Source organism: Herpailurus yagouaroundi, unplaced genomic scaffold, assembly GCF_014898765.1.
Source record: "Herpailurus yagouaroundi ecotype Mexico unplaced genomic scaffold, PumYag 160, whole genome shotgun sequence".
Lineage (NCBI taxonomy): Eukaryota > Metazoa > Chordata > Mammalia > Carnivora > Felidae > Herpailurus > Herpailurus yagouaroundi.
In genome coordinates this window covers 34,490,986-34,563,074 of record NW_024412401.1, presented here as the reverse complement: position 1 = coordinate 34,563,074, position 72,089 = coordinate 34,490,986, and the positions used below count along the sequence as shown (strand labels likewise).

Sequence of the window (72,089 nt, the reverse complement as noted above, 5' to 3'; positions counted from 1 at the left end):
TTTTTTATTGAAGAATAATTGACATACATTATATTAGTTTCAGGTATACGATATAATGATTCGATATTTGTATATATATTGTAAAATGATTACCACAGTAGATCTAGTTAGCATCCATCACCATATATAATTACAAAATTTTTTCTCATGGTAAGAACTTTTAAGATTTGCTGTCTTAGGAATTTTCAAATATGCAACACAGTGTTTTTAACTGTAGTCACCATGCTGTATGTTACATCCCCATGGCTTATTTATTTTAGAACTAGAAGTTTGTACCTTTTGACTCCGTTCATCCATTTCACCCCCACCCCCTGTCTCTGGCAACCACCAATCCGTTTTCTGTATCTGTAAGGGATTTTTTTGGTTCTTTTAGATTCCACATATTAGTGAGACCATATGGTATTTGTCTTTCTCTGTCCAACTTATCTCACTTAGCATAAAGTCCTCAGGGGCCATCCATGTTGTTGTAAATGGCAAGATTTCATTCTCTCGTAGCTGAATAGTATTTCAGTGTGTGTGTGTGTGTGTGTGTGTGTGTGTGTATGTGTGTGTGTGTGTGTCACATTTTCTTTATCCGTTTATCAATTAATGGACACTTACGTTGTTTTCATATCTTGGCTATTATAAATAATGCTGCAGTGAACATGGTACATACATCTTTTCAAGTTCGTATTTTCATTTTCTTCAGAGAAATACCCAGAAGTACAAGTAGAATTGCTGGATTGGATGGCAGTTTTGTTTTTAATTTTTTTTCTTTTTTGAGGTGCCTCCGTGCTGTTTGCATAGTATGCAATTTGCATTCCAACCGACAATGCACAAACGTTCTCTTTTCTCCACATTCTTGCCGAAACTTGTTATTTCTTGTCTTTCTGATAATAGCCATTCTCCCTGGTGTGAGGTGATATCTCACTGTGGTTTTGATTAGCATTTCCCTGATGACTGATGATGTTGAGCACTTTTCATGTACCTATTGGCCTGCTATATGTCTTCTTTGGGAAAATGTGTATTCATATCCTCTGCCTATTTTTTAATCCAATTGTTTGGGGTTTGTTTTTATTTTGTTTTGTTTGTTTGTTTGTTTTGTTATTGGGTTGTATAAGCTCTTTATATATTTTGGATGGTGACATCTTATCAGATATATAATCCCATTCAGTAGGTGGCCTTTTCATTTTGTTTGTTGATGGTTTCATTTGCTGTGAAGAAATTTTTAGTTTGATGTAGTCCCACTTGCTGATTTTTGCTTTTCTTGACTTTGCTTTTGCTGTCAAATCCCCCCAAAAAATCATCACCAAGTTCTATGTTTTCTTCTAGGAGTCTTATGGTTTCAGCTCTTATATTCAAATCTTTAATCCATTTTGAGTTAGTTTTTATGTTTGGTATAAGAAAGTGGTCCGATTTCATTCTTTGGCATGTGGCTGTCCAGTTTTCCCAGCACCATTTGTTGAAGAGTTTGTTGTATATTCTTGGCTCCTTTGTCATAAATTAATTGACCATACATGCAAAGGTTTATTTCTGGGCTCTTTTTCCTGTCTTTCTGATCTCCATGTCTGATTTTATGGCAACACCATATTGTTTTGATTACTAAACTTTGTAATATAGTTTGAAATGCAAGAGCATGATGCCTCTAGCTTTGTTCTTCTTCCTCAAGGTTTAAACTTTTTTAAACTTCAGGAAATGTCAGACGTACTACCTCATACCGTACTACCTCATACCACGGATAAAATATTTTCAATATTGTAACATTGTCCTCACAAATGTTGCAATGTTGGAATATTAACAGCTCTATTTTAAGGTTTTCAGTGCGTGTCATTGTATTACATCACTTAGATTTGTATTATGTACATTTACTTCTGTCTTAAAGTAATCATTTAAAATAAATGGATATTTTCATATTCTCTTCAAAAAGTGGGAAATTCAGCCAACTGAAATCAACTCTAATTTTCCCATTTTTTAAAAGTTCGTTGTGATTAGAATACAAGTCAGCTTGCAAAGGCAAAAACCTATTTAAGTACACACTTTATTAACAACAACAACAACAACAACAAAAAATCCGCCCTGGGCCAATGAATTTCTTCCTATCAAGTATATGCCAACTCTGCAGAGAGAAAACATAAACTCCAAAGAGCAAATTTGGATTATATATGGATATGTAGAAACTTCCAAGATAAAAATGATGGTTTTACATGAGAGCAGAGTTGAAAGAATTTTAAATTTTTTTTTCTCAACGTTTTTATTTATTTTTGGGACAGAGATAGACAGAGCATGAACGGGGGAGGGGCAAAGAGAGAGGGAGACACAGAATCGGAAACAGGCTCCAGGCTCCGAGCCACCAGCCCAGAGCCCGATGCGGGGCTCGAACTCACGGACCGCGAGATCGTGACCTGGCTGAAGTCGGACGCTCAACCGACTGCGCCACCCAGGCGCCCCGAAAGAATTTTTAAAAAATGAGAGTCAAACTGCAATGGATTTCTGGGGGGAAAAAAGAAAAGAAGAGAGAGAGAGAAAAGAAAAGATAAAAGGACTAAGAATGACAGTGACTCAAAAAGGAACAGGAAGTATTTCTAAAATTCTTATAATTTTATACTTTCTATTTCAACTCCTTCATCTTCTAGATAAGAAAAGGAAACCCAGAGTTTGTGTGGTTCCCTAACATCAAAATACTCCAGAGGATCTCTTTCTCAACTAGGGGAAGGATAAGTATTAGCTTATGTGAAGAAAATGATTAATAAAGAGAAAAAAAATCTCGATTTTTTAAAGCAAAAGTTTAATGAAGGAATCCAGATGTATATATTCAGCAAAATGAGTTAAGAGGCATAGCCCACATACGAGGAGAGGTTCATCTTCAACCCAGAAGATGGGGCAAGTCCCTGCCTCCTTGTACTGTGATCAGTTATTCTAGGAGATGTGTAACAGTCGGGACTCTCTTATTGCAACTCTAACTAGCTTCACTAAAGAAAGGAATATGTCCTCAGGCTAGAAGGACCTTGCACCCAAAGACATGAGGTGGCTGAGCATCAGGAGGACCAGACTGAGGACTTGAAAGCCACCTAAAGCCTGTCCGCCTCTCGTCTCCCCTCCTCTCTCCAGCGTCTGTTCCATCCTGTCTTTTGCTGCAATGGGGTTTTCTCTGCTGCTCAGTTCAGGCGGAGGGACAGCCCTGCTTATAGCTTCCACATTTTACATGTCATCCCACAGTATCCACGCAAATAGGGCACTGACCCCGTTTAACGATCTGGAAGAACTGACTACTCCAGATCGATTGAAGGGCCCACGAGGGGTCAGTGAAACTTTGGCCCTAGGTTGAGTTCTGTTGTACTAACTTGAAGGGTCATTTTGTCAAAATCTCTACCTTACTTATGGGTGAAGGGGAGAGGCAGCTGGCAGTTCCCGGAAGAAAGAAAGGTGGAGTATGATTCCCTGAAATGGGGAGAAGAGAAAGCTTTTCTGAGAAATCAAAACAGTAAATGTTTCCAAGCAATTTTTTATTTCCTTCTCTCCCACAAGACTGAGTGCCTTGAAGATTGTATCCCTCGGACTTGGTACGGACACAAAAACTGGTGCTCAGTAGACGCTTCTTCACGGATGGAGCGCCTTCCTGCCATCAGTGACGGCTGGGGGAGAAGCACCCCATGGCAACCATTAAATCCCTCAGCCTCTAACCTCCTCTGCTGATGAATAAGGCAGACCCCGTATCATTTCCAGTTCGTTCCGTCCTTAAGAAAGAGACTGGGTTTCCTCTGATCTCTATGTGCATCTTCAGAAAATTGACCCTAAGTAAATGCCGTAAACAAAAACCATCAACTGTTAATGCTTAAGAGACTTCCAGGTTCACAAAGTCCAAGCTCATCATTTTAGAGATAAGAGGATTATCAGACAGGGAATTGGTGAGAGGGACGGGATCAAAACCCGGGTTCTTTTGATTCTCCGATCTTTTCATAAGGTAGCACCTGTTCTCAAGGAACGACCCCCATCCCTACAAACCACGTCACAGATAATGCCCAGGCATCTGAGACTTTCAATGCTGTTGTCATCAGCCCCTAAGCTCTTACGTCTTCAGTTTTTCTGTTGAATCTCTTTGTTTTTTTGTTCCAGGAAAAGGAGGACTGGGTTTTAACCACTGCACAACCAACCAGCTCTCCTAAAAGCAGGATCATCTCTTCCTGGGAGTCCTGGGCATCCTGGAACTTACGCAAAGAAATTCCAACACGGTGCTGGGTCTTGTTTTGTTTAGTAAACTTGTTATTTTGGGTTTACCTTTTTATTTTGTGTTATATTTTGTTATTCGTTGTGACATACTTTGTTACATGTTTCCATTTTTAAATATGCTTGTATTTTCTATATAAAAATATATTAAATACATGCTGCTCCGCTCACAAACTGTACAGACTCTGCTGTCTGTTGGGAAAGTTCCTGCTACACATTTTTATTCCGTTACTTCAAGTGATTTTCCAATTAAAATATATTTTGCTATGAAATAATAGTTTGCTGGATAGTGCCATTTTGTGAGCTGTCCAGGAAATAATGAAGAGGGTCATGATCTTTCATCTATGCTGTTGGCACAGTGCAGGATCACAAGCAGTGTACCAAGAAATCCCAATGAAGGAGACCCCTTCCTTCTAGCTCTTTCTTCTTTACAGTATGTGTAACAGTAAAGGTTTCCTTTTATTTAATCAGCGGGTAAGCATTGGACATACTACCCTCCATACAGAATGCTGTCCCGGCTCAGAGGGCAGCCTGGCTAATGCCTTTCCCAGCACTTGTAAAGCTGTAGGCAGTCAACTTAGTGGACAGAGGAAGAAAGTATAATGGTCATGGTTCACAAAACAAAGCACTCCCCTTTCTTCTCGCAGCTGGAATAAGAAATGCGCGAACCGGAAGATTAACAGAGAGCCCACCTGTGGGTCAGAAATCCACAACTCACTGCTTTGGGAGAAAGGAGACAGGAATAGCAGGACAGAGAAAGGGAAGGAAAAATGCAAATGGGAGAAGGTCCCCAAAACTGTGCTCCTGGTCTCACTTGCAAAAAAAGAATTGATGCTGCCCAAGGCAGAGCGGACCTGCTCCTCAGTCCCCGCTAACTCCATCACCGTGCTTCTGCCGGGATAAAGACTCCCCCAAACTTCTGGGGGGAAAAGACGCCAAACGCTAGGTTTTGTTTAAAATAGGAACATCATAGGGGCGCCTGGGTGGCGCAGTCGGTTAAGCGTCCGACTTCAGCCAGGTCACGATCTCGCGGTCCGTGAGTTCGAGCCCCGCGTCGGGCTCTGGGCTGATGGCTCAGAGCCTGGAGCCTGTTTCCGATTCTGTGTCTCCCTCTCTCTCTGCCCCTCCCCCGTTCATGCTCTGTTTCTCTCTGTCCCAAAAATAAATAAAAAACGTTGAAAAAAAAATAAAATAGGAACATCACGATCACCTCACTTTCATCCTCTGGGAGAAATGTTCCCAAATAGGCCGTGGGGTGCATTGTAACACTATGAAGAAATGCAGGAATGATGAAAAAGATTTTCATTGTCCTAGTGGTTCTCTTTACTGCCCTGCACGTACCGGCTGTTGACTTCTCCTTATTTCTCCTGACATTCGCTCTCGACCAATTTTACGTGCTTACAAGCATACCTCTTATTTAGCTTATCACTGTCCCGTCAGCTTCCAAACTATGTTGATCTTCATCATAATCAGAAAACTACAAAATGAAAGCCAAGTAACAAAAAGAAAGAGAGTACCAGAAAATAAAAGCTAGGGAAAGCTACTGCAATTGAAAACAAAACTCACTTCTGAAAGTGTGCCTACTGAGTAGAACTCGTATTGGGTTACTTTGAATAGGTTAAAAAATCCATATTTCACAATAAGTCAAATTATCTGTGTTATGCAGACAGTAAGTAATATGAAATAAACCATCATACATGAGGTTTGCAAATCATATTTCCTATCTAGAAATGTGACTCACAGAGTAACAACACTAAAAGTAGTTGAAGAATGTTCTTTTTTAAATTTTCTATACTGCATATATTCACAATGAATTCTTAACTTTCTAAAAAGGAAGTGAGAGTGTTTGTCCAGCATGCCAAAACCTATCTGTTCCAGACCAACTATAACCAGTCCTGTAGTGAGGTATTAAATGCTTCCCTTTAAAATCAGCAACAAAGCAAAAAAGCTGTCCCCACTTATCTTGGACATTATTCTGTGAGTTCTAGCCAAAACAGTAATACATAAATTTATCAAACAAATAAAAGGTATAAAGATGAGAAAATTAATAGTCACAAGTTTTATTTTGGCAGAAGGTGATGTACCTTGTAAAATGAAAGCCCAAAGGCCTGAAAATCCATTAAAAACAGAGTCCGGTAAGCTGAATTGTTACAGATAAATATACAAAAAGAGCTTTCCTGAATATTTATAAAGTGGAAAATATAGTGAAAAAGATCCTATTCACAATATCAGCATATTTATATAAAATATAAATATATTATAATTACATAATTATATGAGATTATATAATCATGACCTGAGCCAAAATCAAGAGTTGGACGTTGAACTGACTGAGCTACCCAGGTGTCCCGGAAATTAAAATACTTTAAAGAAAAATGATGAAAAGGCCCATCTTTACTAAAATTCAAAACACTGAAAAGCTACAGTAAGTATGGGGCCCCTGGGTGGCTCAGTTGTTTAAGCATCCAACTCTTGACTTCAGCTCAGGTCATGATCTCACGATCTGTGAGTTTGAGCCCCACATCAGGCTCTGCGTTGACAGTGTGGATCCTGCTTGGGATTCTCTCTCTCTCTCTCTCTCTCTCTCTCTCACTCTCTTTCTATGCCCCTCCCCCACTCGCACTCTCTCTCAAAATAAATTTTTAAAAAAGCTACAGTAATTTGAATAGTGCATGCTGGATCAAGAGTCACAAAAGCATCTGGGGTGCCTGGGTGGCTCAGTTGGTTAAGCACCTGACTCGATGCCAGCTCTGGTCTTGATCAGGGTCTGAAGTTCAGGCCCCACACTGGGCTCTGTGCTAGGCATGAAGCCCACTTAAAATTTTAAAAAAAAATTACAAAAGCATCAATGTGATAGTTTATATACATAATTTCAAATATTCTACTTAAAAACTCGTAAGTGACCAGTAGAATTTTTGTTGCCAAGTATTAGAAGGAGTGACTGCCATTAGACAATTGGTAAAATTTAGAGAATCTTTTAATTTGTATTTTCACCACAAACAAAACTAAATTCAGGATGGATAGGGAAGTGAAATACCAATATTAAAACCATAAAAATGGCTTTGGGAATTAATTTTTCTTAGCAGTTTGAAGGCTTAATAACCTCTCCTAAGCCTAGAAGTCAGAATAATCATGGTAGGAACGATGGGCAGATTTGATAGCATCTGGAAAGTTCTGGTGTCATTTAAAAAATCGTAATCAGATTTTTATAACAGACCAAGGAACAGTGTCTTTATTATATCTTTATCATATAAATTGGAGAAGATTTATGAATTCAAGAACTCAAACAACCCGCCAAAGAAATGCAGTAAATTCATATACATGTGAGAAAATGTTGGGCCTCACAAATGTGGCATGTACATTCAAACAATAGTGAGAAGCCATTTTTTTTTATTGGATTAGCAGTGACTTATTTTGAATGTTAATAAACAATGTGGGCAAATGTCGGAAATTTTAAACATTGTCAGTGAAAATGTAAATCAGTATAATAACTTTAGAAAGCATTTTGACCATATGTATCCTTAAAAGTATTTGTACAGGGGCGCCTGCTGTGACTTCAGTGCATTAAGTATCCAACTCTTGATCTTGGCTCAGGTCATGATCTCGCAGTTTATGAGTTCGAGCCCCCTGTGGGGCTCCTCCTCGCTGACAGCATGGAGCCTGCTTAGGATTCTGACTCTCCTTCTCTCTGCCCCTCCCTTGCTCTCACTCACTCGTTCTCTCAAAATAAATAAATAAACTTACGAATAAGTGTTTTTATACACTTTGAGCTAATATAAAGCACATTTTAGGCATAATTGAGTTGATCATAGCATTATTATTATTGGTTAAAATATGGACGTGGATGAAAGTTTCAACAGTAAGGAATTCTAAACTCTGCTACCTGAAGCTCATTTTGAATCACATATTACATCGCTTTCAAAGCCATGCAGTAACATGGAAAATGCTTGTGGTACAAGGTTAAATTAGGGGGGAAAAAAACAAGATATAAAATTTTCCATGCTCATTTGGTTACAAATCTACAAAAGTAATGCATAATAAAAATTCTAAGGAAAAAATGCCAAGGTCACAGAATTATAACTATTAGAACTTGAATTAAAACTCATAGTGGCATCTAGTCGGTTAAGAGCCAACTTTGGCTCAGGTCATGACCTTGCGGTCCGTGAGTTTGAGCCCCATGTCTGGCTCTGTGCTGACAGCTCGGAGCCTGGAGCTTGCTTTGGATTCTGTGTCTCCCTCTCTCTCTGCCCCTCTGCTGCTCGTGCTCTGTCTCTCTCTCTCTCCCTTAAAAATAGAAAAATATTAAAAAAAAAAAAAACCCTCAGCTATGTCTGGCCCCAAATGTCTGTGCTCTTTTCACTGTCTTCAAATACTACTTCTTAACTTTAGAATATCTATATGGCAAACATAAAATAATTAACAGCAGTAGATAAAAACAAATTCAACAATATATGACAGTCAAATGGAATATGGTTTTGCCACAAGAGCGAAAAAATCGTTCAACCACAGTAAAGTGATTCCTACCCTGTATCATGGGAACATCAAGTACTAAAAGTCATGTGGTCACTTCAACAGATGTAGGAAAAGCTTTCAGCAAAGTTTAATATCCATTCTCAATAAGAATCTCTAAAACTCAGACTAGAAAGATACTTCTCTACTATAGTAAAGCTTTTCCTTTTTTGGGGTGCCCGGGTGGCTCAGTCGGTTAAGCATCCAACTTTGGCTCAGGTCATGAGCTCACGGTTTGTGGGCTCAAGCCCTGTGTCAGGCTCTGTGCTGACAGCTCAGAGCCTGGAGCCTGCTTCCGATTCTGTGTCTCCCTCTCTCACTGCCTGTCTCCTGCTCATGTTCCGTCTCTGTCTCTCTCAAAAATAAATCTAAAAAAATAAAAAGAAAAGTAAATCTTTTCTTTTTCAAACTAGTATCAATCATGTTTAGTAGAAGCTGACTAGCAAATTAACTGAAGCCAGTGGGTTAGGGTGTGCTATAACCAAATAAATCTTAAGTTCTTATGGCTTCTCAAAAAGGACAAAGGATGTAGCAAAACCAAATGTGGTCAGGAGGAGACAAAAAACAAAGACTGACATTAACCTTGGGAACTTGAAATTATTATGCACAATGAAAGAAACCAGATGCAAAAGGCCATATATTGTTTGATTCCATTTATGTAAAATGCCCAGAATAGGCAGATCTACAGGGAGAGAAGATGCACAAGGGGAGAATGAGGAGTAACTGGTGATGAGTACAAGATTGCTTTGGGGGGGGGTGATGAAATGTTCTGCAATTAGATAGTGGTGATCGTTGCACAACTTTGTGAATAGACTAAAAACCACTGATTTGTACACTTTAGAAATAATTTGAAAATAAAATTTTAAGGAACTCACAAAAGAAATCTATATTTGACTACAAAATATGAAAACTTCTGGAGCGCCTGGGTGGCTCTGTCAGTTAAGTGTCTGACTCTTGATTTTGGCTCCAGTCGTGATTTCACGGTTCGTGAGTTAGAGCCCCGCGTTGGGCTCCACGCTGGCAGCATGGAGCCTGCTTGAGATTCTCTCTCTCTCCCTCTCTCTCTCTGCCCCTCCCCAGTTCATGCACATGCTCTTTCTTGCTTTCTCTCTCAAAATAAATAAACTTCAAAAAAATGTGAAAACTTCTCTCACAAGTCAAAAATTAGCATAAACGGAGTTTCCAACAAAGCAAAAACATACATGACGAAATAATAATACTCTAAAGTATTAAGACTTAATAAATAGCCCTTAGAAAACATTTTGTTTGGGGCCGAGATATGCACGAGCAATTCATTAAAGAAGAAATACAGATAGAAAAGGAGCAGCCTCATGAATTATGAAAGAAATGCAAATTAAAATGATGTAAAATTTTGCCTACCAAATTGGTGGCGGTGGTGGTATTTATTTTAGTGATAAATGGAGTTGGCTATTAAATACAGTCATTTCCTTGAACTTCTATAGGGAATGTACCCTGGTACAACCTTTGTCCAAAAAATTGGCAACATGTATTAAAAACTTGAAAAATAGGCATGCATAATTTTTACTTCAGTAATTCCCAGTCTGAGAATTCTGTATATATATATATATATATATATATATATATATATATGACTTAGAGGCAAATATTTATGCACAAAAATATCATGGCATTTTAATATTAAAAATTAGCAACAACTTACATGACTAAAAATCCTGGAATTGGTTATGGAATTCATGGTATATTTATAGTATTAAATACTATGAAGCCATTAAATATTATATTTACAAAGAGTTTTAATAACATGAAAAATCATTATGGCATAATGTTCAGTGGAAAACAGTATAGGAAATGTGCTTACAGGGGGCACCTGGCTTGCCCCCTCGCTCAGTGGAGCGCAGGACTCTTGATCTCAGGATTGTGAGTTTGAGCCCCACGCTGGGTGTAGAGATTACTTAAAAATCAAAAATCAAAAAATAGCACCAACAAAGTGCTTATAGTATGCTCTCCATTGCCTAATATGCATATGCAGTACGCATAGAAAGAAATAGTATGCCAATCTTTGTTAATAATGATTTTCCCTAAGACATGGAACACTGGGAGATTTTTATCTCTTGTCCAAATTTCCCCTTTATTTCTGACTTTTTTTTTCTACTGAAACATGCAGAGAATTTTTATTTGTCACATATACTTATGTTTACTTGCAGAACAGAGTCACAGATAGACGTGCAGTCCAGGTATTAGTAGGGTTCAAGGATCAGCGGCAGTGGAACATACTGTCCCAGGACAATGGCTAGAGTTTCTGACTTACTTTCAATGAGAATATATTACTTTTATATTCACAAGTGTACTTTCATATTCATCAGAAGTAATCTTAAATTCATGAAAAGTAATTGATTTAAAGCCCCCCCATTAATGCATGTGTCATTTTTCCGTTTGCCCTAATTAGTCTGGGGTATGCATCGGCATGTGTAAGTTGAAAGATCTTGCCTCCATATGGTTTTGTTTAAATATTTCTTTAGGAATCTTTAGAGAAGAATTCACATCAAGGTGATCCTTAGGTTAATAGAAAAATGGAAACTGTTACCAAGAGGAAATACCAATAAATGTTGAGCTACCTTTGTACACAGGAGAAAAATATTTGCTGAGGATCAAATTAAAGGATTTAACAGATTAATTGTTGAGACTATCAGTGTATTTTTACAGAATACTCTTGTGCTTTATGCTCTAGAGGAAACCTAAGAGACTGACACAATATTGCAAAGTTGCCTGCCAGGTTACATCAGAATTACCTTCTTATGCTTCCTTAACAACCAACATAGCGACAACAATACTCTTTTTTTTTAAGGGATTACACCGAATTACTCATGATTCCCTCCTAATTCTGACCTTAAGGCAGTGACAGCAACTTCAGACCTTCATTTTTCCCCTTCATTATCTTACAAACCAGCCATCCCAGGTAACCTGGGCCCAACATGTAGACTTGGATGGAACCTGAGTGAAATGGGCTGTTTTGAAAATAATGAAAAGCTGCAAACGTGTTGTCAGGGCTGCACGTCCACATGCTCCTAGCCACGGAAAGCAGCAGGCAAAGCCACTTAAAATATGCGCTCTTCAGGTGGAACGATTCTGGGCTGTTACGTTTTGTGAACAAAGCCATGCTACTTGAAAGAAACCCACACAGAGCTCGGCTGGGTGTCTGTAAGAGTTACAGTACTAACTACCGAGAGATGCGGATCACACCCACCGCTCACAGAAAACATTTTCTGGTGCGTTCCCTCCACCCTCATAAGTCCCGACCTGTCTAATTACACACCTGATCCTCACCCTTCTGAATCATTGAGATTCCTTCTTTCATTATGCCCACTGGATCTTTGACTTCCCCAGCAGAGTGCTCAAGCTAGTTTATGCTTCTGTAAGTTAAAGTGTGTCCGATCAGCAAAGGTAATAAAGAGTGTGAACTGACAAACTAGAAAAACCTGAAAGAATGGATTCGCGTGAAGACCACAAAAAAGAAGCAAAAACTACATACGTGTGTTTCTCAATTCTACCACATTCTTCAAAAGAGCTGTTGTTGAGACTCTATGAAGTATATAATCAAAGGGGAAATATTTCCAAACTCTTTTCTGCACACCTTACAGTTTGTATGCTGCTTTGTAATTTAGCATGTATTTTGTCCTGCATTGTCTCAAAAGAAGTTATGTGGATGCCTTATGTTAACCAATGGCTGAATAAATGTTTGCGTCCCTCCCTCTTCTCAGCCCCTCCCCAACCCTTCTCAGCTAATTCTGCAAAGGTCTCTCTTGAACCCAAGAAAACTGAGTTACCGAGAAACAATGCCTACAAGATCCAGGAACTACCAGCCAACTCCTGAAGTCCAAGGCTAGGCTTGAGTACTCAGCCACAGCACTTTCGAGACAACAAACCTTAGCTAGAATATGGCTGGCATTTTCAACCCCAAATAAGCTTTGTAACCATGGTAGTTTATTATTATAGCCTATGTTTCTGGCGTTTGGAAAAGAAAATGTTCCTAATCACAAAGCAGCCTTGGTTTTTGTGAGAGTCCCACCAAATAACTCTAGGCTATGTTTAAAGGGCAGCCCAAAATGTTCCATAAGTCATAATTGCCACATTGAGAAGACCTCATGATGAATGGCTTTCAGTTTTCAGAATGCCCATGTTGTCATCTCGAGGCCTTTGCCCAAGTCCTTCCCTTTACCTGTGTCACTGTTCTCTACTCCCAGTTCTCACCTAACCCCACCGTGGTAGTCACCATCCCCCACACTTTTTTCTACCATTTGTTCTTGAGTTCTGAGATGCTGGTGACTTCGTTCTAAACCCCCTGCCTCTCTCGCAAGGTCAAGTTCATAGGAACAGGGAGAGTGAGTTATGCCCTTTCTCATTTCAGTATTCCTTCCAGTCAACAATGCCAATGAGTAGAACAGACAAACCAACGTGGATATCCAATATAGAATGAATATACTCTGTATGAGTGTGTGTGTGTGTGTGTGTGTGACAGAGTGTGTGCATGTGTGTGTGCATGCGCACGCACGATACTAAGATTCAGAGGAGAAGCAACAGGTCAGATATATTCAGAAGCTCTCTTAAATACACACACACACACACACACACACACCATAAGCCTTTTCATTCCTATTAACATAGTTCATGACGTTGGTCTTAAGCCACTGCCCAGCTTGCTACACTTAAATCTTGGGTAAACCCCAAAATGCAGAAATGGAACCAGAAGCCTATAACCTTAGTGTCTCAAGAATAGGCTTATACTTTAATAGGATTTTTGCAGCCTAGTTCCTCACCTTGGCACATGCTATTTCACTTCCATCATTACCAGGCATTTGTTTTTCAGTTTTCTTAGTGGCTTTGGGGCACCTGGGTGGCTCGGTCAGTTAAGTGTCCAACTTCAGCTCAGGTCATGATCTCACAGTTCGTGGGTTCAAGCCCTACATCGGGCTCTGTGCTGACAGCTCAGAGCCTGGAGCCTGCTTCGGATTCTGTGTCTCCCTCTCTCTCTGCCCCTCCCCTGCTCAATGCTCTCTCTCTCTCTCTCTCTCTCTCTCTCTCAAAAATGAATAAATGTTAAAAATTTTTTTTTAATTTACTTAGTGGCTTTAACCTTACAAATACAGTTACGTTCTATGTGTGATCTATGAAAACTCATTTTATTTTACTTCTTAACAACCTAAATCGCTCCTCGGAAAGGTTGTTTCTTTGCAAATATGCCAGAATAGAACTGAGAGGGAAAACTGTGCACGTCTATTCCGCACAAAAGAAGTAAAAGTTCTTCTGTTAAAAGTGTGCTTACTAATAAGGAAAAATTAGACACAGACTGAATATCAGATGAATATTTGGAATTATTGTTGATTTCATTGGTTGGGATAATGGTATTGTCGTTAATATTTTAAGGCTTGGTATAATAGATATTCAGACTGAAGTATTTACTAGTGAAACTAAATGGATGCTTGTATATGCTTTTAAATGCTCCAGGAAAAAAAAAAAGTGGGGGTCAGGCAGGTGCAGCTAAAGCAAAAACAGCAGCAGAATGTTGATAGCAGCTGAAGCTGGGCAGGGGATACTTGGGGTTGATCATACTGTCCTCTACCTTGGGATGTGGGTGAAATTTTCCGCAACCAAACAATATGTTTACATCACACTTACTGGCTATTCGCTGAAAACCCTTGTGTTTGATATACATCCATGAGCCTTAGAGGAAAGGTAGTGCCACTCAATCCACAAATAGGCAAATGCATGGTATCTGGGAAACCCGTGGTCTGAGGTTATAGAACAATAAGGGAAGTCCCTTCTTAAAAAGAAAGTGTAGGGGTGCCTTGGTGGCTCAGTCAGTTAAGTGTCTGACTCTTGATACCGGCTCGGGTTGTGATCTTGTGATTGTGGATCGGGTCCCGCATCTGTCTCTCCACTGAGTGTGGAGCCTTGCTTGGAATTCTGTGTCTCCCTCTCTCTCTGCCCTTCCCTGACTTATGCACATGCATACCCATGATCTCTCTCTCGGTCTCTCTCTCAGTTTCTCTCTCTCTCTCTTTGAAAACTAAATAAAACTTAAAAAAAAAAAAAGAAAAGAAAACGTAGCTGACTTGCTCTCATAGTCACTTTTTGTATTATGAAAGATCCCTGAACTTAATAGCTTCCTCCTCTGGGCTCCAGGGCACTTTGTTCACATATCTTTTAAGGCAGTTTTCTCTTTATGTCATGGCTAGTTTATGTGTCTGAATCTCCGTAATGGCAAGATTTCTTTCTTATTTATGGATACAGTCATGAAAAGCACAGGCTCTGGAATTCAACCACCCACATTCAAATCCTGGCTCCTTGCCTTACGGGCCACATCATCTGGACAAGGTGCTTGTCCAAGAGCCTCCCTTTCCTCATCTGCATTATGGAAGCAATAACAGGACCTACTTTGATCGCTGTTGTCGTGAGGATGACAAACACAAAGAAGTAGGCACTCGCACAGTTTACTGAACCAGTCAGTTTTTCTCAGTTGAGTACATTTCCTTGTGAGTCCCATTACTACACTAGCCATCCGTGGGATTGTAGCCCAGGCTGTTTTCTTTTCTAAGCCCATCTTCTCCCTAGGCAACTGGACTAGACTGGAGGAAATGTTACAATACCAAAAACGATTCCTTCACGGGAAATACAGGCAACATTAGCTACAGTGCAACATTGCCGATACTCTAGACAGGTAAATGAAACATTCTGTGGATCTTATGGATTTGATGCCTTGATGGCCCCAAATCTCTTCCATTGAAGAAGGAACAACATTGAGATAACTATACGGTCAAGCTCTAGAACTGGAATTGAAGAGCACTCTTATCCTTGGCCCATTGTTATGGCTTGCTCTCAAGTTGCTAAGACAATCAATCCTATACCCTACCACCCAGTGCCTCTGCTACCAACACAGCACAAAGTCTCCTCCACTTAGGTCTACTGGCTTGGTGTTCAGCCTTCTGACCCAGGTATTAGAAAAAGGCCTTGAGGGACACCTGGGTGGCTCGGTCGGTTAAGCATCCGACTTCAGCTCAGGTCATGATCTCACGGTCCATGAATTCGAGCCCCGCGTCGGGCTCTGTGCTGACAGTTCAGAGCCTGGAGCCCGTTTCAGATTCTGTGTCTCCCTCTCTCTCTGCCCCTCCCCTGTTCATGCTCTGTCTCAAAAATAAATAAACGTTAAAAAAATTTTTTTAAAAAAAGAAAAAGAAAAAGGCCTTGAGGATTAATGAAGTCTTGGCTGGAGTCACCTGACCACATCCCTAGCTATGATGGTGTCTAGGGAGCAGTTAAAATTAGACTTTAACATAAACCACAATATTCAAAGAGTTAAGATATTTAATATATTTTATTCATCCAAAATATATTTTTATAAATTATTTTAAGTTTATTTATTTATTTAGAGAGAGAGAGCACAAGCATGGAGGGGCAGAGAAAAGGAGAGACGTAATTCCAAGCAGGCTCTGCACCATCAGCACTGAGCCTGATGCGGGGCTCAAACTCAAGACCAAGAGTCGGACGCTTAACCAACTGTGCCACCCAAGTGCCCCTACCAAAAATGTATTTTTAACGTCTCTAAGATGAAAATGCATCTTACAAATGGCATGGTGTAATATAACTGGCAGTTTAATCGTGTATCTTACCATTGTGGTATCTTAGATTTAATAAGAAGCAATCAAATGGCATCTTCAGTGCCTGGCCCTGTATGGATATATTTAACATAAGGAAACTTAGAGTCTTAGGTGAATTGCTGGCCCAAGTCTCTGGAGGTGCTTTCTGGGTCTGTGAAAAGCCTTCTGAGTCTCTTTGTCCTCCCAACCCTGCTGTTGTTAATAAAAAATAAACAGCAAGATAAAGGAAAAACAAATGAGTTCTTTGAAACCCTGAACTTCAATTTGAAAAAGGCTCTTTCCTAAGCTCCATTGTTTTTGTTTGTATGAGTCATTGTGGAATGCCTCTCCAGATCCTGACCACCCCCCTCAATTCTGTTGGTTTTTCCTCGTAAGTGAGTGAAGAAAACGGAAAAAAAGGAGTTGGCTAAATCCAACTTCTTTCCCCCTAAAATGCCTCATAACAGAATCATTCCCTTTCACACACGTAAACTACCTTCTCCACCCACCATCAGCCTTGTCATCAAGTTCCCTGGTGAGTCACATAAACACACATTGAAGGGCCTGTCTCTTTGACAGTGGTATCTGAACTACACCCCCACACCCTGACTTTGTCTTCTGATTGCTGATATGATCCCCTTTCCCTTTTCTCCTGGTATGCTGATCTTTCGCTTCATAGTCCTCTCTCCTAGGAAGTATGCTTTTTCCAAATCAGCTTCTGCAGTAACAATCACAACTGGTCACTCCCCTTGATGGCACAGATTTCTGAATCGTTGTTATAACCAGAAGGGGAAAGGGCCTTGGGAAAGTTAAGGTCCTCAGGGGCCAAGGACTCTCTTGATTTTCAGATTTAAAAAATGGAGCTCAAGGGTGAAGGACTCACCCAGAGTGACACCATTAGGAATAACCGTGAGGAACAGAACCTTGGCCATGACCACTAGCCCTTCCCCCAGGGAATGTGTATCTCTTCCCTCAGTTTAGATTATCTCCACTGCAGCCTCAAGGAGAGCAGATAAATGGTAACACTAAGCAGCTATCATCCTCTTTGAAATCTTTCCGGATTATAATAAAAGGGTATGAGAAGGTATTGGACATCACTGTCAAAACCCAGAGAGTGGTGGCTTTATAGGTGTAGCAGTGTGGTTGGGAAATGGAGCTTGAAAGCACACCTGCAAATGACTTTATTTAAGATCAAGAGAAAATCAGTTGTCCGCATCAAAGAGTGGAGGATGTATGGAAAAGGTCAAAGCATATCCCAAGCTATATCCTTGACATCTTCACTCAACCAGGTGATAGGTTCTGTCTTGGACCCTTTAATGCCTTCTCCATTGGGGGCTCTTCCCTGGCTGGATTCATTTATCAAACATCTTTTACCGTGAAATTATAGGACATTGACGTGAGGATGTATTCTCTTCCTCATGCCGTTGAACATGTTGGCTATCCTCCCTCTTAAGCAAAAGCATACACACACAATCCGAAACAGATTCAGTAAAAAAATTTTGTCTCAAATAAAAGTGATAAAACTTAACAGACGTAGTAATGAGAGGTGAGGGTGCCTCTAGATGGCCTCTAGCTATCTGGTTCTTTGCTCTCTGTGACAGTGTGAGTGAGGCCTCTAGCTCCAGACTTTCATGATGTCCTCTCTTAGATGTTTCCTAAATCAGTGGAGGGAGGTACAATCTAAACCTTCCCTTCTTTCATCTCCTCACTCTCCTTTAATTTTTTTTTCCTCCAGAAGTCCCACCTCCTGTCCCCTTTACCAGATACTACCCCCTCCCCAGAAGTTGGCCAGTCTCAAGACTCTTCATATGTATTGTTCATGTCCAGTTTCCAGCTTAGCTGTTTTCTCCTCCATCTTTTAAAGCTGCTGGATATAACAGAAGGGTAGGCTTTTTAGTTTCCAAGTAGAAAGGGAGGGATGTTGATTAAGGACACGATTTCTTTTGCTTTGTTTCTCTCTTTGGGTTGCCCCTGACTACCTGCAAGAGTTAACTCCCTACCAGTAGCACTGACTCAGAAAAAAGATGATAAATCTGGTCTTACTCTAGCCAGCCAACATAAAAGAAGGAATCTAATGTGTGGCATTAAGCACTGACGCCTCCTCTGAAGGTGCACTGGGTCCACCTTCTCTATTTTTGGAAGCACATGAAATCTGGACTTGACTGTGGCACCTGTATATTCTAGATGTGTTTCCTACTAAGCACCTGTTGCTGTAGTAGAACCTCCAGCTCTCTTCTCCTGCGTTCTCAACCATTTCTGGAGGGCCTGAGGCTGTCTTACAGTTTTCCCACATAAGTAACATCTGCCATTCTTTTTCTCTTTGGCTCTGAGACATCTCTGGAATGTACATTGTGAAGTTCTTTCCAGATCTTGTCACCATTTCCCTCCCCACCACTGAGTATTCATGCCCCTACAGTTGACCTGTGTTTATCACACTGACTTGTGATACTCTACTAATGAGGAAAAGTCTCTTTCCCCACACACCCATTGTAGTAACAGTCTAGCATAGTGGTTGCAAATAGCACTGCTCACATTCCCAACATCCTATGAAGATTGTCTGTGAACTCCAGTTTTGAGACCAAGTTCTCCAGCATTGGCCAATGGACCCTTCTCTGAGACCCTGCTCCCAAATCTTTCTCTCTCTACTTCCAGTTACTCCTAACCTGCTTCCATGCCCTCCCCAGTTAGCCAATTAAGTAAAGCCTTGTGTTTTATTGTGAAACCTTCCATTTATGTGGTTTTACATTTTTGAAAGTGATAATATAATCTCCTAGGCATGTCTGCATGTGTTGTGCTCATGTTTTGTCTTTATCTCTTGGGGGAGGAGGTTGGGGGAGAGAAAGAGGAAGGCAACTAGGGAGGGGATGAGGGGAGAGGAGTGCACAGTGTTTTACTCAAGCACCAAACTGTTTTCGCGTGTCAATGCTGGCTGATTAAATACCAATTCAGTGCCAAGGGAAGGCTATGACAAGGTGTTTTTGTCCCAGAATTGTTCATTTAGGCAAGGTGGGAATTGCAGACTGTGTGCCTTTTCTACATCATGCAACACATAGAGCATATTGTAGTAGAGTTCTCAAATTATATCCTGGCATGTGTCCCAATGAGCATTATTGAAAAGAATGACAGTGGGAAAAGTCTAGGGAGTTACAGGTGATTGAGCTACTTACCTGACCATCCAACAGCTTCTAGAAAAATTGACTCACATATGATGAAATCTACCTCTTCTCTGTCCCCAAACACTCCTTGTGTTTGCCATATTATGTGTAGAAAAGCATGGTTTGAGAATTTTTTTTTAATGGGGAAGGGAGGAAGAAAGGAAGAGAGGGAGGGAGGGAAGAGAAAGAGAAGGTGGTCCAATCAAAGAGCTATATACTCCAAATCCTCTACGTGAGTTGTTTTGCTTCTATAACGAAATCGAATTATCAAAACCCAAAAGAGGATTTGGCCTAAACAGACCAAGGAGAAGCTCCATGTCATAAATTTAAGACCTAGGTTCTACTTAATGTCTAAGTGGTCTTACTGTTCATTCATCTGTATGCCTCAGTATAGGTGCCCAGTGACTGTTTGCTTGGTCTCAGAAGAATGGCAGTAGCAATCCCATGGATTTGTGGGGCACTTCAAAGCTTTCAAAACCAGTTTCCATATATAATCTCATTTAATCCTCACAACAACTCCGTGAGGTAGGCAGGCCGGGTCATCGGAGCCCCATTTTATAGATCAGCAGTTCTCAAACTGCTTAGGTTTGGAGCAATCAGAGATCATGATCATGGTACCCTTTGAAGAACATTGTGAACTACTGACATTTAAATTACATGGCAACTAATTATAGATTCTGGGGAAGGCAATGTCCAACTATAGGTCAGGTAGAAGCTATGTGTGGGCTTTGGGAGAGGAGGTGATTAGAGCCAGGACATGGTTAGGTGAGGGTAGAAGCAGAGTGGAGCCTGAGGAAAAAGCTCTACAGAGGTGATCTGAAGGCTTTTAAAAAAGGGATCAAATTCAAGGAGCAAGATAAGTAGACTAAACTAGGCCAAGCAAGAGGCTCAGATTAACAGAAATTACAATGATACAGAGAAAGTGTGAGAAGGTCGGATAGTTGGACCACAAACAGGGCTGGGGTCCGTGAGTTCCTGCTGATTTCATGATCATCAAGTAAGGAACTGAAATTAGCCAAAAATTTGGAACCAAAATGCTGAAGTTCAGTCAGTGTCAGTGATCTTTTACCCTGATGAGATGGTCTGGACCATCCTTGAGGACTTTTCTCTAAGACCTAGGTGTAGCAGAAAATCAGTTTGACCCTTTTCCTGCTTTTACATAAATTGATGATAGAGATCTCTGGTGCAAAGGGCCCACAGAAGAACTCATCCTGCATGGGACTTGGGGAGAGGGGAGGGACGTTAAGACCACCAGTAGGTCAGAGCACATGAACAGTAACCACAATTGGACTTCTCCTTAAGGATTGGTGGACCAGAAAAAAGCCACAGGAATGTTTGGATTCCCCTTAGAAGTTATTGTACAGAAAAATGGCAAGGACAGAGGCTCTTGGGGGTTACTTATCATGAATTAAGTGAGAAAAAGGTTTGCAGCAGTCCACACAGTAGGACAAAAAATGTTCCTATTTTCATCAGTGGTATTACTATTTCTTCAAGGTATAAGGCTCAGAACAGTGGCATTCTCTCTTTCCTGTCCTTTATATACCTAGAGTATATGGAAACTTGACAGATATTTGTTGAGTGGGCACCATGGTTTCTGTCTTACATGTGAAGAAATCATTGCCTTCTGCTACACTGCCACTCTTGAAAATTCCTCATGTTGGGGTGCCTGGGTGGCTCAGCTGGTTGAGCGTCTGGCTTTGGCTCAGATCATGATCTCACAGTTTGTGGGTTCGAGCCCCGCGTCGGGCTCTGTGTTGACAGCTTGGAGCCTGGAGCCTGCTTCGGATTCTGTGTCTCCCTCTCTCTCTGCTCCTCCCCCGCTCATGCTCTGTCGCTCTCTCTCCTTCAAAAATAAATAAAAGCATTAAAAAAAAAAAGAAAAAGAAAATTCCTCATTCTATCACTGATGAATTTCTAGAATTCCCAGCATGCGTCTCTGAATCCAGTGTCTCTGCCTCTAGCCCATAGAGCATTATCATACTAATGGCTTTTCCTCATCATTGTCCCTGTTCAAGAACCCTCAAGACCCCTTCTTGGTTGCTTATTAAACTCAAAGTTCTCTCTTTGAAGGCCCTCCATATTCTGACCCCAGTTTACTTATCCAACCTTAGTTTTCTTTTACATCATCTCAAATCTGCACTGTACAGGGGGATTTAATGTTCAAATATTTAACTTTCATGCAGCTGGTATCTCCATATGTCATAAACTAATACTCTGTTGTCTTTCATGTGCCAAACGTTTTTTAAAATTTATTTTAAAGAGAGAGCGCGCTAGTGGGAAAGGGGGCAGAAGCAGAGAGCGAGAATCCCTTTTTTTAAAAGATTTTTTAATAGTTTATTTTATTTATTTATTTATTTTGGTGGGGGGAGGGGCAGAGAGAGAATCCCAAGCAGACCTCCAGCTGTTAGCACTGAGACTATAATAGGGCTCAAATTCACAAACCATGAGATCATGACCTGAGCCAAAATCAAGAGTCAGAGGCTTAACCAACTGAGCCACCCAGGTACCCTGAGGTAGAATCTTGATGTGGGGCTTGATCCCACGACCCTGGGATTATGACCCGAATTGAAATTAAGAGTCAGAGGCTCAACTGACTGAGCTACCCAGGCGCCCTGCAAAACTATTTTTTATTGTATCTTTACCAGCATTGATATTTTTTTTCAGAGCTAAGAAAAGTTTTCAATGAGCAAATAATCATATTAGCTTCTATATTTTCATTAAATGTGTAATAAATAGATGTGAGTCTGAGACAAGAGTAAACACATGAACCACTGCAGGGAAAAATACTTAACATGCTTTATTAGATATGACTTCAGTAGGTTGTATAGGAAACATCACAAGACAATGGAGAAAAATTGATTGACATTCAGTAAATTGACTCTAGAGAAATGTGTGTATATCCTCATCTCTTTCCATAACAACAAATAGTGAAAGAAAGATTAAAATGTACATGGACACAACAGAGAGTATACGTAATATTTTATTTGCTGAGAGATGGGTACATCTTTTATCCTTTATGTTGTTAAAAAGAAAACCATAGGCCCAAAATGGCATCACTTAGATTAAGGTCCCACATCAGTAAACCAAGACTTAATACTTAACCTAACTGCAATTTCAAACCCCCAGAAATGTAACCTTTCACCAGTCAGGAATTTCCTGGTCAGTACCAATAAAGTAATCTATCACGAAGGCCCTCTTTTTTCCCCAAAGGAGGATAAGGTAATCCACCTACTAAAGCCCTTTTGTCCCCAGGTGAACGTTACTTCACCAGTAATAATCCTTCTTTCAATTTATGACTTCCTGGGTCTGCCTTTAAAAACCTCTCACTTTCTGTAGCCCTTTGGATTTCCCCTCTACCTAATAGATCTTAACATTTACTTGGTTGAATTTTGGTTTTTTTTACAGTGTATTTTGATTTTCCTAGGCTTTTATAAGTGTTTTAATTTAAAAAATTTAATGTAAAAACTAGCATTACTTTTTGTTATTAGGAAAAAGATTATACACATAAGGAACCACAAAATGAGAGTATCTTTTCAATCTTATAACCAAGGCAAAACATGTCAAAAGACACAATCAATAGATTTGACTAAAAAAATTTAATTCCTGTACCTGAAAAAAAACATTAATTACTAAAACACTTAAAATACAAAGATCCTCTTACAAATTAAAAATCAAACAGACCTAGTAAAAACAAATTGGCAAATACTAAATAGTTTGTATAAAAAAATAATGTGTTGGGGCGCCTGGGTGGCGCAGTCGGTTAAGCGTCCGACTTCAGCCAGGTCACGATCTCGCGGTCCGTGAGTTCGAGCCCCGCGTCAGGCTCTGGGCTGATGGCTGAGAGCCTGGAGCCTGTTTCCGATTCTGTGTCTCCCTCTCTCTCTGCCCCTCCCCCATTCATGCTCTGTCTCTCTCTGTCCCAAAAATAAATAAACGTTGAAAAAAAAATAATAATAATAATGTGTTCAACCACATTAGTAAGGAAATGCAAATTAAAAGTATAATAAGTTCATGGACGGCTGGTGTGTGCAAAGTGGTGTAAGCACACCAGACTAAAGTTTGACATTGCACATTAAAGTCACTAAAAATAGTTATATTTCTAAGAAATCACTCTAAGAGAAATAAGAGTGTCGGCAGTGATTTATTAGACACTCATCACAGGGTTGTTTTACGATTGTAAGGTTGTTAAAAAACTTAGTAAGGAAAAAGTTAATTAAAACATAATGCACCCAAATGAAAAAGTCATATGCAACAATTAAAAATCATGGACTGTATTAGATAATGGAAAAATGCCCCTGGCACAACATTAAGCATTAAGGAATAGAACAAATACAAAATCATATAATAGTGTCATGGCAATTCAGTGAAAATGAATTACACATATTGTGATATTGTGATATACAATAAAAAAATATTTGCTCTTCGACCCGGTTCCTGGCAGAGTTACCCAAACCCTATAAATACCTGTGATAAGAGCAGAAAAGGTGCTTTTGTTGTGTGGATGAAGTGACTTTCAGAAAGCCCTGAGCTAACCTGAGGTTGGGGCTGGTTGCCAGGGAAACCAACCACGTGAGAGGAGGGCTGGAATTTTCTGCACCACCTCCCTCCCAAACTTCAGGGATGGGTTTGGAGGTTGACTCTTCTGTGGCCAGTGATTTAATCAACTATAGCTAGGTAATGAGCCTCCATAGACACCAAAGAGGATAGGGTTCGGAGACCCAGGTTGGTGACCAAATGGAGATTTAGGGAGAATGGCTCATCGGGAGACCGCATGGGCGCTCCAAGCCCTTTCCGCATCCTTTGCCTTTGCATCCTGGCTGTCTGGCTGAGTTATCTCCTTCTATAATAAACTGGTGATCTAGTAAATAAAATGTTTCTCTGGTCTGTGAGCCGCTTTAGCAGATTAATCGAATGAGAGGAGAGGGTCTTGGAGCCTCTTATTTATAGCCAGCCATTCAGAAACACAGGTGAGCTTGTGACTGGTGTCTGAAGGAGGGCTGGGGGCTGGGGTGGGGTGTCCTTTGGGACCGAACTCTTAACCCATGGAATGCTCTCTTTGGGTACACGGTGTCAGAATTGAGTTGAATTGTAGGACACTCAGCTAGTGTCCCCAGAATTGCTTGTTGGTGTGGGGACCCCCCACCCAAACACACACATAATGCATATAAACGTGTGTGTGACATCGAAATACAAATAGTAGTGGTAATACAATCTTAGAGATAGTATCCCAGTTACTTTTCTACTTTCTAGTTTTCAGTATTTCCAAATGCTTTTAAAATAAAAGTAATCAGAAATATATAGCTAACTATAGATTTCTACGAGGAGCATCATGTCTGTTGGAGAGATTGTAAGCTTCCTGTGGAAATGGGGGTGACCAGGAAAGTAAATAAAGAGTCTGGAGTTGGGCCGTATGAAGACAATGAAGTGTTTACCACGGTTGCCACATCTCACAGCGGAGCACCACAGAAAGCCCACAAAAGCCAGAGGCATGCGTTTGCCCCATGTTGGCAGGATTAGCTCTGGCATAATTACTGCCCTAATACTAAGTAACTCACTTTTGTGAACACTTTGCCCTTGGCCCAGTTTTCAACACTTACAACTTCATTCGTTTCCCTGAAGGCACGCTGCAGGGGTTGAGTAGAGAGGGAGAGTGGTCCTTTTCCATCTGGGTCTTTCTTCTCCGTGTAATCCAAGATGTATACGATTCATGCTGTCCACCATTGTGACTCCTGCCCCATCACCCTGAGCCATTCATTGCCAAGTGCCTTTCAAATGATGGAGCTCCTTCCTGTTCTGTTCCTGAGACTAGCCCTTGGCCTAGGGCCCTAGCACAGTTTTGCTTCCTGGTAGTCAAGGGATCATGGAAGGTTTATAAATTCCCATTTAGCACTGAAACTCCAAGCAAATATGGTTGTTTATTTTGAACAGATTTTTTTTTTTTGCCTAGTAAAGAACTCACATCTGAATGTTGCAGTTGCCCGCCCGACGTCTGGGAAGAGCTATTATTGCCATTTCCCGTCAATATCACAGGCTGATCTTCAGTCAATGTAGGAATGGCCAGTTTAACCGGTTGTTGCATTGTTGGAATATATAATGCTATAATGGAATTGTTGAATTAATGGGATATATAATGGCAGATGAGTAGCCTCTGCCCCCAGCCCCACCCCTATGTCCCCCCTCATTGAGGCTGACCCATTCACTCCCCTAGGACATCCTGGATCCAAATCCAGCAACTGAAGGTGTTGGATACCTGGCAGTGTAGCCCTCATCCCCGCCACTGAGCAGATGCACAGCTGTTGTCCCTTCTGAATGATCAGCCTCCAGGTCACTCAGGGTGTTAAATATTTCGAATGAGATTTTTGCATCGTGATGGTGTTGAAGACGTGGTAACACCAGACCAACCTAAATCATTCCCGTTGCTTAAAAAAACTTCTGGCCCAGTAGTTCTCAAACTTGAGCATGCGGCAGAATCACCTGGAAGACTTGTTAAAACCTACCCGTCTGGGCCCTACCCTCAGAGCTTCTGATTCAGTAGGTCCAGGGTGGGGTCTGAGAATTGGCATTCCTCAAGATTCTCAGGCAACGCTAATGCAAGTGCTCCCGGTCCTCACCGACAGCTCCCTGATCGAAAGCTCCCTCTAGAGCACAGCTTCTCAAAATCAGTGTGCACAAGAATCCCCCGGGGGGAATCTTATAACACAGACTCTTATTCAGTGGCTCTGGGTTGGAGTCTGAAGTTCTACATGTCTATCACGCTCGCAGGTGATCCAGGTGATGCCGGTGTCTACATGACCTTGAATAGCGAGGTCTTAGGGCACTAAAGTGAATTCACTCTTCTCCACAGAAGGAACGTCCTACTTGTACATCCTTGATCCTTTCTGCATACAATTACCTGTTCATCCTCCTTCGTGCATTTATTATTCTTTTTGTTGTTCCTGTAGCTTCTGGGCTCTTTCTTTCTTTCTTTCTTTCTCTTTTAAGTATGAAATTTATTGTCAAATCAGTTTCCATACAACACCCAGTGCTCATCCCAACAGGTGCCCTCCTCAATACCCATCACCCACCCTCCCGTCCCTCCCACCCCCCATCAACCCTGTTTGTTCTCAGTTTTTAAGAGTCTCTTATGTGTTGGCTCCTTCCCTCTCTAACCTCTTTTTTTCCCTTTATTTGCCCTAACAAATTCCCAAGCGATGCTGATACTGTTAGCCTGTGGAGTATACTGAATGGTGAGAGTCTACTAGTGAGTCTAGTTCTCCGCCCTTCCTGCAAAGCACTTTAGAGAAGCCGCTCCCGTCATTCCCTGAGGATCTAGAGCTTACTCCCTCTCACCACTCACCCAAAGCCTAAACCTCCACCAAGAGGTAGATTTCACCAGGATGTTTGGTAAGAGAGCACAAACTGACTTTTTTTCCTTAGGATAAGGCTAATAACGATCTGAGTTTTATATTAGATAGTTATCTACCTATTTCTGTAGTTCCTAACATTCTGATGTGACTCCATGCATTGTGAGAGGGATTACAAGTAATGCATATGAATGACTTATCTATTTTTTCTTCTTAAAAAAATTTGTTTTTCGGGGCGCCTGCGTGGCTCAGTCGGTTAAGCGTCCGACTTCAGCTCAGGTCACAATCTCGAGGTCCGTGAGTTCGAGCCCCGCATCGGGCTCTGGGCTGATGGCTCAGAGCCTGGAGCCTGCTTCCGATTCTGTGTCTCCCTCTCTCTCTGTCCCTCCCCCATTCATGCTCTGTCTCTCTCTGTCTCAAAAATAAATAAACGTTAAAAAAAAAATTTTGTTTTTAAATTGTTTTTCGCTTTGTCCTTTCTCCTTTTTTCCCCTCCTCAGCTATCGCTTCTTCTTTTCTCTACTTCTCTTCTGCCCGCTCTCTGTTGTTTCTGTCTTTCCCAATTTTTTTCAAGGTTTAAAATCCACAGCCCACTCTCCGGATTCCACTCTGGATAAACTAAAACACACAGACACACACATACATACACACACACCCCTGACTTCTCAAACAGACTCCACCCAGACTACATTGAAGCTTCCTGATTCCAACAGTGAGGTCACAAATGAGTCTAGGAAAGTACCTGTGAGTGCATGTCAGGGAAACAAAGAAGGCAGTCAAGTGCAAAGGGATTGCTCTTTTCTTTTTTGTTTTTTTTTTTTTTTCAACGTTTATTTATTTTTGGGACAGAGAGAGACAGAGCATGAACGGGGGAGGGGCAGAGAGAGAGGGAGACACAGAATCGGAAACAGGCTCCAGGCTCTGAGCCATCAGCCCAGAGCCCGATTGCTCTTTTCTAGAGAAGACTTGACCAGCAGCTTTTTTCCAGAACTTAAAATTTGCCCTGCTTAACCCACTAAGCACTTTCTCTGCAAACAATAAAAGAAGATGGCCGCTTCTATGAACCTGGCCATTTTCTGAGTTTTAATAGTGTTTAATTCTGGTTAAGAATAAACAGACTTCTGTGAGCTGTCAGTTTGTAGTTTCCCTGCCTTTGGGCTGGGCAGGCAGTTTAGCAAATTCTGTGGAAAAGTTTATATGTGCTGAAGGGCAGAATTAGTGGCCTCGCCTTCCTCCACTTTCAAGAAACCCAGGATGGGGCAGGAGTTTGTCAGTACAGAAGCCTGAGAGTTAATTCTGTACTATTTTCTTTACAAATGCAGTGGAGAAAAGTTTAAGAAGAGCTCATTCTGTGAGGAAAAGGAGGGTAGAAATTGTAGATGTCATCTTGGTGCCGAGAAAAAAGGAATTCACTTTCTGAGTTCAGTTCATCCATTGCTAAATGGCTTTCTAAGAGACCTGCATATTTTAGCTGACTCCGTGTTCCTCCTTATGTGACAGGTGACCCACACTTGGATTCTAAATTAATTCCAGCAAAGATAAGTTATCTAAACTTGTTGTACTCCCATCATCTCTCCTGTAAAGTGGACACAGTCACCTTAACTAACTGGGTACTTAAAAGATAACTTAAATGAAAGTGATGCCCACACTTCAATGCAGTGGTTCTTAACTGAGGGCTTGGAGGATGTTCAATACGTGTCAACATTCATCTCTCCTTCCTGGATGAAAAAGGGAGAAAAGGAGATATGATCCTCAATATAGAGCCACGAAGAAAATTCCTGGCTGTGATGGTAGAAAAATCAAAATCACGAGTCTCAAACTCAAGTGAGTTTGAGATGCCAGGCAAGTAGTATAAGTAAGTAAAACACCCTAGAGGCAACGAAGAAGGAATGGAACAGACAGTGGACAAAGTATTGGAAATACTTCAAATACCTACTGTAGTAAACGTCAAATAGCTGCACACTCACAACAGAAAGGCACCTTGCCACTCTACCTTGAGTTCTTGAAGCAGGAAAAGAAGGTGGGGATTGTAGTTAACAGGAAAGAGTATGCTGCCTCCAGAGGGACAGTCACCACTCTCCACCTGACAGTTATGCAATACAAGACTAAAGGCTCAGTGCTGCCACATCGCATGACTCTTGGCAAGATGAATAAGAGGCTCTGTTTATTCCTAAAACATTTCGTTAATAAATGTCGGCCAACACTACGGTATGGCCAACATAGCATGCCATTGAAGTCTTGTGGACATGTAGGCAACAACTATACTTTTGTTTTCCTTTTTTGAGTTCTGCCTGCTCAGAATGAAGCACACTGAATTGCTATTTGCTTTTTATTCTCTAAGAGGTTAGAACTCGGGGCGCCTGGGTGGCTCAGTCAGTTGAGCGGTTGAGCATCCGACTTCAGCTCAGGTCATGATCTCACAGCTTGTGAGTTCGAGGCCTGTGTCGGGCTCTGTGCTGACAGCTCAGAGCCTGGAACCTGCTTCGGATTCTGCGTCTCCCTCTCTCTCTGCCCCTAACCCACTCGCATTGTGTCTCCATCTCTCTCAAAAATAAATAAACATTAAAAAGAAAAGAAACCCCTTTCTGAAGTATCGCCTTGGGAATCCAGAGTGGAATGCATGTTTTTGCTGCTTGGGCTAGAAATTATATACACTTGAGCAGACTCTTTAAATATCTGTTCATTTTCACCATATTCCTATGCAGTGGAACTTACCCCCTTTCACAGATGAGGAAATGAGCAATAATTTGCTCAAGGTCGCAGAATAGCAGCACTCATATTTGAAACCAAGTTATTTTGGGGCGCCTGGGTGGCGCAGTCGGTTAAGCATCCGACTTCAGCCAGGTCACGATCTCGCGGTCCGTGAGTTCGAGCCCCGCGTCAGGCTCTGGGCTGATGGCTCAGAGCCTGGAGCCTGTTTCTGATTCTGTGTCTCCCTCTCTCTCTCTGCCCCTCCCCCGTTCATGCTCTGTCTCTCTCTGTCCCAAAAATAAATAAACGTTAAAAAAAAAAAAATTAAAAAAAAAAAAAGAAACCAAGTTATTTTATCCAAGTTTAGCATCTGTCCTATACCATGAAATGGAAAAATAGCATTTCTCTGAGTCCAAAGCTCATGTTCCTTCCACATTCTCCCTGGGTATTTCAGAGCATTAACAAATATTTTGAGCCTGAACATACTACAAACTGGAAATGAAATTCCTTGATCGTAAAATTGGATTTTTCCCCTATTATTGCCTTCCTTATGTGAGAAATTTTATTTTATTTAAATGTTTATTTATTTATATTTAGAGAGAGAGAGTGAGCGCGAGTGAGGGAGGGGCAGAGAGAGAGGAAAGAGAGAGAACCCCAAGCAGGCTTTGCCCTGTCAGCACAGAGCCCTACACGGGGCTCCATCTCATGAACCGTGAGATCACGACCTGAACCAGAACTGAGTCAGATGCTTACCCGACTGCACCACCCGGGTGCCACTTACATGAGAAATTTTAAAACACCAATGACAATGTGAGTCATTCTTGCAGTTTGACCCAAGTGGAGAAATTTCTATCATATTGCATTTGAATATTTTCCAGGTAAGTGTCAGAAACCCCAATGAATCCAATTTAAACTATAAAGGGATTTATTGTCTATGGAAATGTAGATTCCAGACTTAGCTTGAGCTTCCGGCCACGCTTAATCCAGTGGATCAATGTATCACCCAGGTTTCTTTTATGTCTCCTCACATCTTTGTGGAATCTAGGCCTTAAACAAAGATTGGGTTCCTGTGTGTTTTATAAGAGCTGTCAGTCAGCATCTTGTTTATATCTAAATGAGGAAAGAGAAAGTTTTAGTAACTGTATCACAAGTGCTAGAAATGCCATTCACTTGCTTTCTTGTTCTTTCTTCATTAACCCTTGACCTAAAGATAGGATTGTTGGCTGGATTAAGATAATTAGGGTCTACCCCTGGATTTAGGGTTAGATTAATCCCACACAAACTGCATAGCTGCTATAAAATGGAGGAGGGATAAATTTGCCCAAAGGAAAATCAGTGTATTTTTGGTGGAAAGTAAAGGAAATGCATACTGGGAGGTGACTGTCAGCTATCTGCTACGATGGCTATACAGGAAATATTCATAATTTGTACTTCATCAAAAAGGAAAAGGAAAGACAGGCAACTCATTCCTGAGAGACATGACTGGATGTCTGGAAAAATCAGAAAGGAGCATTTGGCCGATTTTGTGTTATTATAGAATTCTGCAACTTCTTTCATTTTTGTTGCTATTCCTCTACAGAAGATTTGGGGAACATTGGTCATGGCCATTTTGGGGTTTTTCTCTGACGTTAAATTCTGAAAAATTAACAAGTCACCATGTGTGGGTTTAGCAAAATGCTGTTTTTATAAGGTCCACCAGCTAAGAATGGTTTTTACATTTTTAAAAGATTATAGGGGTACCTGTGTGGTTCAGTCAGTTAAGTGTCCAACACTTGATCTCAGCTCAAGTCTTGATCTGAGAGTCATGAGTTCAAGCCCCGTGTTGAGATCCACATTGGGCATGGAGCCTACTTAAAATAATAATAATAATAATAATAATAATAATAAAAACAAAGAGTATGCAACAAAGACCACATGCATGTGGTCCATAAGGCCCAAATTATCTGCTTCTTCACAGAAAAAAGTTTGCCAACCTGTGATCCAGTCCATAAAAGTGAAATTTCATTACCTCCTAAAATTAGAGCAAAATAACAAAGTTTAAGGAATCCATGACTCATAAAACCTAATATGTAGAAAACTTATAGGATGAAGGCTTTAGTATTTTTTTTCTACTGCAAGATAATCCCTTCAAAATCCTAAATGAAATAACCTTCATTTACTTAATATTAGCTTGCTTATTTCTCACTTGGTGGTTGCAAGGAATGGAGAAGGAAGAGAGGGGTCATGGAAATAGATTGTAGAAGATCAAAAGTAGACGCATTATTGAGTCTGCATACAACCAGTTGGCTGGTTCTTGGCTGACCATATGTTGACCTAAAAGTCAAATTAGCGGGGCGCCTGGGTGGCACAGTCGGTTAAGCGTCCGACTTCAGCCAGGTCACGATCTCGCGGTCCGGGAGTTCGAGCCCCGCGTCAGGCTCTGGGCTGATGGCTCAGAGCCTGGAGCCTGTTTCCGATTCTGTGTCTCCCTCTCTCTCTGCCCCTCCCCCGTTCATGCTCTGTCTCTCTCTGTCCCAAAAATAAATAAACGTTGGAAAAAAAAAAAAAGTCAAATTAGCTTCAAGTCTGCCAAAGTTCTAGGTTCTGAGACAGTCACGTTTAATGATGTCATAGAGAAGTTACCCTTCTATTCCAGCTAGGATCCTTTAATTAATAAGAGACTGCTGCGGTGAGCCTGCTGAACCAAAAGGAAAGTTTCGTAAGCAATTCCCAGTAAATCATGGTTCAGATTATTAAAGACATGGCAAGTATTTATTTTGGCTTCATTGATATTTCAAAAGAAACCACCTTGAGAACAGACTTGATAAACTTTAAGAATGATTTCCCCTAATCGTATTCTTTCACTGCTCCGTAGCAAGGGGAGATTTTTTTTATGCCTCTCCTTTCTGTGCTCGAGGGATGGCACTATCTGGAGTGTAGCCAAGGGATAAATTGATCAGAAGGGTTTTGTTCCTCTCTGATTCTCACTTCCTGCTCTGACTCTAGCTGGATCCAGACCAACTCCTAACACATTCCCATCCTGTACCTGATCCCGCTGATTCCACCTTTGTTGTACCTGGAACATTCTATGAAAGTAAAAGTCCACATATTTCTCTTATTCTAAGACAGAGCAGAAACCTCAGACATGCCTAGGGATTAGGATAGGAAAATGGCAGCCAATAGTATCAGCAATCCTTTAGGTAGTGTTTTATAAGATCACTTTCTATCCATTGTCCAATGTCACTGCCACAAGAACCTAAAAGCACATATAGGCCAGGAAGAGTTGTTTATTTACAAAGAAGAAAATTGCCTTTAAGAGTGGTGATGGTCCTACTCCGTTTAGGAGTGAAGTGGGCATTAGAACCCAGACATTCTGATGTCAGGCCCTGTTACATGAGGACCTGAACCTGGAGGGAAGAGGGAAGGCACAGGGCCTGGGCTTGCCATCCGTCAACACCCTCAGACTTAGACTTTTGACATTTTCCCCAAATGCAGCTATATGTAAGGTCACGAAAATGAGGCTGGCCAGATTGAAAGAAGGCATCGCTGTGTAGTTTGCTGTGAGAAAATGTTGTAAAATAGCACACATGGGCCGATGCCTTTGGTACTTCTTTTTTTGATTTTCTGGGAATCTCACAGGATAACCCAGGGTCTCACTAGCCCCCTGAGAAGCCCTCTCCCATCTCCTCCTTGGAGACCTCTCCTGAGGGCCTGTTGTCTCCTTCATGTCTGTATTTATTTTTTTTTTTAATTTTTTTTTCAACGTTTATTTATTTTTGGGACAGAGAGAGACAGAGCATGAGCGGGGGAGGGACAGAGAGAGAGGGAGACACAGAATCGGAAACAGGCTCCAGGCTCTGAGCCATCAGCCCAGAGCCCGACGCGGGGCTCGAACTCACGGACCGCGAGATCGTGACCTGGCTGAAGTCGGACGCTTAACCGACTGCGCCACCCAGGCGCCCCCATGTCTGTATTTAAATGTCACCTTCTATTCCAAGCAGACCATGGCCACCCAAACTACAACTCTAATCCAGCTCATTTCCTTCTTTCCTGCTTTATCTTTCTCCTCTTTTATCAGCAACGATCACTAACACACTACATATTTTACTTCTTGATTTTACCATCGGCTTCCCCCTCTAAACGTAAGCTCCACGAAGGCAGGGAAAAGTTTGTCTGGTTTTTTTGTCCACAGCTGTATACTAGCAGTGTGTCCATTACTTGGCACAGCATGGGTCTCGATAGGTACATGTCAAGTCGATATGTACCCTATGGGGGTATTCCTTTCAGAGAACTTAGCCAAGTCAAATTCATAGATCTGGCGAGGCCCAGTTTACATCCTAGCAACTACTCAGACGTGAGGGTGTTGAGGGCTTGTGAGGATGGCACCTACTGCATGATTTCAGAAGCAAGTGAGAAATTGCGGCTTGGCATGGCTCTCTGAGGAGTTAAGTACCCCCTCCCCTAGAGGAATATGGGTAAAGGAAGAAAGTGTATCTTCCTTAAGTCATCCGTTTCACCTGCTTGAAACTAAATCAAATGGCAACATAATTGTTAAGATTCTCTTACTGCAGAGCGGTGTGCCATCTGTATGCAATTAACCCCATCCCTAATTCCAGTGATGGGCACTGCTTGACTTGATCTAATTAGTGATCCCATCTTAATGATTGGTCGAGGGGATGAGCACATGATGGAATTAGGGCCAGTGAGAGGGCAAGGGAGCCCCACACCTAGAAAGAACTCAGGAGATGATTTTGTGTAGGTTTGTGTAGTGGTGAGGGAAATGGACTCTGGAGTTAGGCTGCCTAGGTTAGCAATCCCAACTACACCATTTGCCAACAGGTTGACTGAGAGAAAGTAATAAACTTTCGTTTTTTCATCTGTAAAATGGAGATAATACCCACTCAATAGGGTGGTTGTAAAGATTAAGGGAGAGAACACCAGGCACAGAGTAAATTAGTTACTATCATCGTAATTCCAATGAGAAAAGGAAAAATAAATCTTGAGCAGAACACTATATATTAGCAAATCATTCATCAACTAAACACCCCATGAGCACATACTGTAATGTGCCCAGTCAGAGGCCATGGAGGTTCAGGAGTGAATCAGGATTGAATTCTGTAGGGATTTGTTGGGGGAGAGAAGCCATGCATGAAATAACATGTGGACAGTCAGTGTTCATAAAGCAAGGAAGTTCAGATAAAATGATCTGAGGTTCCAGGAAAGGAAACATTTACTTAGGTGATCTGGACAGCTGATGGGAAATTCGCTTAATAAAATCCTTAAATATACGGTTTTTGACTACAGCTTTGGTAATGAATTCCCTTCAAAACAAAAGCAAAACAAGAAATGATTCAAGCTGTTAGATTACTTCCTCTCCTTTAAAATTTTACCACTAATGTATGTTTAGGCCCATATTTAAAAAAATCAAATCTAGATGTCCAGCTTGAACAACCATCCACCACTACCCTCCACGCTTTATCTCTCATTGGCCAATATCACTTTCTCCCCAGAGGTAACCAACCATTACCAACCACCATTTGGTAAATACACTCCTAATCACTTTTTGCAGATTTACTCCCACCTATGTATACTTGCAAAGATCAATATATGTGACCTCAGGGACATTTAGGAAAGGTGTGTCCCCTTGAGAACGGTAGGGTGGGGTACCTCACTAAGGTTTTTCAGGAACTGAAGTTCTTCATTTCAATAAATGAGGAACATTTATTCTCTGCAAGGCTTTTTGAGATTTAGTGATTATGCATATTTTTTCTTTTATGTTCTGGTCTCAGGATGAATTTAGCAGATTTTTGAAAGCTGCTGGGTGCAAACTTGTGGTGGTTGAATTTTCAGCAAAATGGTGTGGTCCTTGCAAAAGGATTTATCCTCTTGTTCATGTAAGTATCATCTATATATATTTCACAATTTTAGAAGGAATTTTAAATCCCCTAATAATTTTTTCAGTAAATCTTAAAAGTTTACATTTGTGAGCCATATGGAATCACTTTTCAAAGCATCCTGATTATCCTGAAGCTAATATACCAATCTCTATTTAGATCATAGTACACACACCAGAAGATTAATACTACTTGTCTATGGATAATTCTGCAAGGAAAATCTAGATGTACAAAAGAGTACAGTTGTACAAATGAATGGATTATTCATAATAATGGCATTTTACCAAAGTTCCAGAGTTCATAACTTCCAAATATTGGAATAGATTATAGAAAAACATGATACTAATTTTAACTATAATACGAAAGGATAAACTCCCCCCATCCTTCAACCCTATTATCAAAACTTATGTCTTGTATGTTCCTTTCATGTCTGATCTACTTTATAAAATGTTTTAGTAAAATATTCTTAGTTGTAATCATATATTTATATTCAGGTCTATTTTCCATGTACACATTCATTCATGTTTTTTGTAGGGTCTGTAAATTAACATTTTAATGTCTATACATGTTTCATCTAGTTAATTTCCTTGTTGCCCCATTTAAAAGTTTTAACTTTTATTTACTTTTGGTATCACATGCCACAGAAAGAACTTGGCATTTTCATTTCTTCTCATCATGCAGAAGTTTCACTTATGGTCAGTTTTGTGAAAACTATTTCTTCAAATTTAAAGAAGTTTTGATTTCTCTACACAACTAAAAACACTCTGGTTTATTTTCAGCAAAGTTTCTACCATTTCAACTTGAACTCTTAAATCCACCTGAATTCATTCTAATCACAGTCTTTTGACACTTAATTAAAAATAAACCTATATTCAGGGGCACCTGGTGGCTCAGTCAGTTAAGCATCGATTCTTGGTTTTGGCTCAACACATGATCTCATGGTTCATGAGTTCAAGCCCCACATTGGGCTCTGCACTGACGTGCAGAGTCTGCTTGACATTTTCTCTCTCTGCCCCTTCCCCACTCACTCTCTCTGTCTCTCTCTCTCAAAAATAAATAAATGAATAAATAAACTTTAAAAAATAAAATAAAATAAACCTATATTCAAATAGGGAAATTGATTACATGATACCTCAACATCCATTTTCTACCTAAAATTCTTGGAATATCCAGAGGAAGCATTTTATCATTTCACAGTCCCCTTTATCCTGATACTCAAAACTTAAAGATTAAGTCTTCAATGTTCAGCTTCCAGAGTATAAATATACTCACATGCCACAAAGTCAAAGCTGATCAAATTCTGACAGCCAACATGGGGCATTTTCGGAAAGTGCAATGAAATCTAAGGCTTTGTAACTTCCCTCTCATACCTTTGCCATAAGGGCATTAACAGCTGTGCCACTGCTCTGTCCAGGCTCCTGCAGCTCTTCCTACACTCATTCCTACCTTCATAGTTATAGCTATCCCTTTGGAGATAAACCTCCCCAAATGATGTGCCATCTGTTTCCTGTTGGAATCCAGACTAATGCAAATATAGTTTTAAAATAAATTTTGGCATGTCCATACTGAAATACTATCCAGATGTTAAAAAGAATCAAGTAGACCCATATGGAATGGTGGCATCATCTCCAAGACAACATAGCATTAAGTAAAAAGAGTGCAGTGTAGAAAAATTTACATAGTATGGTCTCATGTATGTAAAATAGACACATATATGTATGTGTATATATATAAACCCACATATATGTAGAGAAAAGGGGAACAGAAGGATGCATATCAAAGAAGGTTTTTTTTTCAGTGAAAGGGTGTTAAATTTGGATGGCTTTATTTTTCTTGTGATGTTTGAACTTTTGCATGATAATGTAGTCATTTACCATGTGTGTAATTTTTTCAAACTGGTGCGTATAGGCATGGAGAAAAGACTTCCCTTCTTCTAGGTCACTTTATTAGTCAAAGATCAAAGCAGGCAACAGAAACCAAATTAAACAGAAAAGAATTTTTTTTGATGTTTATTTATTTTTGAGAGAGAGAGCATGGGGGCGGCGGTGAGAGGGCAGAGAGAGAATCCCAAGCAGGCTCTGTGCTGTCAGCACAGAGCCCAACATGGGGCTCAAACCCGTGAACCATGAGATCATGACCGGAGCCAAGATCAAGAGTCAGACACTTAACCGACTGAGCCACCCAGGAGTCCCTAAACAGAAAAGAATGTTAATACAAGGAATAAGTTGCTTATAAAATTATTGAAAGATTAGATGAATAGGAATGACTCAGAACACCATAGACCCACTTTTGGGGATCCTAAGTTCATCACAATCAGAAGTGAGTATAGATGGGAGGCCACCGCTGGAGGAAAAAACAAACTGGCAACAGAGCAGCAGTTGGGAATCAGAACCAGGATCAGGAGGCTACTGTGGCCACAGGTGCCTCTGGACGTCCAGAAGGCTGATGTCCGGGCACCAGATCCTGAGTTTGGCTTCTGCTGCTGCTTCCAGCACAACCACTCCCAATACCCACAGTCTTGCTTTCCAAAGACAAGAAGACAAAGAAAACAAGAAGAAAGTAGCTGCTTTCTCACTTCTGACTTCCAAGTCTCTCCTACATTTATCTTGTTGATAAGACCAATTTGCATCCAGAACTCCAGCTTCAAGGGAGTCCAAGGAATCTCTACCTCTTTTCCTTTCCAGGTTCTGCAGGAAGGTGGAATGGAAGTTAGCCAGCTAAACTTCTGTAAAGGAAAGACAGTCAATCTTTTCAGGTTTGCAGGCCATATGGTCTCTGTAATAACCACTCAGCTTTGCTGTTGTAGTGCAGAAGCATCCAATGGCAATGCACAAATGAACAGGCAAACTGTATTCCAATAAAATTTACCTTACAAGGCCATGTGGAGACCTGGATTTCTTCTACATGGTGCAGTTTGCTGACCCTGGGCTAAGAGGATCACCAGACCTAGAACCCTGATAAGAGCATTTCTGGGAAAGGAGAGATTATAAATTTCTTTAGAAATTACATGATGTGATCATGAGAAGGCAAGTGGTCTGTGAGGCTAACTTACAGTGTATGTAGCAGAAGCGGAGACAAAGGAGCTTTGAAAAGAAGGTTGAGGCCAAATCAAGAAAGAGCTTGTGTTATAACTTAATGAGTTGTTGTAGATAGTCAAAAAAGAAGTTCTGAAAAGGGTTTTGCCATGGTCAAATAGCGATTTTAGAGAATATTTTTAGCAGTGCTGTATAAGAATGGTTTAGAAAGACCGAAGGCGGGTAACCCAAAGTGATGACAATCTCAATGACAGGCAGTGGTTTTGGAGAAAGAAGAAAAGATCCAATTTAGGAGATACTTTAGAGTTGGAACCAACAGAACAGGTGACCAAATGGTAGAAGACTACATACGAGGAAGAACAGAGCAGAAGGAAGAGTTGTTGAGGGCAGAGAAGAGGTCCTAGGTGGATGGAGTGAGATAATAAGGAAAGACAATGTCCATAGGGGAACCCCGACCTAGCAAAGACCCATATCTATGCCATGACTTCTGGGTGCTACTTGATGCAAAATGCCAGCTGCCATATTCCCTATTTCCTGATAGACTTGCAAGGCTCTGAAACCTTCATAAGTAGAATTAGATGTCCACATAGTTCAAACCTATTCCCATGACCCCTGTTGGGGAGCATCCATATATCTTCAAACTCGAAAAGTGCAAGACAATTGCCCTAGAGTTTGTGGGTGACACCATTTTCCTGCCAGGCCTTGAGCCACTGCTGACCAAAATCAGCATTTTTATCTAAAAAAATACTCTGAAATCCCCAAGGCTTTTGTGTCTGTTATCTAAGAGTTTTTCTCCATTTTCACAATCTTGATGGGCCACTGAAGAAAGAGCTCCCACTTCAGTCACAATCCATGAACAAACAACTGGAGAGAATCTGCCTGCAGTAGACCTCAGCACATATCCACCTAATCCATGTCATGCTGCTTCCTGCTTCTCAGTGGGAGCAGCTCCCAGTGACAACTGCATTTCTTCCTGTCTCCACTGTCTCTGGACACCCCATATGATCAGAGAGAGGTCCCATCAGAGAGAGGTCCCATTAGAAATAGGTCACTGGAAATGCTTGAGATACGATGTTAAAGCAAACAAACCAAGATGCTATTAAGTGCCCTTAAAGTATGAACACAGTTGTCTGAAAGAAAAAAAAAACCCAAGAGCTGATATTTACAGGCTGATGCTGCTGCATCTACTACCCCCAGACCTATTACCAACACCTTTGTCACCACTGCTGCCAGAGATGCTTTCAGAACAAAACAGAAGCAGAAGAGAGTTGTTTCTTCCCTCTTCACACCTTCTGTTTTCCTCCAGATGCATCCCATTGGCAAAACCTACATAGAAGACAGCTGGCAAAGGATCCTGGGAAGTACAGTTTCAGTACATAGTAGAGCATGGAAGATGTCAATAAAAGCACAAAGCAATTAGGCCAAGGGTCGACACACATATTTTTGTATCATCTCAGTCATAAGAGCCTCCCAAAAAGCCTGGCAAGAGGTGAAGGTCAAAGCAGAGTTTGGGTATCTGGTTCAGGGATCTGTAATTTTTTTTTTTTTGTAATTTTTAATTTCTTTTTTTGAGAGAGAGAAAGAGCATGAGTAGGGGAGGGGCAGAGAGAGAGAGAGAGAGAGAGAGAGAGAGAATTCCAAGCAGGCTCTGCACTGTCACCATAGAGCCTGATGTGGGGCTCCAATCCACCAACTGGGAGATCATGCCCTGAGCTGAAATCAAGAGACAGATGCTTAACTGACTGAGCCACCAAGGCGCCCCTCAGGGACCTGTATTTTGAAGACCACTGAAAGCAGCCTTCCACCTCTTGCCACCCCAGGAAAAAGCTACTATCCGTCCCTTCACCCTGCAGGGTAAATCTGGACACACCACATACATGTCATCATTTCTTCACTTTGTGCCCTTTCCTAACTTTGAAACTCTGATCTTCAGTTTGGTTCTTCAGACTCTGGTTCTGCCGCTGATCTTTGCTTGACCTGTATCATCCCATATTTGACTTTGGTGCTTCCAGTTCTAGCCTGTAGTGAAATGCCAGAGTGATGCTTAGCTCTCATGAACAACCTTTTTGGTCATTGTTTGTTTTTTGCCAAAAGACAACTGTGTAATTCTAGTATGTAATTTAGTATTAACGCTAAGCTAATAGGGAATTTTTATTCTTTTAACTTGAAGGCAATGTCTCTGCAATACCAAAATGTAATGTTTGCTAATGTGGATGTGGATGATTCTAAGGTAAGAATCTTAAGTCCTTCTGTGGGGATACATAAAATCCAAATGCTGCATCGTTGACAGCACCTCAGTGATTATATAATCAATTTTAAGTTGAGGACAATTTCATGATGTTTTCGTGATAAATGGTAGTAAACTTCCTCGTAATGTTCTTGTGCTTTGTATCGATTTTAAAAACAAAACCCAGCAAGTATGTGACTCTCCCGCTGCCCCCTCCCCTCCCTTACTATGGCAGACTCCACTCCTCAATCCCAACATTTTTCTCCATTTACCCTGCTCAGCAGAATTGGCTCTACACAGACAATACCAGTTGGGTGGTGTTGGGCTCAAGGTGAAAAGTGTTTTTCACCCTTGTAGTAGATTATTAATCAATGTCTGAAACCCAGCTCAATGCATTTATATCTTGCTTTCCTCTTGCTATGGTTATGGTTTTTGTGGGTTTTTTAAAACATCACAAGGAATTCCAAGAAATCCTTCCCTCCTGTCCCTCCCTAGAGCCTCCTTTCCTCTCCTTCCCCCAAAATAATCAACCTCATGCCCTTAGTCAAAATGTGCTTCATTAATGGGGTGTCTGGGTGGCTCAGTCGGTGAAGCATCCAGCTCTTAATGTTGGCTCAGGTCATGATCTCACAGACATGGGATTAAACCCCAGGTTGGGCTCCATGCCAAGCATGGGGCCTGCTTGGGATTCTCTCTCCCTCTCTGTCGGCCCCTCCCCCACTCATTCTCTCTCTCATTTAAAAAATATATTTTTTAAAATGTGCCTCATTAATATATACAAGGTACCCCAAAAATTATTCTTCCTAACATTTGCTCATTTACAACTAGGAAAAAACAGTAACAAGTGATCTTTGCACATATTGGATTGAATTTGAGCTTTAGAATAACAAAAAATCTGTTATTTACCCACTCTTTTCTTTAATAGTTTTGTGACCTCTTATCAGTTAACTCTACAAACTTCAGGTTTTTTTCACTGTAAAACAGGGCAAATAATACTTCACAGAATATAAAATGAGATAAAATACATAAAATATATGACATAGCATCCAGAACATACTAGAAGTTCCATTTCGCCCATTTCTTTCAAGCTTTATCAAAGTGCGACAGTGTTTAAGTGCCCTTTAAACCGAATCATATACTATGCATTCAGAACACATCTAGGATCATTATCTCTTTGTCCTTTTTTTATATTAACAGAGTTGTGCAACCATCACTACAATTAATTTTAGAACATTTTCACCACTTCAAAAAAAAAAAAAGCAAACACTTTTGGAGTTCTCCTGGTTACCCCCAGTTCCTTCTGTCCCAACTCTGGGCAACCGTAATTCTACGTTCTGTCTATAGAGTTGCTTATTCTGAGCATTTCATGCAAATTGAATCATCAAATAGGTGGTCATTTGTGACTAACTTCTTTCATTTAGCATAAGTTTCCAAGGCTCCTCCATGTATCAATACTTCATTCCTTCTCATTGCTGAATAATATTCCATTGTATGGATATACCACCTTTTATTTATTTAGCCATTCAACTGTTGATGGACATTTGGGTTGTTTTCACCTTTTGACTTTTAGGAGTAATACTGGTATAAGCATTTATGTATGTATTTTCATTTCTCTTGGTATGTATCTAGGGGTGAAATTGTTGAGTTTCCTAAAGCAGTTGCACCATACATTTCCACCAGCAATGTGTCATGAGGCCTCTGATTTCCCCACATCCTCACAAAAACATGTTATTGTCTGCCTTTTTGATGATAACTCTTTCCCTTTTAAGGAGAAACAAAATACACAATTTTTTAACAGTAATTTATTTATTATCATTGCTGTGATCATGAAAATTATAATTTAGCGTGTGTGTGTGTGTGTGTGTGTGTGTGTGTGTGTGTGTGTTACAGGCAGCAGGGGAGAGATTCACCCCATAAAATGATAGGTATATTAGAGAGAAAAGTCCAATTCTGTTGATCCTGTGGGTGGCTAATTTTCTTTGGACTCTAAACAAGATAAAAATGGGTATTTAAGAGCAGATTGTAATAGATTAAAATAATTGGAATTCTGATATATTTGCTTTTTTTTGGTTCATCTTTCACAAAGATGGGCAGTGAAGTGGGGAGTAGGGCTTACAAGAAAGAGACCTGTAAACCTTACTTAAAATGTAAGACCAGTATATCACCCCATGTCTCAAGTGTGCATTATAAGGATACCTTTACTCTTCCTCATTTTTGCAATATGCTGTCTCCATATTGGGTTCCACTGAGGTTCCTCTGTAATCTTTAACAATTTCTTTTATTTTTTTTTTATTTTTTTTAATGTTTACTTATTTTTGAGAGAGAGAATGAGAGACAGAGCACGAGGGGGGAAGGGGCAGAAGGAGAGGGGAAACACATAAACCAAAGCAGGCTCCAGGCTCTGAGCTGTCAGCACAGAGCCGGACATGGGACTTGAACCCACAAACCCTGAGATCATGACTTGAGCCAAAGTCGGACACTTAACCGACTGAGCCACCCAGGCACCCCTCACAATTTCTTTTAAATAGAGCTCGTTTCATCCTTCAGCATCTGTTCTATTTTGGCATCCATCTCCCAGCCCTCTCCTAGGGCTCTGGGATGAGAAGCCTCAGGAATGTGAGGAGCAGCCATTTTCTATTGTAACATTCCTGGAGGCTTTGAAGACATGTTAGAAAAAGGCTTGGCAGGAGAATCAATAAAGTGTTAACTGTCCCTGGGTTTTCAGACATGCCTCCTGAGAAGTCACCAAGTTCTGGGCTCTGTATAGAGAGAGGATACCAAAATTGTGACCTCATGCCATTTCTTTCCTTTCCCAGGAGTTGGCCCAAACTTATCACATCAGATCAGTACCCACATTTCAGATGTTCAAGCAAACCCAGAAGGTATGTTTCCATGGTAACTGGCAGAGTTGAATTATAGAATCATCAGAATCTTTTTAAAAGGCCTGGGGTTGGGGCGCCTGGGTGGCGCAGTCGGTTAAGCGTCCGACTTCAGCCAGGTCACGATCTCGCGGTCCGTGAGTTCGAGCCCCGCGTCGGGCTCTTGGCTGGTGGCTCGGAGCCTGGAGCCTGTTTCCGATTCTGTGTCTCCCTCTCTCTCTGCCCCTCCCCCGTTCATGCTCTGTCTCTCTCTGTCCCACCTACCCAAAAAAAAAAAAAAAAAAAAAAAAAAAAAAAAACCCGTTGAAAAAAAAAAAGGCCTGGGGTATCCTGGGTGGATGAAACAACTGCATTTATTTTTAATATTTAGCAACGTGATGCTTCGTTTCTGAACTTTTCATATTGGCAAGGCGTACAAAAAAATGCATGAATGATAAAAAAAAATCTCCCCATTCAGACCATCTGAGGTTTCCAAATCCGTAAGAAATATCCACTACTATCCCTGTAATATCCCTTTTGATGGGGCAGACCCATCAAAAAAGAATCTTACAGAAAAGGACACGATGAAATTCTCACACAAATGTATACGGATTGTTAGCAACACTTGGGAAAATGTTAATCAAAAACAATCCCGAGTCCGTGTAGCTCGTGGTTGAGCGTGCAGGCTCTTGTTGCAGGTTTCTGTGGTTCAGATATCCATTCTATCACTACCTAGCGTTTTCCTTAAGAACCTCTTTGGATCTTAGGTTCCTTATCTGTAAAAACAAAGATCCTAAGTTTTTCCTCTCACGGGGTGTTGTGAAAAGAAATGAATTGACGTGACTCAAGTTCGTAGACCCATCCTGATGTGCGTCAGTGCTCGGCACGTTAGGGTAGTTGTTATCACAAAGATGTTAATGAAGCAAAATGTCTAAAATGCTTCGTGTGTGATTAAACTAGTAATCCCACGTATGGCTGGGAACACTGACAAGTGTACGTACCTTATGAAAAGTGACTTTGCAGCACGCTTAAGAGGAACAAACTGTATATTCCCGTTCACACAATCATCCCATTTGGGGGAACTTTTGCTACAGAAATACCAGCAGGAGAAATAAGCAGCTAAGTACATAGTAATGGTAGCATTACTTCTAATAAAATACGAAAGTAAACTACATGTCTTTTCTTGTGGAACTGCTCAGTGATTTGATTTGTGATACATCTACTTGAAATAGTATGCAATTTAAAGCGTTAGGAAGAACATATGTAAAGCAAAAACATTCATGCTTAAACCTTGTGAAGATTGTGGCTACTATATGAAGAATGAAAGTAGTTGATACGCTAAGTGTAGGATTTGATTCTCAGCTTCTATTTGTTGCGTATTTACCATAATAGAATTGGCGCAATAGATTTAAATAATTTTTCAAAAAGAATTAACACTACCTACCACTCCTCTTGAGTGTTTACTTCAAAGTGAAGCTACTGAGCACATGCACCTCAGCTCCCCTCCCCACCACCGCACATCAAATTGTTTTTGTGTCATTGTTTGTTATCCTCTCCTCTTCCATCTCGGAAATGAGAAAGCATCCTCCTTTTGAAATGGATTTCATCCACTGTACCTTGATCGCATTCCCTCCCTTGTGCCCCAGGCCTCTATCCGTCAGTTTTCTCTTTTCAAACCTCGTGTTGGGACAGTCCCTTTTGCCACCGTCAGCCATTCTTCAGTCTATCAGCAGTTCTTTGATTTTCTTCCAGGGAACCATTCCCTTGCCCATCCTTGGTCCATGTGCTTCCTTAGGGCTCCATCTCCATGGCTAGACCTGTGAGTGAACTTCGTCCCCATCAGGAATGGGCCCTTGACTCCAGTCAAGCCAATCTAAACCCAACCAGAGCTAATCCTAGGATGCGGCTTAAGCAGCTAGGTAAAAGCCTTCTCTTTCGATTTCATTGGATTTGTTTGAACTTGGGAAGATATGAAGCTGAAGGTACTACAGCTAGCTGTATGAAGCTGAAGGTTCTACAGAGAGAACCTGAAAATGAAGCCACCATACAATGAAAAGCAGAGTCAAACCAGGAAATACCAATGGCACTGATTGAACCCTGAATCTATCCATGCCTGAAGCCTGAACTACTCCCATAGATTCCATGAGTTACATAGACCTGGGGTTGTTTTTTCTGTTACTTGCAACCAAAAACTTCTAATGACAAAATTAATGTTCTTTCAGACTTCTCTCCTTCGTTTCATGATCTAATTCTTGAAGAAGTAGAATATACTTCCTGCTTTCAATTCGAAGTTTCCACTTATTCCTTCATCTGCTCTTTTAAATGTCTCCAAGGCTCTTTCAGCACCTAATTCAAATAGCCATTTCTCAATCCTTGTATTCCTTGGTTATACAAAAGCACCATAACTAATCAGCTTCTAATTCTGGAAATTTCCTTGTCTTTTGGCTTCCATCCCTGATCTTTCCCCAAGCTCTCCTTTGGCTCCTTTGGCTCCTGCTGTCCCAAAATATAAGTGTTTCCTAAGGTTCTTTTTCCCATTCTACCTCTTCTCCTTTAGTAATTTCATCCTTATCTATAGTTCCAGCTGTAATGACCTTTTTTTTTTTTTTTTAATTTTTTTTTTTTTCAACGTTTATTTATTTTTGGGACAGGGAGAGACAGAGCATGAACGGGGGAGGGGCAGAGAGAGAGGGAGACACAGAATCAGAAACAGGCTCCAGGCTCTGAGCCATCAGCCCAGAGCCTGACGCGGGGCTCGAACTCACGGACCGCGAGATCGTGACCTGGCTGAAGTCGGACGCTTAACCGACTGCGCCACCCAGGCGCCCCTGTAATGACCTTTGACATGAACAAGTACAATAGCCCCTCTCACCTCCAAGTTCACACCATAGCTCTGTTCTCTTTTCCAAATAGAGCTTGGCATAGTTCCATGTATGTCATTCCCTTATTTAAATTTGGATACCCCTTCCCTTCTGTTGTCTGCAGAATCAAGACTAAACCCTCCTAATCAAGGCTTCCATTTAAATTTCTCCATAATTTTGGCCCAGTCTACCTTTCCAAGCCCATTTATGTTTGACCCAGATCTTAATGTCATGTATTTGTATCCTACTATCTCCAGTACCTAGAGGAGTTCATGTCAGTGTCTAGAAGAATCCACCCTAGGTGGAAAATATTCATTTTGTGTTTGATTCATGAGTGAGTAAGCAAGTGAATGAATAAATGAAGGCTGATGTCTTTGCCCTACATCCCTGTCTGCTCTGCCTCCCCTTCTGACTCTGTCCTCATGTCAGTCTGACTCAGGGAGGGTTTCTCTCCAGCTCGGAACAGCTGTCTGGTTTCATCTCTCCTGCTGATGATAGCGCTTAAGATCTGCTGCCATTCAACAGTTTGTTCTATGTTTTATGAAATAAAACTTTGGGGTCTCAATTGACTTTGTGTCTAGGCTCTTGAGCAAATCCATAGCTATGCTTTTGAGAAAAGGCTTGGCCTTGCTTAGTCTCAGTTCTGTATGTAGGTGGAAGAACTCACAGTTGGGGGTAGGGTGACCTCTTATATTCAATTATTTCTTAACTGGTTTCTACAGGGTACGGATCCCTTTTGAATTGATGGAACAAAATGCCTGTATTTTAGGCATCGTGAAGGATCTCGATTTTAAATTTTATGCCACTTAGTTAATGGAGAATAAAATTAACTGAATCAATGACACAATGCATTAAGCTGATCCACCTCCCTATTTTCTAACTCCAAAGACAGGTAGCCAGCCTCTGATTATAAAATGAATACCCCTGTCCCAAAATATTTTCTTGAGAATCGAGTGTCTCATTGAATATTACTGACTTAGCATCCTGGTTATGAAGTTATTTAAAAAAACAAAAACAAAACCTTGAGATCATTTATGTCATAATATACAAGTAAGTCTACTTCTGAGCTTTGCATGTATCTCCAGAAAGATTCATACTTGAATCAATTTAAAAATCATTTGTAAACCTGCAGAAAATATTTACAATGCTGGCTTCCATTTAACAAAGAATATCAATCTTCTGTGCAAAAGACAACAGCAAAAAAATGGGGGCAGGAGATCCTAAAGAGACAGTATTGCAAATCTTTTTACCTCTTTCACTCAGTCCCTAGCATTTGGCATCTGAGCATCCATCCAGGGCTTCTGCAGGGTCCCCACTTCTACTATTGTATCCAGAGCTGCAGTCAAAACCTGAGACCTCTGAAATCACCCCCAGGTTCTACCTTGCAATGGTCTGCACAGGAAAAATCAATGGAACCAGAGAAAATTGGGCATGGCCATGCGATAGGACCCATCTATGTGAATTTCCCTCCTCAGTAGAATTGACTAGGAATGACATTCATTGTTCTCCTGGGGTAGAAAAAAAAACTAAATTCACTTCTTTGAGACCACTTCCTTCCATCTCTCTTTCATCTGGGACAGCACACCTGAAAATTAACTTATGGAAGCAGTTAAGTACTATTTATCTAGTATTAAAAAAACAACAACAACTTTGAGTCCAGTTTCTGTTAAGGGATGTTATAAGAAATGTACTCACATTTCTGGTAAAACACCTGGCAAAGAACCACTGTCCATTATGCCTTTTAAAATGTACATTGTGTAAAAAGCCTTGTGATTATTCCTCATAGACAGAGTTTGGAGAATATTTGCCTCCCTTGGTCTACTCCCTTGCATTAGATCAGAAGGCTTAAGGAATCCCTTGGGTTTCTCTTTTTCTATTGCTGCCAATAATCTCAGGATTACTTCCTTGACCCAAATACAATAGCCTCCCTTATCTGTAGTTGCCTGGAATTCCCTAATTGCCATCTCCATACTGAATCATGCTTTAATGGTTTTGTTATTTTATCTTGCCCTTGATTCTATCTCATTTCAAATATTTTCAAAATACATAGACTATAAACAAATAGAACTTTAAAAAACGAATACAGATAAAGCTATGTAACTATGACCCAGGGTTGCAGTCAATGGGCATTCTGTGATGCTGGAAGTTTTTATGCAGATTTGGATGGTCATCTAGCAGGGTTGTACCATAAATAGCAGCTGTAATTATTTTACAGTGTTAGGGTAAAGGACAGCAAAAGCAAATTCCAGGTAATAAATAAAGTGGGATTGTTCCTTCCTGCTGTAATCCTTAGTGTTTTTGCCTGGGACATCACATCCTGTTCCAGTAAGATTAACTGTGGTTAAGAAAAAAAAGAATCTGGGGACGCCTGGGTGGCGCAGTCGGTTAAGCGTCCGACTTCAGCCAGGTCACGATCTCGCGGTCCGGGAGTTCGAGCCCCGCGTCAGGCTCTGGGCTGATGGCTCAGAGCCTGGAGCCTGTTTCTGATTCTGTGTCTCCCTCTCTCTCTGCCCCTCCCCCGTTCATGCTCTGTCTCTCTCTGTCCCAAAAATAAATAAACGTTGAAAAAAAAATTAAAAAAAAAAAAAGAAAAAAGAATCTGTGGTGGCTCTCAGATGGGACATCCAAAACTTTGGCTGATTTTTTTAACCAGAATATTACACTGTATTCTGTTCTAAGTAAAAAAAAAAAAAAAAAATACACATATACACATAAGCTACAATGTGAATATGATATTAGTTATTCATTGAGCCTCTGAAGCCCATCAGTAGATCCCCCAGGTTTATAACATTGCTTCCAGACCAAAGTTGACATATGTCAATGGAACAAAAGAAAAGAAGAGTAACAAAGATTTAGCAACTCTTGGCCAACAGCTTAAATTTATCCAACATCGAAATTGGTTCCATCTTTCATTCTTTGATATGAGAGTAAATGGCTTCTCGAAACACTTTAATCCAAGAACAATGGGATATGGATGCATGGATGCTAATAAGTGAGTTATTTACAAATGAATAATTCAGCTCATAGGCTCACATCTAGTGGGAGGAACTCCTGCTCCTTTGCTTGTGAACAGCAGGGCTCCTGCTGAGGTTATAGAAGTCATTTCCAACAGACACCCTCCTTGAGGTAGGTACAGACATGAAAAGAATCTCCAATGGGCAGCACCGTGGTATGCTTGAAGGAGGACAGGATTGGAATCTTCAAGGGCCAGGCAAGGACAATACATGAGAAAATAGGAAGTGAGGAGGATGGTGGTCCTTGGAGAATCACCCTCCCAAATGCTCACTGTTCAAATTCATAAAAAACAATACTTGAGCCACGCCCAAAAGAGTGTCTGTGACTAGTTTTTGTCATCTCTGGAATCAGACAGCTGTGGGTTGAATCCCAGGTCTGCTTCTTATTCGTGGATGACCTTGGTTATGTGCCTTCACCACCCTGAGCTCAGTCTCCTTCTCTGTGAAATAGGGACTATATCATGTGTCTTTGAACTGTCGTCATGAAAATTTGTGATGATATATAAAGCACTTTAGCACTGGACTTGGTACATGCTATAAAATACGGCTATTGCTAGAGCTCCATAATCTGTGCACCAGTCTTCCTGAAAATTTACGACGAAATAGAAATTTGGAAACACTGGTTAGGAGAGACCTCTAAAACTCTTTGAATAACTACAGTGACCAGTTAAGCTAAGTCATCTTAACATTGGAGAGTTACCTACCCAGGGATATTCAACCTGTTAAGGACTGTGTTAGGTAGACACAGAGGGGTTCCACCTTAGGGGAAATTAAAAAAAAAAAACAAAAACAAAACAAAACAAAACTCTCACATGGTGTTCAGGGCTCTGAAGGGTACAGATCCAAAAAAGAAGTTACTCAGCCCCATAAAGCAGCTGATACATAGGCACAGATTAATAGACTGGAAGGGGCAAGAACTAAATGAGATGGAGGGGGAGAGAGAGAGAGATGGGCAGCAAGCATTTATCACCATTTAACACTAATGCTAAGGATAGTGCTCTAGGTGTTAGCAACTGAAAGACAGTAATTACTTATATACCTCTTTTCTCCAGGGCAGGGATTAGGGCGAGGCGAGTGAGGCAGGAAATTTATTAATAATTAATAAATCCTTGAAATATAGGAATATTTCATTCGGTGATTGGCCACAAGGACTCGCAAGACCCAGTAATAGGTTCTACTTACAGCTGAGATTTATTACAACAAAAAATACAAAGCAGAAACATTGGTAGAGTCCAAAAGGGTCCAGCACAGGCTTCTGATGTTCTTCCTTGGCTAGGAACACATAGGTGTGCTCTGTCTCTGTCTCTCTCTCTTTCTAGCAATGAACTTCAAGGACACATGTGGTTTGTCTCTGCCTAGGTATGCTCTTTTGAGTCTCAGGGTCTGAGGATTTTATGTGGGGACTGGTCACATAGACATTTCTTGCTAGGCAGTCATTGCTACACAACCAGCTATGACAATGGAGACTAGGACCCCAATAGTAAAACCAGGTGCACATCATCAATATTGATGTTTATGCAAAGCAAGCCAGTGGGCTTGGTCCATCACTCCAGGTATATATAACAAAATCATCGATCACTAATACAAAGAACACTTTGGTGGGGGAAGGGACACATTCCCTGGGGGGTTGGTGAAGAATCAATCATGGTTGCCTTGGAGACAAGCAAGAAATAAGGAACCAGATCTGTTGTGTTAATGCTTCTCACACAGAGTCACGTGGAAAATCAAGCTATCACCTTTATTGTAAGTAGCAGTGGTGCTAAATTGTGCTAAATACACAACATGGTGTGGATTCATATCAACACACTTCCTACTATTTCCTTGAAGCCTAGATTTTGAGATGACTGCCTAGGGGAGAATCTTCGGCTGCAGAGGAGAAACTCACCCACTTAGGTGAAGGAGATATTGCTGCTTTTCACAATTCTCAAGCTCCAAAAGTGAGGACACAGGGTGGTAGCCTTCCAGACCTACTTTAGGCCTGCTTCAGATGTGCTTTCCAGAAAAAGAAAGACAGTGCAAGGAAAACAGACCTGTCCCTTGGGCAGAACACCCCCAAAAAGGGAGGGGATAATCATGAACTCATTCCTTTGTCTAGGCTCAACTGATAAGCTCACCTCAACTTGGGGAAAAGTCAGTGAAGGAATTTCCCAATATTGGACAGTTGAGTAGATTTTCCAATGGAAACATGCCAAGTATAGGTCATTAGGTCATTGAAGGCAATGGCTCCAAAACCATTATTATCCTCACGAACAAATTTTCATTCTATACTTTGAGTAACGGGCCGAATGACATCTCCTCTGGCCAGACCAAAATCACTTTTCCTTATTTTCAGTGTGGCTTTACGATAAATTCCCACAACATTAGTCATGTTCCTTCCCCCCTTCAACAGAAAACCACATTGTACTCAGTAATGAACTCTCAAACAGCTTCATGTGTCCGTCCAACACCTTCAATTGATGGCAAACTATGGCCCCAGGGTCAAGTCTGAGCCTCCACGAGTTTTCGTAGATAAAGTATTACTGGTACACAGACATGTCCATTTGTTTAAATACTGTCTTTAGCTACTATCACACTATGATAGCAGATCTGAGTAGTTTCAACACACACCATCTGGCCTGCCAAGCCTAAAATAGGTATTATTGGGCCCTTTACAAAAACATTTGTCAACCTCCTAACACAGAAGAAGAAAAGCACTTTAGTCATTATTTATGCCACTAGTGCTTTAAGAAACAGATATGTAGCCAGAGTTTCTAAATCAGCTATAAGAAAATGAAAGTAAGTTCGTACTTTACCAAAATCTCACTAGTGGAACAAGTTGAGAAGAAGGCGAGTGTACATTTGAAAAAATTAGATAATAGATTACTTTCATACGCTTTTTTCTTGATCCAAATGCGTATAAATTCAAGCTGTTCAAAACAGTCTATTTCCAAGAGGCCCTGCCTTCTGAGTTTGATTTTGCCACACTCCAAAAACCACAGTTGAGCTACTTGCATTTGCAAGGCATGCCCAGCAACCTGTTGTGAAAGTCCCAGGGCGGGGGGGGGGGGGTCGGAAGTGTGCAAACACCTGCATTGTGACGCAGATGGTTCTGGGGGAAGGAATGGGTCTGGTTGATTCGGGAAAGCCAGAGAGCCGAGACCAAGATGGGATCAAAAAGTAATTAAGACTGTCTAGCTCTCAATAGGTGGAGGCACTCACTGTTAAACGTTCTCTTGTTAGATACATTCTTCCTATCTCATTAATAAGATATAATGCCTTAGCAAACCCTTTGTTAAGAAAAGGAACATCACACAGCTTATAAAATTGGATTGTACAAACATCTCTAGAGCCATCTGCCAAAAAGTGTCTTGTGTAGGTTGGTTGTTTGGGCTTTTTTGTTTGTGTTGTTATTGTTGCTGTTGCTTTGAGGGTTTTGTTGTTGTTTTTAACTCAGTAAAGATGTCTAGAAAATTGCTGAGCTTTCATTCAGCTGCTCCAAAACTAACTTCAGTATTCTTAATTGCCTATCAACTGGCCAGAGTGTTTTATTGTAATTAGTCTATGTATGCATCATTAGACTCCTTAATGGATACTCTCAGAAGTCCATTTGTTAGCAAGGGATCCCTGTCTCTGGACCCTTTGTATTTTCTCACTAACAGTAATATACTTTTTGTAGGTGATTGAATGTCTTTGGCATTAAAAAAGAACACAACAAAAAACCCTGCCTCTGTTTAGACCTGGGCGATGGGTAAATGCGGGGATGGGGAATCACTTTATTGTTCTCTTTTTGTGTGTGTTTGAAAATGAGGGGTGCCTGGCTGGCTCAGTTGGTGGAACTGCGACTTTTGACCTTGGGGTTATGAGCTCTAGCCCCACATTGGGTGTGATGATTACTTAAAAATAAAATCTTTATTTAAAAATTTCAAAATGAAAGATGTTTTTAAGGGACTAGTGGACATAGGTGGTTGTGTAATGCAGGGATAGCCACCCCATATCCCTTTGGGCTCTGCCAACTGGAGCTCATCATTTCCATTAGTGGTCATTACAGATGGCAATGGTGCATGTAAACTGAAGACATTGAGAAGAGAGAATGAAACGTTGCTTCCTAATGCTTCAGGCCTTTGAGAGACACAACCAAACATTCAGTTGAAAATGAGAAAACATTCTGGGCAAAAATTGTATGCTAGTGTCCTTGCATATAGAGCTCTTCAAAAGAAAGCTATTATATAATAAGCTCTATCACTAAGCCACTCCTCATTCATTAACTACATTTATGAAGCTCCTATATGCAAAGCCCCATGCTAGACAGACACATAGTATTTGCCTTTGGCAAACTGGACAAAGAATAAAACAGATAACACCTAGTCTCTGAAGTTTAACACTCCCTAGAGTCTTGGGTCTGTCCTTCAGTGACCACAAATCAGCTTAGTTCAACTCTCTTCAGGCCTAAAACCATTAACAGAAGACCTACTCTGTATAAGGTTCCTAGCTAAATACTAAAAATATAGAGGAAAAAAATAAGGCAGAGGCCCCATCCTTGGTCAATGGCAGCAGACATAACATCAACTCCTGAGCAGTGGAATTCATAGGTTCTGTGAGATCACAAAGACTTCCGGAGTTAAATCTTGAAGAATGGTTAAGACTAACGGGTGAGAAATGGGAAGAAGCAAGAATTACAGAATAGCGTGGGAATATGTCAGGATTTTTTTGATACTAATACAATAGTATAAAATTATCACTAGAATATGAGCTCCAGGGGGTGATTTTTGTCTGGTATGGTCACAATGTTTGGCTCGTAGTAGATGCTTATTATATTTGTTAAATGAAATACATAAATGAATCCAACTGTGAAGTGTTGCTAAAGGTCAGAGCTTAAGGTGGAGAATAACAGTGAGGTAGACAAGACAAAATCAAGGAACCCCTGTAAGGACCTTGGATTTTATGGTGGTGGAGAAACACTGAAGAATTTTACAAAGAAGGAGAGCATGACTGGTTTGTGTTTTCGGGCTTCAAGGGGGAGGAGGGAACTAAGGGGCACCAGACTGGAGACAGACAAGTTATAAGCTCTTATTAAAGTCCAAGGGAAAGTTGATGAAGTAAAATCCATGAAATCCGGTGGCAAATTTAATATCCCCTAAAGCCACCAGAATGGCTAACATGGAAAGGAACTGGCAATAAACACCACGTGTGGTCAAGCATATGGAACACCCAGAACATTCATCCTCTGCTGGTGGAATATAGATTGATAAAACTTATATTTTATTGGAAATAAATATATTGGAAAACTGTCGGCCAAGTCTGGTCATTGAAGTGGCCAAGCTCTGCCTGTGTTCTTGCCAGGAGTTGTTGTGTTGATACCTGCTCTGGTCTCAGAGGATTTTGAAACTCCATGTCTATAGCCACCATCCAGCTGCTGTCTGACTCTTAGAAAAGAGACACTTTTGCAGCTCCTTTCTGACGCCTTCCTCCCCTGGCAGCCAATGCCAAGAGAACTATTTATAGAGGAAATGGGTACAAACCAGGCAACCCAGATAAATCATGAAATTCTGCACCCACACTTAGGTGACTCTATTCTCAAGACTCAAAAGAGCAATTTGCTGTTATGGAAATGGATTCATGAGCGAGCCGGTAAGTGAAATGGGATCAAGATGGAGTCACAAGTCTGGGGTTTACTTTCAAGAAATAGAATGAACCATGATACCCCCAGGCAGCACCCAGATAGAGTGATGCTGCCTGGAGAAGCAGAATCATTAGAAGCAGATATAGTTTCTTCTCTGCAATACACTGAGCATTGAAATTGTTCTAGAATTTTCCAACCCCTGCCCCAAAGGCCTAACACCATTTCTGGCTGCTGAAACCTCCCTTACTGGAAACTCAAATCTTCAGCCAATCCCAGCCTCAGTTTACCCACACTCTGCTTTCTCTACAACCACTTCATGTAATTGGTACTAAAGTGATAATGCATGGTAAGGGTCTTAAACTTCCGTATCTCACCAAATATAAGATGCCCATTGACAGATGCCCCATTAGATACTACTAAAAAGTGTTCCAAACAAAATATACCATCCACTATGAAATACACCCTGAGTCAGAGATGTGACAATTTGAAAAGAAAATGTGCTTCTTAGTGCCAATTAATTATAATACTATTACCTGTGGCAAAGTTCAGGGAATGGGAAATCACATGTCATTTGATTTCAGAAAATCATGTTTATGAATTAACAAGTTCTCAAGACCAACGCAAAAAGGCTCTGAGAGGTTTCAATGATTGAGTTTTCTCATTTCTAACATATTCTATATTTGAGATATCAGTTTAGAAGAATATTATGGAGAATTATATAAACCTGGCAAAATACTAGCATAAACAATTTTGAAAAGGTGCCAAATAATTGAAACATAATGAATGTAATGTGTTTGTTGTGTGTTTATATTTTAAGTATTTTTCAGACAATGGAAATGAGGATAACTTAACAAACAAAAACAAAAACCCTCCAAGCTTTAACATCTTTGTGATATTTGAACCAATAAATATCTCACCTTTGTGTATTTGTGAACAGATTTTTGAATTTTGTGGAGCTGATGCTCAAAAGTTGGAAGCGAAGATTCAAGAATTAATGTAAGCCGATCTCCAAGACGAAATACATTTGCAACATTTTAAAAGGCCACAGCAAATGCGTTTGTGTTTTTTATTTGCAGCGAATATTGGAATGTTCGATCGGTCCCCCTTCTAATGTTTTACAGGTTGAACTCCACTTTTCTGCAATCTCATTCCACAATTGCTTGAAGCTCTTGCAGTATCAGAGAATGTATCACTCCCATTGTATAACTTCGCTTTCCACTTACTTGAGCACATTTCTTAGGTGATGTTTTTATGACCTTCACAACAGAGGCCCTGCACAGCTAAGTCATACCATGCCATTGAGAAGGTTTTCCAGAGATCTCTGAAGATGGAACTCTTCACAGTGGTCAAGAAACAAATAAATACCGTATTGCCCTGGTGTACTCCAGATAGGTAGAAGCCATTCTTTTTCTTTTTCTTTTAATGTAATGTTTATTTATTTTAGAGAGAGCATGAGCGGGGGAGGGGCAGAGAGAGGGAAACACAGAATCTGAAGCAGGCTCCAGGCTCCGAGCTGTCAGCACAGAGCCCGTCGCAGGGCCCAAACTCACAGCTGTGAGATCATGACCTGAGCCGAAGTTGGACGCTCAACCAACTGAGCCACCCAGGAGCCCTAAGTAGAGGCCAATTCTAATTGAGCCATCATTTGTGGTACAAAATTCTTCTCTGATGCATCCATGTAAATTAGAACGGTGTCATTTTTCTCTTCCCCACTGCCTTTCTAAAATTCTTCTATAAATTAAAAAAAAAATCCACATATACACACACAAAAGCCAGAAAGTCTTTTTACTACCTGCGATGTTTTGTTGTTAACTGAGATAGCTCTGATGTTTAGGACCCAGAGAAGACAGTTCTTCTCACACTGACTACTTGGGGTTGCCATCGGGTGAACGCTGGGGATCTGAAGTCGTAAAGTCGAGCCAGCTTTCCCTAGCTGTTAAATGACTGAGATTTTGACAAAATCCTAGAATTCTTTGGAACATAGAGTAGAGGACACCAAGAGCCGCTAGCTTAAGAGAAAAGGGACACCTTTTAATCATTCAGTAAATACTTATTGAGCACCTACTCTGTCCCCAGCACTGCTACGGGTATCTAGAATAACACTTGATTCATAGAATCCAAAGATAGAAATATAGCCAGCTTCGCATGCAGTCAGCAACATGAACGGGATAGAGATGGGGAGCCCAGGGTATTTCTGTGTACTTCTGTCCTCTGCTTTTCAGTTTTCGTCTGAATCATCTGTCCCTTGCTGTAGCTAGTTCCTCTTCATTGTTCAGTCTTCATTCTGAAATGTAGCTTCCCAGTAGAATGGTGACTGAGATCTTAAGATGAGGAGAAGTGTTACTAAAATTGCAGGCCTCAAAGTCAAACAGACTCAGACCTCACAATTACAAGAGCATTTTGGTTCCAAAAAAGTTTTTGCCCCCCCCCCCCGTTGTGTTTTTTTTTTTTTTCATAAAAATACCAAGTATTGTTAGTGATACTTTGCTTCTTTCTAGCCCAAACCCCCACTGCCAGGGGGTGAGGACAGACGGAACCTTCATGGGGTGAGGCAGCCGTGCACTCTGTTCGTGGGGTTCAGCTGTTTGTCTCCCTGGAGCCCAAATCAAGCCTGGCTTTTCTCTTTTCCACAAGCCTGCTCTCACCACAGGAACAAGGATGGAAGGTTCTAGGGCCCCTGATCTTTAAATCTTTGGGACCAGATGTGCTAAGTGCATCAGGCAGGACAGAAGAAGAGGGGCACCTCCCTGCACCAAAGCAAGAGCCCAGGGGTCCTGAAGCTGTCGCTCATGCCCTGTCCCCAGACATGCCATTCTACCGTGCCCAGGTGAACTCTGGGTAGGGCTCTGACGGAGGCTAGGCCAGATGAGGTGTGAGGACTGTAGCCTGGAGTTAGCCGGCTCTAGAGGGCCAGGCTGCTGGAAGGGCAAAGAATATGGGCTAGGAAGCTGTTGGCCAGGCCGAGGCCCCTGGGGCCAGACCAGCACGGGCGCTAGTATGAGTGAGTGAAGACGCCTATCAACTTGACTAAGGCCTTCACCCATCCCCAGAGCACAGGCCACTGTGGGGGAAGACGGCTGGGAAATCATGATGCAGCTGGTGACAATGGAAAGGTCCAGTTCTCTGTGTGAATGTGTCATAGGTACGAGTCCTGTGAATGAGTGTCAAGGACACTTGTACACCAAAGCCAAGTCCTGCTAGTCGCTGGCCTCTGGGAAGAGCAGCCTGAGAAACGTCTCGAGAGTGGAGGACAGGGTAGAGGATGAGTTCCGTGCCCAGAGATGGATGGAATCATTCTGGTAGCCGTGGGTGTGTTACATTCCGTAGTGTCTCTGTACACGTTGGAGCAGGCAGAGGTTTCATTTTCTTCACTGTTGTCTCAGGCCCGCCGCGTCATTTTGACGAGAAAACAGGACACGTCAGACTTCAAGGGAATTCCCTGGAGACCAGTCTTCTGCGTCCCATTTCAGCAGGCAAGGTTCCTGTGTGACTTCTCTTGCCTAGAAATGGAAAGAGTCCATGCTTTTATAACGTCCTTTCTATTCCGATAGGACAAGAGAACGGAAGTCACTTAATTTTTGCCTTGCGGTCTATTTCTGAGGTGCACATTTGCCCCAGTGCAGCATTTGTGTAGCAAGCGCTAACATGATTTTCTAGCTGAGGCATGGCGCAGTAATGGCTCATAAAATGCAATTTAGTGGGTCAGCATTCTCTTAAAACAAAGCAAGAAACGTCAGAGTATATTTACTATAGCAATGGCAACCATCATTTCACGGAACTTGTTCAGCTATATGTATATTTATACTAGGGGCACCATGTAAAATATGTGTCTCAAAGTACGTTCTGGTGGGTCACAACTGAAAGCCATTGCCTGAGGGTTTCATCTTTGTCAGGGGTGACATGGTACTCAGGTTTGCAAAGCAAGGTTCTGGGACCGGGAGCGTCCCCCGGGAACTTGTTAGACATGCACATTCTCGCACGTGATCCACATCGTGAATCAGAAGCTGGGTGGGGTTGGGGAATCATGAGAGGAATCTGGATCATTCTGATCTACACTGACGTTGAGCACCACTGTTAATGTACATCAAGGGACCAATTGCAATCATTATTGAGGCAATAGAACCAAAGAGGAAATGGGGAAAACAAATTGCAACTCTTGATAAACGATGAGGCTCAAGAAGTCCACACACTACTTCATTTGATCTTCAAGGCAGTACTGTTCTCAGCTTACAAATGCAGGGAGATGAAGTTCTTTGCCTAAGGTCACACTGCTAGTAACTGATTGCATCCAAATGTGAACCCAGGTGTGCTAGAGAAAATTAAAGGAAAGATGAACTAATAAAAGATTCTCTCAAGGCAAATAAAATCCACTGCCTTGGTCAGTCCTTTTATTGATGTCATACAAGCCCCTGCACCCTGATCCAGAAAATGGATTTCAAAGAAATTCCCGTCAACGAATAGTCCTCTCTCCCAGAATGTTGCTGAAAATGACCAGTTTTAGACGTATCACGGGTACTCGCTGTTTTAAAAATCTTGAGCCCTTCTGTTCTCATCAAATTTTTATGGGCACGTATTTGGGATTTTCATGTTGGTATCCTCTTAAAAGGAAGCATCCATCTGACTATATTTCTTGTCAGGGCTTTTAAGAAAAGGAATATGGGACCAGATGGGAATGAGAATGAGAAGTCGGAGAAGAGCAGCCGGGGAAAGAGTTTGAGCAATATACTGGACTCCTGCAAAGCCACCGCTCTCCCAGGCAATCCTTACTCCTTCTCCCAAAGAAGGTGGAGCTTTCCCCCAGAAAGCCCCATAAGGCTGAAAAGATTCAGCGGGAGTGTGCCACCAGGTAAGAGGACAGCCTCAGCTGGGATACCTTAGCCCTGAATTTTCTAAGCTTTGGTCATCCACATGCCACTGTTATTATCAACCTATTTACTTCTTGTATAGGAATAAATTCATTTTGCAACAAAACTTTTTGTCATCAGAACTTAAACGGAAGATGAATATTGTTCTCAGAAGTGGAAGAAAGCCTTCGTAGACAAATACATTGAAAAGAACGGATTTTTGTGGTTTGTCAAAGATTCAAAGCCTGAATGATCTCTTCCCCGCCCTCCCTTTCTCTCCTTCTCCCTCTTCTGTCTCCTCACCCTCTCTTCCAACACAAAGAACAGCTATTAGGTGTTAATAGCTGTTAGGTGTTAATGGAACAGAATCGGGGCCCCTGGCTTGGCTCAGTTAGAACAGCATGTGACTCTGAGCATCATGAGTTTGAGCCATGTTGGGGATAGAGGTTACCTAAAAAAAAAAAAAAAAAAAAAGAGAGATAGAATAACACCAAATCAAGACTTTCATCTTGAGTAATAAGAAATAATTGAAAGTCAGTAACAAAAAGGAACCAAGAAGAGATATATGGGAACGCACTGTACTTGCTTAATGTCTCTTAAACCCCAAGCTGTTATAAAAAATAAAGTCCGTTAATGTTTTTAAGTTGTACACATACAAATAAAATTAAGAGCTTTAAGTTGGAAAAAAGATGCCCACCCTCCCTTGTGCGAGTCAAGGCTATTTAATGCTGCATTCCCCCATACTATCCCAAATCATCAGAAATTACTACCTAAAATTACCTCGCACAGTAACGTTGGTCCATGGCCCACATTTTGTGAAACCCTCCTTAGCCAAAATCGGAGTATACAAAAAAAAAAAAAAAAAAAAACTTTTTTAAAGTATTAGATCGGGGGGTGTCCTGTTGATGCCAGGATGAGGTTCTGAATCATTTGTCTCTCTGCCGAAGCCCTTCATGAGCTGACCCTCACGTTCATCTCTGCCCTTCTCCCCTTGCCCACACACCCCAGGCATTCTGTCAGACTCTGTACTCTTCCTGGAATTTCCTTCCCTGCATCTTTGCCTGTCAAATCGGATTCAAGATCCCCCAGCAAATGCGTCATTCCTTTAAGCTGGCCCACACAGTCTCCTGAAGCTTTCCTTGGCGGTCCTCTTATGTGTCTGTGGGGTCCTGTGGGCACAACCATTAGAGCCGCCATATTTTTGTCAGATGTGGTGGGTTTTCATGTGTGCCTACAGTTATAAGCTAAAATACATGGGACCTAGTTAAATTTGAATTTCAGATAAACAGGGTAATTTTTTTAGTGTATGTTGCATGCAATATTTAACAGGCTGTCCTGTGTCTTTTATTTGCAAAAGCTAGCAACCCTGTGTTTGTCTCCCATGAGACTCAGCTTCCTAAGGACAAAGGCTGTGGTTTTCCATCCTTGTGCGTGCTGTACTGAGGACATTACCAGGCACTTAGTAGAGACTTGGTAACTATTGGATGGATGAATGCTGCCCAGACACACACAGGAAACCCTAAGATTCCAGCTAAGATCAGGAAAACATTTCTATCTCTACCTAGAAATGCAGGTTTGGAAGGGGGAAAGACACATTTAATTCATAATCTATAAACTAGACCTGTCAGAAGGAGCAAAGGTGTCTGAATTATTCTCTACCTGGTCTTTAACACATATAATAACAAGTCACACACTGCGTGGCTTCTATATACTTTACAAGTCTATAATCAGCTCCCACACAAATCACATTATGAGGGTGAGAAGTTAGTGTACGGAATCCAAAACCAGGCAGAATAAATAGCGTCAGCAGCCAAGAACAGATCTACTCTATGTCGGGGCCAGTTCTGCCTCTATTAATCAGGTTGGCAATTAATCACCATGCTTTGCCATAAAGCTTTCCTGTGAGGGCAGTGTGCAGTGATGGAAGGATCACAGGCTCTAAAGTCAGACAGACTTGGGTTTGCAGTTATGACTCAGCCACTGCCAAGCTGGAAGCCTCTCCGGGGCTTAGTTTTCTCATCAGTAAATCAGGTTATAATGGAACCTCCTAAAGGTCAATGTGAGTATGAAATGAAATAATGTGCATGGAGTCTTTTGTATGGTACCTATCCATAGCAAGTGTTCAAGGGTGTTAATGAAGATGGTAAGGATGATGAGGCTTTCACTTCTCTTGCAGCCAGATTATAATCTTTTTGAATGTGTAAACATAGGCTTTATTTATTTTTCATTTTTTTTACTTCTTTTTTGTCCTCCAAGGGCCTCTAATAAAATGTGCAATAAACAGTCGTCATCTTCTAGACTTCCAAAGAGACTGAAGTGTTGGAAATGTAGTGTTGTAGTGCCTTTCATAAAGTTGATGATATTTAACCACAGTTGGTTGGATAAGACCAAAAACTAACCTTTGTAGGTGACTAGTGGACTGCACACTATCTTTCATAAGTCCCTGATAGACTAAATCTGGGCAGATAAGAAACACTAGAGATTAAAAAAAAAAAAAAAAAAACACTAGCCACTTCCTTCTTAAAATAGTAAAGAACAGTTTGGGCATAAAAACGATTCTTCTCACATTTTCCACCAAGATGTTCTATTGGCTATGTGCTCTAATCACAGGCGCCCACCTTGGAGAACATACCTCCTTAAGATGGTGCTTGCCATTCTCACCAGCTGCTGGAGAAGGGAGTCCAGAATGATTGCTAATCCACTCTCAGTAAATGAATACTCATCAAATAGAAGCCATTCTCCAGTCTTCATCCTTATATGCTCCCAGCTTAATTCAACTGCAGCCATCATTAAACTTATATTTCCGTATGAAAATACCTTGACCTAAACCTAGCAACATCCTTATGGGCACCTGCCTTTATAACTATGTCACCACCACCAACACCACCATGACCACCAAGTCTCCTTGGAGCTCTGTAGCTTTAGACAATTTGCTTTAGCTTGGATATATATTTTTTTTCCATCTGTACAATAAGAAGGTTGGAATTGTGTGGTCTCTAAGCTCCCTTATCCTCTAAGCTGTAAGGATACAGCTCTGTATCCTTAGGACCTCATCCCTCTGTCTTATTGCACCCCTTTTAGTTGAGCCAGAATCTACCCCCCACCCCCACCCCATGCCTAGGGGGATTTCCTCCCCATCAGTCTAGGAAACACAACCTTGGTCAAATTGTTTCTTCCCATCATTTTTGTGTTCATTTCTAGGTCAGCTCAAATGTGTACTCACCAAACTGATTCAGGTAAAAATGATCCAGAGATTGAGGTGCAGCACTTATTAACCAGAAAGTCCACTGACAACTCATTTCCAAGGCTTGGGGATCAAAAGGAGCTTGGCACCTAGAAAACATTCAGTAATTGTTGGTTGTGTCGTTGCTGTTACTGCTATCAGTGCAATGGGGAAAATTCACATACTGGAATTATCCCATCCTTGTCTGTGCCCTTGATTGAGCCTGGGAATGCCATCCATCTGGCCACTGTTTTGTGCAGAGAAAGCCAAGATACAGGGAGAAAAAAAAGAAGAATTAGCTAAGCCCAATGGCCTTGATTGGTCTATGTGCCAAAATAAGTGAGCGAAGTTAGATCTTCCCAACTTGTCTCTGCAGTTTCTCTACTCACTCACCCCATGATTGTAGTTTGTATGGGGAGCTTGTGCATGTTGAATAATTTAAAGGACTCCAGATGCCTCAAATTACACCAATAGTTATTCCTTTCCTTCTGGTAAACTGTATCCTCTGCCAGTGGTCTTTAAAATGCAAATGTATCCAGGTGGTAACACATCAAATTCCTAAGTAACACTTTTTTTAAGGTAAGTTTCTTGTGGGTAAAGGAAAGAAAGAAAGCTTCCGAGAACAGTTCAAAGTTAGAGATCAGGCAGAGGGAGAGTGGTGGTGATGTGGGTAGAGAAAAGGATGCTGGGAGAGGGCACAAGATTCTAGAAAGATGGAGGAGGGGACAGAACACACACTCCCACTTGCTTTATGGTTTCATCTCTGGGCTAACCACCACCCACCCCCACCCCCTACCCTGCCCAGGATGCTAAGAGTCTGTGAAGTCCTTTGGGAGCTAGATCTGCCACATGCAAATCAGAATGGCTCGGTGCCTGTGGCAGTTGTGACTTCAGACAGCATCCCATTGCCCTGTCCTCAGGGGACCTGGAAGAAACAGCCTTAGGACACTTGGTGGTGAGTCTAGTGTAGGGATATTATTGAGGACATTGCAAATCACACCATGACAGGATTATGATTCTTCTTCTTGAGAGCCACTGGTTTCTACTTTGTGGGCACTATGAACCTTGAAACTGAGCAAGATTCCTCCAGTGGATGCTGTAATGTCCCTCAGATCTTCTACACCAAGTGGAGGTCCCCAACCCTCAGTTGTGACTATTGGTTGATACTGGCTACTGGCTGCCTCCCTTCTTCTGAGAATTAACCCTGGCTGATGGGAGCCCCTTGCTCAAGAGGTTATGACCCTCTAAAGGCAGCCCATAGTCAATGCCTAGCTAATTGAGGGAGGCACAAAAGGCCCCTTGCATTAAGAGAGTAAAACCATGATGGGGCTTATGCTTCAGAACCCACTTCCTACGGATCAGCCAGACACTAGTCTTGACCTGAGACCCTGCTTACCTCTGTCCCTTCCCTCTCTTGCTTCACTCCCTCCCTGACAGGCTTTTTTTGAAAAGGCACTCCTCAATAAATTGGGTAAACCCCAATACCTGTCTTAGGCTGTGCTTCTATGAACGTGACTCTTGTACATCCTACTCTGTTGGATGTCAGTGTACTCCCAACTCTATTTTTTTATATATCACCAAGAAAGATAAGATGCTGATAATTCGTATGTGACACATAATGTGTATATTTAGTCATAAGACATGTCATAATTTCAATGCAAAAATATGCATCTTTGAACAAATTAAATATGGTATGTTTAATTTATATGATCTCAATATATTGCATACCTCTCTCTAGGCCACATGTTTCCACATAGACAAATAAACTTTCAACCATCTTTCTATTCCAAATGATTTACAAATCTGGAAAACTATTGCTATGGTCTGAGTGCTTGTGTCCCCTTCCAAATTCATATGTTGAAATACCATTACCAAACAGGGTGGGGCGTTTGGGAGGTGACTGGGTCCTGAGGGTAGAGCCCTCATAAGAGAGATCAGTGCTCTTATAAAAAGAGACCATGCAGAGCTCTCTAGCACCTTCCACCATGAGAAAATAGAAGCCTATGACCCAGAAGAGGGCTTCCACCCCACCATGCTGGCACCCTGATCTAGGATTTCTAACCTCCAGGGCTGTGAGAAATAAATTACTGTTGTTGGCAAGTCACCTCACCTGGGGAATTTTGTCACGGCAGCCCCAACCCGCTGAGACAGCCATATTACCACACCTGAATTCCCTTTTAAAGCTCTTATTTCTGGGTGAGTTTCATCATATGCTGAGCCAGAGCAAGCAACGAGAACTGTTTTGAAAAGCAAAGGAAATAATTGTATCTTACACAGGGTAGCCGTTTATCAAGGGCTTTCAGAAAAAAATATTCTCATCCACAGAGGATGAATCAGACTTTGGGACAGTTTCGGATTTACTGAACTAGAACTGGGGAACGGTAATGGGACGGTGAGACTCTGGGAGAGCATCACTGCTGGCCACAAGGGCTGTGCCTGATCTTACCCCAACCTACTTCTCTGCCTTCATCTCAGAACACTCTGGCCTCCACCTATGCACACAAGTGCACCGCACACACACACACACACACACACACACACACACTACAGCCACTCTGGCTTCTTTCTAGTTTAGGAAGGTGCTAACCTCTTTCCCACCACAAGGCTCTTTTTTAACATGCTTTCCTCTTTCTGGAATGCTCTTCCCTCCAACCTCTTTGCCTACTTACCTTTACTCAAAGGAGTCTTCTTCCAGGAAGCCCTCTCTGATTTCCCAGACTGAAAAGGGGCCCTTCGTTTTATATTTGAATAGCATTGTATGGTTCTCCTTTCTGTTACTGCATGTTGCAACTTTCCATTTATTCCTGTAACATGATTAAGATCTATTCCCTTATTAAGTTACTTACTCTCTGAGGGTAGCTCCAAGTTCTTGCTCACTGCTGGGCCTGTCCCCAGTGTATAGGGCACCCAGTGAGTCAGTTGGTTGGCTAACTGAGTAAATCAGTCTGCGATAACCTCCTCTAATAGGCTGCATGAATACCGAGGAATAGTGCAACAGTTAACTGAGTGTCTAGACCCTAAATCAACTGCACGGTTCAGGATAAAATCCTGGCTCTGCCACTCACAAGCTATGGGGTTTGGGGCAAGTTAATTCACATTATTGTGTCTCAGCTTTCTCACCTATAAAATGGGTATAATAATTCTGTATTGTATAGACTCCAGGTTGCCCTTGATTATAAGACACCCCGTGTACCATTAAAGAAAAACCTACCAGTTAAGCTAGAACCCAGTGTTTTCTTATTACTGAGGCTTTTTCCAAACAAAACCACCCTCTGTTCCATCAATAGGATTAGCCAAGTAGCGTTTCCCAAAGAAGCATTCCACTACACGTGCCTCACCTGCTCCTATCTGGGGGACTCTCTTCCCTGTCACTGGCACCCATTCCGCAAGATGATCTTAGCAACAGGTGTCAACAGAGGTTTCAGGTAAGAACCAGGAAGCTGTTATAAATAGCAAATAACTCAACACATGCAGTAGCAATGCTCGCAATTCAACTGAAATGCTGAGAATATGAACAGCTATACCCAAGAGTGATATCGTAGGCCATGTCCCCATCACCACCACACCCCGTGGATGGCACCTAGGAGAGGTCATGGCTTCTAAGAGACCCATCAATTTCAGAGAAGATGTGAAGATAGGTGCATTGGCAAATTGTCTGTTCGTCACATTCCGTGTTGCTTTTCTTTGATGCAAAAGCTCATTTCAAATCTATATGCAACCAAACTGAATACAAAGTCTTGGTGAAGGAGCCTGGTGGTCTCCTTTACAAAAACATACGGCCACTGTCCTTTGGTCTTAGCCAAAGCCAGCATCATCTGCATTGATAGTTCTTGTCACCACATGTGGTATGTAAAGCTCGACAAACCTGGATCTATCCATCAGCAATGTGACCTTTATACCCAGTTTCATCCTCAAGCTCCTGAAAAGGAGCTGCTTCTGGGCTTCCGTCGTCATTGACGACACCTGCCGGGATTTCTAGGCATTAGCCTCCCAGTCGGTTGCTGGAACTGCTCTGTCAGATACACTCATCATGAAGAGTTAGTTCTTCGCAGCCCTGGAACCACGGCGCCATCAGCTGATTGTCCTTTCCTGGTTTGTGTTTCACAGAGTCCCAAGTTCTTGCTGTACCAGTAGGATCCATGTGAGGTTTTTTTTTTAATTTTTAAAGTTTATTTATTTGTTTTTGAGAGAGAGAAAGAGAGAGAGAGAGAGAGAGAGAGAGAGAGAGAATGAGCATGGGAGGGGCAGAAAGAGAGGGAGAGAGAGAATCCCAACCAGACCCTGCACTGTCAGCACAGAGCCCGATGTGGGGCTTGAACCCACGAACCTGATCACGAACCATGATCATGACCTGAGTGGAAACCAAGAGCGGGACGCTTAACTGACTGAACCACCCAGGTGGTGCCATGTGAGTTGTTTTTTTAAGCTTGACCCATTTTCCTTCTGAGATTAACTCCCCTGAAATAACAGGCTGTTGGCTATTTTGAGACGAAGGTGTCAGTTCTTGGTTTTTCATTTTCAAACTAGTTAGTTTTTACCATCTTCAGGCAAGAAGTTCATGTCCAAGGTGTGGGGTGAAGGGAAGGGGGTACGCCTTTGGGAACGGCTACAAAAGGAGAAAGGACGAGGCCAAGGCGGCAATCTGAGGGGGTGCGGTGAGTGCTACTGCTTTTGGATGTTAGGTTGAGAAGAAGGTGTGTTCGAATATATGAAGGGCACGGTGTATTCATATGAAATTCCAGGCACACAATGACAAATCCTCGTTATCTTCCAGCAGATACCATGGCCTCTACCAGGCAGTCTGTAGCCACAGTGTCCTTCTCTTGGGTATTTCTGGAAGTAGCAGGCCAGCTAACCCTGCACAGACTCCCAGACTCAGCACAGCCCTCAGGCAACCCCATTCTTCCATTCATGATTGCAATGGAAACGATCCAGAGCCGGGAGAAATTCAGGCTTTTTCAATTTTGTGGCCGTGGAATAGCAACCCCACACAAGAACTATAAGGGCCGTGAAGGCAGCGCCACAAGGGCAAGGATTTTCGTCTGCTCATTCACTGTCTTAATCCCAGGGTCTAGGACAGTGCTTGGCACTTAGCACGTACCCCGTACATTTAGCTGAATGAATAGGCGAATAGCTCCATAGATATTTACTAGAGTTAACAATCGTGATACGAGAGAGTTCGCACTGGAGGATATGACTCACAGCTGAGTCAAATGTAAAAGAGGCTTAAGTCCTCTGGTCTCCCCTTTTCTATGGCAGCCTTTAAAATATCCCAGTTTATGGGGCAATTTGAATGGAAATAAAGTTAATAAGTTGAAGTTATAGAATTAATTATATTCCGCCGCCATTATAATTACTTCCTCATCCAAGCCTGCTCGCAGAACACCTGGCAACAGTGAAAGGAAGACAGCAGCAGGTGTTTGGACTTAGTTCATGCTGGCCAACTAATTAGATGAGGATTTTTCCCCTGGAAATCCTAAGGCGTCTTCATTGGGTTCGGAACCCTGAGGCCTCAGCCAACTCTGTTGATCTTTCCTGCTTCTGGGCTAGAAGACGTTCCATCACGAAGTTGCTTTTGCACAGAACTAATCTTTTGCCACAGAAGTCAGTTTTATAGTTTGTCTCAGGCTTCTGAGGATGCCAGCTCTTACACGGTGCGTAGCAGTCAGCCCGGAGTCAGACTGTCCTGGGTCAAGTTGTAGCTCTACCACTTCCTAGCTGTGTGATGTTGAGCACGTTACTTAACCTTTCTCTGCTTCGGTTTCAAAAATCTGTAAGATGAGGATAATGATAGTATTTACGCCCCTAGAGTATAATGAGGAGTAAGCAAATAAACAATGCCTTGGACACAGTAAGTGCTATATCAATGTTTTAAAAATAAATCCTTAAAATTAACTTTCATTTCCAAGATTTAGTTCCCGATAAAATTCTTGTCAATAATTGATTATATGATAATTTAGGCACATGATGGGAGATGTTATAAAAGGCTTTATATATACACCTAGTAGAAATTAAGAATGTAGTTCCTAGGGGCACCTGGGTGGCTCAGTCAGTTAAGCATCTGACTTGATTTCAGCTCAAGTCACCATCTTGCGGTTTGTGGGTTCGAGCCCCGCGCTGGGCTCTGTGCTGACAGTGCAGAGCCTGTTTCGGATGTTCTCTCTTTCTCTCTCTCTCTCTCTGAAAAGAAATAAACTTAAAAAAAAAAAAAAAGAAATGTATCTCCTAAATATAGGCTTGGTGTGTTCAAGGATTGCTTTGGTGAAGTGTATCAGCTAAGGATTTTGACAGCATGCAAGAGAAATTCACTCCGGCTACCCGATACAAAGCCACTGGGGAGGCCTCTGGAATTGAGCGTCAGAAATCAGGAATCAGGCATTTCCAGGGGGTGTCAAGAGCAGAGACCCATGAAGAATCCCTGTAGGAATGACCCCAGTGAGTTTCCCTCTTGCATCACTCCTTAGAAAGCTACGTTCTTTCAAGGAGTTTGGTCTGAAGTCACGTGCTCACCCTCCAGCCTCGTGGTGGGAGCCGGTGTGCCTGGATGGCTGGGCTCAGCGGGACTACTAGAAATGAAGGAGAGAGAGTCTCCCAAGGAAAAGCAGGGTGTTATCGCCCAAAGAACTGGGGAGGGTTGCTAGGCAGGCCAAAGAAGCAGCTGTCCGCCTCATGAAGAAAGAAAGAGGGTGGGAAGTGTTTTCTGAAATATTGTGTATGTTTGTACTGCAGGCCTTTCCAGGAATTTAAATGCTTCTCTCCTCAGAGGGTACTCCCTGAGAGGCTGGCTCATCCGTGGGGCATAAAAGCAAAAAGAGCAAGAATCTGGCAATAATCATAAAGGGCTTCTCTCCGGGGCTTAGCGAGGCTGCTCTCTAGTTGTTTGTGTTGCATTAATTTAAATACTAATCTTGGCCTCACAAGTTCATAACAGCAATCATTTCTAGTTCAATCAAAACATATTATGCTAAACTTTCAGAATCCAACAAATGACAAGCTTACAAAAGTGGCTCACATATTCACAAAGCCTTTTTCCAGTGGGTTGTTCTTGGCTATAAGTACCAGAACACCCAACATGGTGCTGCTTCAGCCAAACAAAAATGTATTGGTGCACAGAACTGAATGTCCAGATGTAGGACAGGCGTCGGGGGACTTAATCCAGCGGTTCCAGCTCTACTTCTCTGCAATTACCCCGATGTTTTCTGCCTTTGTTTCCTCTCTGTGTTCTTTATCTCAGGCTGGAAGCAAGAGGGAGAATTTTCAGGCGCCACGAGTACCCAACACAACAACTGCAGGAAGATGAACTCATTTATTTTAAATAATTTTTTGAAGTTTATTTATTTTGAGAGAGAGAGAGAATAAGTAGGGAAGGGGCAGAGAGAGAGGGAGAGAGAGAATCCCAGGCAGGCTCCTCTCTGTCAGCACAGAGCCCGACACGAGGCTCAATCTCACGAACCATGAGATCATGACCTGAGCTGAAACCAAGAGTCAGACGCTTAATCCACCGCCCAGGCATTTCACGATCATTTTTCAATGTAAGTCTCCGGAATAAGGTAACTTTCCCTAGAATCTTCGGGTGGACTTCACTCTCATCTTTGGCCCAGATTGGATCACATGTCCAATCCTGCAACAATCCTTGTGGCCAAGAGGATGCCTTATGCTAACTGGCTTAGATCTGGGTTCTTGAACCAGTCACTGGCAAAGAGAATTATTTTCTCATTCCTGGCTCCCAACTCACTGGTCACTACACAATGAGAAAAAGGAGGAATTTATGTCAAAGGAAAATGAGGTAGGCATTGATTTTATATTCCCCCCAGTATCTGAACCTGACTACTGCCCCAACCCTGTGTCTGAGAAATTTGAGATTTAGTGGAAGACACAGGCCATTTACCACACTAACAATGGAGACACCATCAGCTTTCCCAACTTTTCTCGCGTTTGGAAGAGGGGCATGTAACAGAGGCGCCACCAATCAAATATAGCTGTTTCAGTGAGGTTCCTTTTGGACCCCATGGTGCAAAGAGCCTCCTGACAGATCCGTTTGAGTGGTTGTGGCAGCTGGTTTCCAGGGACAGCAGTGGCAATAGCAACAATACATCCGGTATAGAGTTGCCAGACTCAGCAAATGAGAGTACGATTAAATCAGAATTTCAGGTAAAAACCTAATATTTAGTATAATTTTTTCTGTATATCTCAAATATTGGATGGGGCGTAGTAATACTTCTGAAATCTCACGCACTGTGTACTTAAAACTCAAATTTAACTAGGCATCCTGTTTTATTTAACTATAATCCAGGGGCATCTGGTTCCCAAGGGTGGCGGCGTATTCGGTGGCAGTGGCAGTTCTCTCCAAACCCCAGACTGGGTCTGTGACTTCTATTTGGTTGTGGTCCATGCAGCTAGCTCCCTCCCTCGCTCCTGCTCAGTTTCCAAGCCCAGTGAGAAGAAATCCTGCAGCACAAGCTTCCGTTGCTTGCTTGCATCTGTGAATTCTTACCACACAAACCTCAACATCCATTACCAAAACTTGAACCCTTCCTTGAGCAGTGATATCAGGATGGGATACAAAGGCGGCAAGGAACATTTTTAAAGCAGAGGCAGTGTGGTACTGCCTTCTGAAGTCTGGGCCCTGGGAGATAGGGGTTTGTTGGAGTATATTTATATATATATATATAAATATATATTTTTAAAGTTTCTGCTCTATCAGTGGCTTAAGGAATTTCACACAATGTCTTCCGCTTCAATTGACCTAAGTGTGAGATGGCAACAGTTCCGGAATGTTAGATGAATTCAAAATTAAGGATTACAAAATTCTGGCATAGACCGAATCTTTCCCTTATTAGGACTCTTCCTTTCCTTTAGCCTCTCATGACTGATAAAAGTAACCTCTTCTCATATAATCACCCTATTATTAAGTTTCACAGTATGAATACATTGAAAACCTGTAACATGAAAAGGATTAGTAATAATTTTTGGCTCCTAAATTATATCGTATTTCTATTAACCTTCTTACTTTCCCAGAATAATATGTTTCCTCTTGGGGA

General features: G+C 41.5%; 2 protein-coding genes across 5 annotated transcripts in view; both read left to right on the top strand.

The window, feature by feature from the left end:
- SVEP1 (sushi, von Willebrand factor type A, EGF and pentraxin domain containing 1) overlaps positions 1–4,478 on the top strand; it is a 199,121-nt gene extending 194,643 nt beyond the window's left edge. For both annotated transcript variants that reach the window (XM_040481945.1, XM_040481944.1), the window contains one exon: positions 4,093–4,478. In XM_040481945.1, coding sequence (XP_040337879.1) covers positions 4,093–4,114 — 22 coding nt within the window. In that variant the 3' untranslated portion in view covers positions 4,115–4,478. The remainder of the gene's footprint in view (positions 1–4,092) is intronic.
- A 27,665-nt stretch (positions 4,479–32,143) lies between these two features.
- TXNDC8 (thioredoxin domain containing 8) lies at positions 32,144–56,028 on the top strand. Of its 3 annotated transcripts, XM_040481941.1 has the most exons (6): positions 32,144–32,257; positions 35,283–35,387; positions 40,593–40,652; positions 43,466–43,531; positions 54,924–54,989; positions 55,919–56,028. In XM_040481941.1, the coding sequence occupies exons 1-6, from the start codon at positions 32,234–32,236 to the stop codon at positions 55,979–55,981; spliced, it is 384 nt and encodes a 127-aa protein (XP_040337875.1). In that variant the 5' UTR covers positions 32,144–32,233; the 3' UTR covers positions 55,982–56,028. The 3 variants fall into 3 exon arrangements, with proteins under 3 accessions (XP_040337875.1, XP_040337876.1, XP_040337877.1); XM_040481942.1 differs by lacking the exon at positions 54,924–54,989; XM_040481943.1 differs by lacking the exons at positions 40,593–40,652; positions 54,924–54,989; positions 55,919–56,028 and adding an exon at positions 45,303–45,579.
- Positions 56,029–72,089: the final 16,061 nt, after the last annotated feature.

What these genes read in the sequence shown, in the direction of transcription:
- TXNDC8 (XM_040481943.1), top strand. Translation starts at nt 32,234, where the DNA reads ATGGTTCAGATTATTAAAGACATG. An exon ending in TTCAGATTATTAAAGACATG is followed by an intron (nt 32,258 to 35,282) that starts GCAAGTATTTAT and finishes TTCTGGTCTCAG; the next exon opens with GATGAATTTAGCAGATTTTT. An exon ending in TGTTCAAGCAAACCCAGAAG is followed by an intron (nt 43,532 to 45,302) that starts GTATGTTTCCAT and finishes GTGCTTCCTTAG; the next exon opens with GGCTCCATCTCCATGGCTAG.